The following is a 72089-nucleotide window of genomic DNA, read 5'->3' as shown; positions in this document are numbered from 1 at the left end:
TTATGCGCTTGCTCTAGGTGTTTGCCTAGTGTTTAGTGAGGTTTGCATACCTCTTGCCACCCCGTGCTTGCGAGCACAAGTGTTGTACATCAGAGGGGCTTGAAGTCTTGCGAGATCACACCAACCGCGGTTGTGGTGTGGCTGCCACCGTGTACCGGAGGGAACAAGGCCCGCGGCGTTTTGGCCGGAAGCTTGATAGCGAAGACGGCGGGGAGCATCCGGGAGAGGCTTGCCGTGAGGCACATTGGAGACCCACTTGCGCATGGGGAAGGCCCGAGGCTATCCACAGAGTCACCCGACCGGGAGCTTGGCCCTTGCGAGGGATTCCTTGCGAGGGGCTCCAACGAGGACTAGGGGGAAGCTTGCGCGCTTCTCGATACCTCGGTAAAAATACCTGAGTCGTCGACGGGAGTTTGCATATCTCTACCTTGCTCTTTAGCTTCTGCATTTATATTGATTACTTTACTACGTTTGCGGTAGAGATAGCAACACACTAGCAAAACCATAGTTGCACATCTAGATAGCTTATCTATTGCATAGGTTTTGCTAGGGTTAGAAAAAGAGGCCATAGTTTAGAGTTAGAATTTTAAGTTGCCTAATTTACCCCCCCCCCCTCTTAGGCGTCACGGTCCCTTCAATTGGTATCAGAGCCAGGTTGGCTCATATTTGGACCCTTGGCTTAACCGCCGTTGAGCCGACGCTATTGTAGAGTGGTTGGGATGGATACCGCTAGGCCTCCACAATTTGATGGCACTAACTTCCTTTACTATAAAGCAAGAATGGCTTGCCACCTTGAGGCGGTTGATTTAGGTGTATGGAGAGTCACTCATGACGGGATGAAACCCATAAAGAATCCCGAAAAGCCCACAAAGAGTGACGAAAAAGAAATGCATTTTAATGCTAGAGCTAAGAATTGCTTGTTTGAATCTTTTAGCATGGATGTGTTTAACCAAATGTTCACATTAAATACGGCACATGAAATTTGGTTAAAACTCCAAGAGCTCCATGACGGCACAAGTAATGTCTGTGAGCAAAAACATTGTCTAGCCAAGCAAAATTATGATTCCTTTGCTATGAATGATGATGAGCTTGTTCGTGATATGTATTCTCGATTGAATCTAATTATCAATGAGCTCCATTCAATAGGATTATTAAAGCTAGATGATGCGGACATCGTGAGGAAGATCATCTCCATTGTACCACAAAAGAAATATGCAAGCATCATCACCATCCTTCACAACATGGAGAACTTGAGCACCATGACCCCGGGGATTGTCATTGGGAAGGTAGTGGCATTTGAAATGTCACGTAAGATGGGTCAAGGAGAAGCATCTTCATCAAGCAAAGGCAAAGCTCTCGCTTGTAGCGAGAAGAAAAAGATGAAGGGCAAGAAAGTTGAGTCAAGCTCAAGCTCAAGCTCCTCAAGTGAAGAAGAAGAAGTTGAGGATGATGATGATGATGAACAAGAATCAAGTGATGATGATCAATCTTCCTCCTCCACCTCCGACCTTGATGAAGAATCAATCAAACTTATCAAAAAGGTGGAGAAGATGATCGTAAGGCTCAATGTCAAGGGTGTGCCCATCCAAATTCAAGACCTCGTTTTCACTAATCAAAGAAACAAGCAAAGAAAGAAAGGATGCTATGGATGCGGCGAGTTGGGGCACTTTGTGGAAGTTTGTCCAAACAAGCCCACACCCAAGGCAAAGAAGAAGGCATGCAAGAACAAAGCCCTCACATCAATAAGGTCATGGGATGATTCCTCAAGTGAAGAAGATCATCACAAGAGGCGAGGGCGAAGCACTCATCATCAAGCTCTTCTCGTGTGTGCCTTATGGCACGAGGTAATGAAAGCTCATCCTCTAGTGAGAGCGATAGTGATGATGATTTGCCTTCTTATAATACAATTGTGCAACAAAATCTTAAATATGCTAAAGTTTGCACTAGTCAACAAAAGAAGCTCAAAAATTTAAAAGAAGAGCTAGGTAGTTCACAAGAAGCATACAAAAATTTGCTTGAACAATATGAAAACTTTGCAAATCTCAATGTTGAACTATCTACTAAAATTGAGCAACTTGAGGCTAGTGCAACAACAAATGCATGCACAATCAATGATGGGCAACTTTTAAAGAAAAATGAAAAATTAAAAGAAAAGTTAGCTAGCTCACAAAATGATTATCAAAGTTTGCTTGCTAAAATGGAAATCATATGCAAACATTGTGATGAGCTAACAAATAAAGTTGCTAATCTTGAGGCCGTCAAAAATACCCCCACCAAGGCATCTAAAAAGAAAAGTTCTATCATTAAAAAGGATGCCTCTACTTCTTGCAATGATTTATGTTTAGACTCACCTTTGTGCAACCAAGTTTGTGTTGAGAAAGTTATTGTAGATACATGCACACAAGTGGTTGCAAAGGAGAATGAGCAACTCAAGCAAGAAGTAGCTCGCCTCACCAAGGACTTGACTCAAGTGAAAGGCAAGGCGAAGAAAACCCAACTTCATCAAGATAACACCGTCAAGGGAGTGAAGAAGCTTGATGAAGGACAAACCATGGTTTGTTACGTGTGCCACAAGGAAGGTCACAAGTCCTATGAGTGCAAGGTAAAGAATGGGGGAGGAGCAAAGAAGGAGAAAAAGCAAACAAGCAAGCTCTCCAACACCTACACCAACAAGGTGGACAAGAAGGCCTCCACACCTTATCTCTTGAAGAAGAAGAAAAATGACAAGGTGGTGGCCATCAAGGTGAACAAGCAAGCCATCAATGGGGTCAAACGCTTTTGGGTGCCAAAGGAAATCATTTCCACCATGAAGAGCACCAAGAAGGTTTGGATCCCGAAAGGGAAGTGAGAAGTCCATCGGACAACGGGGAATTTGGAGACTTGGCAAAGTATGGGTGCATTTCATGGGGTGCATCATGTTGGACAAAGTCATTGCCAAGTAGGTCAGTGAATACTATGGACCCAATTTCCCCTTCCCATGTTAGGTAACTAGATGTCATTACTTCCAATTAGTATTCATTTCAATTGGCTTTGTCTTTCAATTGGTATGCTCTTAAAGCATCTAGTTATCTTTTATGCCTATGTTTGCATTTACATGGTTACATCTTTTGTTATGCATTCAATAGGTATATCATATGGTAGGCTTGCTCGGTTTCATTATCAACCCTTGGAGCAAACCTACATAGTTTAAAATTGTTTAGGAGCACGGCACATAGCTTGTTTAACAATTAATGATCTAATATGTGCCAAACTCCAAATTGTAGATAATCTCTCCCAAATATCATCTTTCAAATGGTATTTTGATACTTAAATCAATGTGCACAAATTTTACAAGTCTTCAACACTTGTGTGCACAAATTTAGGGGGAGCTTAATCTACAACTTGGATGCTTTGAGACTAACACTTGTTCAAATGGTATCATTTTTTTCAAACCTATCACATGTGTAGTAGTCTCATTGTAAGGAAATTGGAATCCCCGGAGTTAAGCATCATTCTTCAATTGGATTCATCATGTTGATTTCATTTCATATTTACATGCTTCCTCCATGCATTATATAGATTAAACTCTCTTGAACAATAAATTGCTAACTATGCATATGCTTTGTTTTCTATCATATGTATGCATATATTTAGGGGGAGCTTATTCTATATAATATGATAGTCAAATTTTGTGATCCATTTCACCTATATACAAAGGATCATGAAATTTGACCCTCCCTTGTGCTACTAATGTCTTCCTTTTCGGTGTTTGATGCCAAAGGGGGAGAATTTGAAGGACCAAAGGCAAGCATCAAGTTGATGTCTACAAGTGGTAATGGTCCGAGAAAGGGAGGAACGTGAATTATGGATTAGTCTAAGTAGTGGGAGAATTTTTTTTAGAAAGCTAGGCTTTAAATCCATAATATCATATGGGGACATTTACAAGGGCAAGACAAGCTTTTAAGTAAAGTTTCAATTGGTATCTATCAATTAGTATCATATAACCTTGCCTTTTGCATTGCATTCTAAGCAAGTAGGTAGTTTTTAACTTCCAAATTCTTATTATTTGCTTGCTTTGGTCGTGTTGGCATCAATCACCAAAAAGGGGGAGATTGTAAGGAAAATGGACCCTTGGCCCATTTACTTTGGATTTTGGTGTTTGATGACCAACACAACCAAATTGGACTAATGAATTTGCAAGTGTTTATTTTGTAGTTCAATAGGGTGCAAGACGTGACTTGGACGAAGGTGACGTGATGATCCGATGATCAACACCTTAAGCAAGACCTTAGGAGCACAAGAAAAGACCCAAGATATCAAGCAAAGTCCAAGCATGAAGATAGGAACCAAGCCGTAGGCAAGATCACGAAGAAACGAGCTCGCAGAGGCGACCGGACGCAAGGACCGAACGCTGGAAGCGCGACCGGACACTGAACCGGTGGCTCGGTAGACAGGCGATCGGACGCGAGGACCGGACGCAGACGGCAACCGACCGGACGCGGGGCATCAGCGTCCGATCGAGTACAGAGAGGTTCCAGGCGCGCGAAACTACGACCGGACGCGTCCGGTGGCAGGCGACCGGACGCTGGCAGCGTCCGATCGGTGGTTCGCGGCTGCAATGGTCGGGACGACTGGACGCGTCCGGTCAGGACGATTCAGCGTCCGGTCAGTAGCAGAATTGCGGGAGTTCGACCCCAACGGCTACTTTCTCAGTGGGGCTTATAAATACAACCCCCAATCGGCCATTTGAGTGTAGTGGAGCTGAGGAAACATACCAAGGGTGTTGATACACCATTTTAGTGATCTCCACATGCATAGTGCTTAGTGTTTTATTAGGTGATTAGCATAAGTGCTTTGCGAAGTGCTTAGGTTGATTAGACCACCGCTTATGCGCTTGCTCTAGGTGTTTGCCTAGTGTTTAGTGAGGTTTGCATACCTCTTGCCACCCCGTGCTTGCGAGCACAAGTGTTGTACATCGGAGGGGCTTGAAGTCTTGCGAGATCACACCAACCGCGGTTGTGGTGTGGCCGCCACCGTGTACCGGAGGGAACAAGGCCCGCGGCGTTTCGGCCCGAAGCTTGATAGTGAAGACGGCGGCGAGCATCCGGGAGAGGCTTGCCGTGAGGCACATCGGAGACCCACTTGCGCGTGGAGAAGGCCCGAGGCTATCCACGGAGTCACCCGACCGAGAGCTTGGCCCTTGCGAGGGATTCCTTGCGAGGGGCTCCAACGAGGACTAGGGGGAAGCTTGCGCGCTTCTCAATACCTCGGTAAAAATACCGAAGTCATCGATGTGAGTTTGCATATCTCTACCTTGCTCTTTAGCTTCCGCATTTATATTGATTACTTTACTACGTTTGCGGTAGAGATAGCAACACACTAGCAAAACCATAGTTGCACATCTAGATAGCTTATCTATTGCATAGGTTTTGCTAGGGTTAGAAAAAGAGGCCATAGTTTAGAGTTAGAATTTTAAGTTGCCTAATTCACCCCCCCCCCCTCTTAGGCGTCACGGTCCCTTCAATTATCTTATTAGAACATGAAGTATTTCCCTAACTAACATATTTTTGTCTATTCCCAGTGTAGGAACAAAATTTTTAGTGGATCTAGATGGAAGCATGTTTTGCGTACTACTAGTGTAGGAGCGGCATGTGTATGTGGAGTGTATATGATCTTGATCTTGGGAGCATGATAAATCTCTCAAAAAGGGCCAACATGACTTGACCAAACTAAACACAATAACAAGCAGCTTATGTAGAAGGCTTGAAACTTGCAAGATGTCATATTTGGCTTTGGTATGAATTTTTCACCAATTGAGAAGTATGTGATACTATGGTTTTGTATTATTTTATCAAAACAAATTCTCCAAGTGCTTTGAATAGAAATGGTAGGATTTCTAAGTCATAACTATATCACACCTCTTAACAACTTAGTGAACATGATTGTCCTCTTAGAATATTTTCCCACAAGCATAAGTGTATGTATGTGGAACAAACTTTATGTAGGCTTCTATCTTAAAGATGTTATGAACATGTCACTTTTCAAAAAAATTAAATGAATTGTGGTGCATAGGGGCATTGTTCATCAGGAGGCGATAACAGGGATAAATTGAATTTAATTTTAGTGATCAAGATTTATGTTTGTTCAAACTCAAAATTGTATGGAGTTGAGGGTTGTGTTGCACAAACCATCGTTGAAGAAGGAGCTACGGGGAGTTAGAGATGGTTTGGCTAAACCAGAAATCATATGTTCCGTCCTTCTGCTCGTTAGATCATTCGATGTTGTGCAATGTATTGGTGGGAGATCTCGAGTGTGTGCATGGCATGCTTAAGAGATCTCCCCCACACTTATTTTTGTACCTGTTTTATTCAACAAAAAGAAACAACGGTGGGCACAAATAAGGGCTCTGCCGGTTTAGACACCGAGGAGCTTAAATCATTTTATTAATATTGTTTATTAATTATTATTATTTTTTATATTTAGTTTTTAGCTTATGAATTTGTTACTTTTTATTTATTTATTTATTGGTTCACCAAACTTTTTGTCTTTTAGAATAACTCAAACTAGGCATATGGTAAAGATGCAAATTAGGCCTTGGTTTATGTCCATTTTACATTACTTCCATTGTTTGTGAAAATAATAACTCAAGTTCATTAACCAAATTTCAACACCATGTCTAAATTTGATTAAAAGGTCTTTTTAACCTAAGCACCATACTTAATTTAAAAAGACCTATGGATGTACCGTTAACGAGTTCATCCAAACCAGAGCATATATCATAAGCAAGAGAAGTATGAATTTTTATGATTAAGCTATATTCACATGGAGATAAACATGAGTAAGGGAATTGGTGAACAATGAGTGACTTTTGCATACCTGGGTATACTTACCAGTAGCTTATGTGGATGGATGCTTTTGAAACTGCTGCAACAGTGGATTGATTAGATATGACCCTTACCTAGGCAACCAACAAGGCTATGCCACACACACAAATAGTGTATATAGACCATAGTCCTTGGTGGTATCAACAAAGGCCTAGAGGAGCAACCGTCTTGCGGCTCCTCCTTTCTTTTCTTCTCTTTTTTCTCTTTTTTTATATCATATATTTTTTTTATCTTTTCTTTTTTTATGTTTCCATATTTTTTTATAGCAAGGTAGAGTGACATCAGTTTATTTTCTTCTTTTAATCTAAGATCGCCTTTTGTGTGGATGGAAATTTGTAGTGAGATTTTGACCACCCTCCCCCACACTTGGACTTTTGTGTAAAAGTCAAGTGTGCAATGTCGGGGGTTTCCCTTTGAGTGTGTTCTATCACAAAAGAACATCGATGTGTATGGTTGATGCAGCTCCCATGTTCTTTAGCATCATATGTACCTTGCTCTTCTTGATCTCAACCGGAACGGGTTAGCAATCAAGAAATACCCGAAGGTGCATACTAACTTGACAACATGTTCTTGCTTTTATTAAAAAGGAAAGTTTTTTATGATAATCCGGGGTACCTCCCAGCAGTGCTTTGTTTATGGTCATAAGCATGACCGTGGGAACTTCATCTTGCAACTAACCATGGTGGTGTAGTTCCTAGTTTCACCACCAAACATATAACGTTATCGTTCAAGCTACAAGGTTTGTGCCATAGTGCATCCACGAGATTTGCAATACTTATGATAAATAAAAGCATCCACAACCATCCTCTTAAAAAGTTTGTATACAAGGATCAAGAGGTGGTTGTGACCCTCATAGAAACACGTGATGCTAAGTGAAACAAACTCTAGAGACTTCAAAATTGAGCATGAAACGTGAGGGGTCTCAAAAGTAAAACTTTCATGCACATTTGTGAAATACCTCCTTTTGGACTCTAGAGTTGGTGTTTTACGAATGTCCATGGCACGAGAGTTTTCATTCTCAAGGGATGCGTCGATTGAATCTAGACTACTATTGAAAACAATGTTTGGATGGCTAGAGGGACATGTCTTAAATTTGAGCAAGGGTGATGGTAAAACAAACGAGGTTATGAATTTCACCTCCTCGAACGGGTTATGATTGGGAACTTGCTTCGCCATCAGGATTTTTGGGTTATGTAGCACCCGGTTTTAAGAACAAAACAAGATACACACCATATGTGAGCCCGGGAAGTCAATTCTCACATATAGCTACAAATAAGGGTAATATCAATAGATAATGCTCAATATATAACGTACCTAGTATAAAGAATATAACCTTAGATAGCAAGCAGCGGAAAGACAACTTCGATCTTTGGACGAAGACTCCAATTCCATAGGGACAACTGACTGGTTGATCACAAGCCTAATTCCTCCAAACTCTAGCAATCTGGTACCCATCTAGGATTTTTCCAAAGATTTAAAAAGTAAAGCAAGCGTAAGTACATGTCGTACTCAACAAATATAATATGGGGTTCATGAGGCTCAAAAGGCTGACACTGGTTTAACTGCGATTAGCTTTTAATGAGTCATCTTTTAGCAATTGGGTGGCAACAAGTTTATCCACAAGCCCACATAAACACATGATCAGGTAAATATGAATAATGAATAGCATAAATAGTAATCATTAGTGAGCATCTTCAATCATCAGTATCATCAGTGTTCATCATCTATTCCATAAGGGTCCAAGGCCGCTCGTGACCGTGAGCACGGCTAATATACCAGTTTTACAATCTACATAGGTTGTACACTTTCACTGTGAGTCGTGATTTACCCTTTCGCCCGAGGTAGCTAATCTCTAGACCCACTTCCAAGGAAGGTCGGCAGGGTTCACTATGAAGCCTTTCAAAGGTTCGTCTAACAAGTTAGGGTCATTAGATTCACTCAGCAAACAGATGTAGGAACCCCCCTTTCCGATGGCACAATGACACGCAGCCTATACATAAGGGGACAGAGGTTGTCCTATACTCGATTCGGCAAGCCATTCTTATGCCAATAAAGGTAACCTCTAGCAAGCTAGAAAATGTCCTCATACTGAGCTAAAGCCAGAGCCATGTAGCTCTCACAATTGTACTGTAAGTCCCGGATGTTCACTTACAGTTAAGTCCTTAGGGAGAGGAATCTAGAGCACCATAAAAACAGCCCAATGCTCTAACCCCCTGATTCCATGTTGCTAAAAAGCATCCTTTAATGTTTATTGCATATACCATTAGTCAAGTTACAAGATCATGGTCTTTAATTGAGCACTAGCATTATACTACCCAATGCAATACCCCATAGGTAACAAGGCACAAGGTAACACATCATTAGGAAAATCCTTAGTGGAGGTCAAGGTAGACACATGCAGTATGAATTAAATGATTAAATGTGAATCTCATGCTATACTTGCCTTAAACTCATATCCTTCTTCTATTGAATTGTAACCTCCAAAGGACTTCTTCTGGATCATCAACTTCTTTTATATCACCAACGCAAAGCTCACCGACTGGACATGATCATAAAGCACCACACAAGCATCCATGCAATCATACACGAAGCAAATAGTAGATCTAAATTAGAACAGTACACCAAACATAAAATCAAGATGAAAAGTTTGTAAAAACGAATCTACGTCTCGCTAGGAACACAGACACGAAAAGCACTCTAATCGAAGCTATAACGAAAAAGTTATGAATTAAATAAGATTCTCTTTAATAAAATAATAGATTAAATCTAACCTCAAATTTCAAAAGTTGAAAATATATTTAACAGTAGGATGAACATGTAGATTACTCAATTACGAATCTAACGCAACTTGAATGGATCAAAACAGAGTTAAAACGGAGAAGTTATGGCCTAAAGAAAACTAGTGGCAAAACTATAAATAGATGAAAACATATTTTAAATCTATTAGAAAGAAACTACGCTTTTGGAATAGGAAAACGTATTCTGGAAGTACGCCATAGACTGCGGGTTATATTACACGAAACTGCAGGGGCTCTTTTGCAAATAAACCCGGCGAAGGGGTACGGGCGATCTTGGACCGTTGGATAGAATCTGGATGGTCTTGATTAGAAAGGAGGGGGAGAGAGTCACCCGCCGGAGAAGAAAACCAGCGCGGCGGAGCTCCATTATCGGCGGCAAGAAGCTCCCCGGAGCGCTCGGTTTGACGAGCCGAGAGCACAGGGAATAAGAGGAGAAGACGACGAACTCACCTAGGGCCTTCTTGCGGTCGACGGCCGGTCTACGATGCCGTGCAGCGCGACGGCGACGGCGAGAGGAGGAGAAAATTTTAATTAACTACACGAGGGATTTCCCAAACTAGGGGCTCCCCTTACGGTAGTTTTGGTGTGTTTTAGCCAAGGGGTTGGTACATATTTATAGGGAGAAAAACTCTCCACATCTACATCAACTAGCAATATGGTACTAATTAATGTTGCACTCTCTATATTTACTAATAGATCTAAATAATCATTAAAGCCCATTAGTAAATAAATGCATGGGCCTTTAGGATTTATTAGGATTATTGCACATGGGCTTTGAGAGTTGGTTGGAAAATGTGATATATTATTTATTTTCGAAATTAATTAATTTCATAAATAAAATAATTCTAGAAAAGTCTAGAATTGATATTTAAGCCACGAAAAACCTCTGAAAATTTAGAAAAAAAATTCAGAGACACTTTGGAACATGATGAACCCAAATTAAGTATTTGGAGCTCATGAAAAGATTGTTGGGAACTTGGAACATAAAGATTAAGGTGAAGGAGGTAGGAATTAAATTTTAGAAAGAAGCTAAAAAATTCCTAGAGATAGATATTCGTCTCCTAAACGTATTTAAAAAAAACATATTTTGCACATAGAAACACAAGGTGCGACCAGCATGAATGCAACAAACACGTTTCTACCTTAAGATAAATTTTAATCTAATAAAATTTTATTATTTTCCTATATTTTCATGAGCATAAAAATACAAAATTAAATCATTTTAGCTCTATTTCAGGAGAAGCAGATTTTAGGATGTTACATCCAGCCAAGGTCATTGGGCCTGCATCGAGAAGTCCATAGCGCTGGCAAAGGCTGCTACCCAGGTGGATGAAGTGCAATGTTGATGCTTCTTATCATGTCGGGGATCGTACAGGAGCGACAGGGGTGGTTCTCCGGGACCACGAAGGAAGGACAAGCGATGGAAAAGTGAGATGGTATGATCATTGTCTGAACGCGCTAGCAGCAGAGGCAATGGCTTGTCACGATGGAATGCAGTATGCGCGTGAGCAAGGGGTGCAGCGACTCCCGCTAGAGATTGATTGCCATGTCCTGGTTACTCTTTGGGAGAAGCGCATAAGCCTAGAGTCTAAGATTGATCCTTTACTGCATCAGATGGCTCATGAGTGTGCTAGATTGGTATCCTGTAACAGACCGGTGGAGTGGCTTGTAACAGACCGGTGGAGTGGCTTATAACCCCACCAGCTCTACAGGATATCATAAGTGATGATTGTAATCCTCTTCATGGCTAATATATGAAGCTCAGGTTAGCCTAAAAAAAAGAGACGTGTATGTTGCCAGCAAAAGGTAAGGGGAGCAGGTGCGAGCGGTAGACCGAGCCTGGCTTAATAGAAAAGGTCGCCCCTTCCTTTCCAGCTAGCCAGGTCAAGAGCCTGTCGATGGCCAGCTAAAGCCTGGCTAAGAGGCATGTTCATAACCAAACACACCCATAGAGATTACCAAAAAAAAAAAAAAAAAGAGCGACGATGCTTACCGAGAGAATTTGAGAACCGCTTCTCCCACTGTGTCCGTTAATGCCAACTTCTAGTTCGAGGGATGCCAATTTGGTTCATCCTCTACTCACATCCAATCTGGTTGGCTTGTCTGCTACACAAGGAAAAAGCTGTGTGCGGGTCCCTATAGTGACGTTGCAACTCCTGCACTCAACACTTTCAAGAGCAGTCCCCGCCGTCCTGGTTGCTGCGGAGCCAGGGTTTAAAAAAAACTTTCACCAGCTAAGTTCTAGAGGTAGGGGAAAATTATGTGCCGGCGCTTAGACAAACAGGCCCTGTGAATTCGTTCAACTTGAAATTACAAAGCCATGCTGCTGGCCTGCTGTTGCTGAACACCAAAACTAACGCTCGCGGTTAAAAGGTTGGTGAATGAAGAATGAACAAACGCGGTGCCAGTGCAAAATAACAGGACAAGTGAGAGTACAAATGTACACTCTATGGTGGTGATATACATTAAACCTCTAAATACATTAAACCTCTAACAGCCTGTATAGCCTATGTACTCTCTTTATAAAGTGAGAGAATTAGCATAGACCACTAGGTCAACGAAACCTAGTTCCTTCACCAAACTTGCCATCAACAGAATAAGCAATCTCAGCTTCTATAGAAATGTCTTCACAGAATATGGCCCCAAACAAGCTCACAACACCATAAGCACCATACTGCACTTCACCACGGGGCGTTGTTGCTGGAATAACTTTTCAATAACCTAAACGGTCATTCAACGCAGTGCGACCATCACCAGTTTGACCTACAGAAGATTCAACAATGGCATTAACAATGGACCCAGCATGCTATGGATTGGTAACACATTAGTAGAATTTCCATACCTTCAGGTGGCACCCATGTTTCAGATTCTGGTCTGGCTTCAAGGAAATCTGGTCTTGCTGGGCCCAATACACGTTTTTGTTTAGACTTCTTCCCTTCTCTCTTGCTAGAATCTGGTTCATTCTCATTCTCCATTTCTTCCGAGGTTTGTAGACCACGTTTATGCTTAAGCAGAAGGGCCACAGCATCAGCAACTGATGCTTCACTTTCAACCGAAGATGAATTTGCCTCGCTGGCAACTGACTGGTCAGCAGACTTTCTCTTTCGTAAAATAAGCCCAGGGGCGGCCTCTTCAAGCTCTTTTCCACTCCCTGAAGAAAGAATGGTTTTCCGGTCTTTGTAGTCCACAAAATTATCAGGCTCCTCTGCATCAGACTTTTCTTTATTTATAAAGTTTTCTTCAGGTTCTATGATCCTTCTGTCACCAAGCCATTGAGGTTTTGGCATGCCAAATGCAGGTCTGCTGCCATCTTCTTGGTTCTTAGAGACATCTGTCTGTAATTTAGCAGGTTTATCTGTGCCTACTTCGCTAGAAGAATCCTTGGGTTTCTCCTCAGCTGTAGCTTTTCCAATTTTATTTTGTTTCTTTGATTCTAGTCTTGGATTATCATTAGATGTTGGAGGTTTCGCTTCTCTTGGCTTTAGATCCCTCTTAGAAGCTGCTTCTCCCATAGGGTCAGCTATTTTCAGTAGGTAAACTACTCTGTCTAGCTCATCCTGAAGATCAGAGAGTTCCTTCTGAATTCGGGCAATCTTATCATGTACTGCAAGATATCTCAAATTAGCAAGATAATAAGACTGAGAAATGCATCTAAACCGGAAACAAATGCAGAAATAAGTGTGCAGCAATGCATAACTTTTAGGTTAGTTCATCAATGTTAAAGACTAAACATATGCCTCATGGCAGAACAAAGCAATGCTCACCCTGAGAAAATAGCACATGTGCAACATCATATACTCTGGTAACTTAATTCTACATCATGTATGCTTCAGCCACTTAATAATAGAGTTACCATTTTAGTGAAAATCAATAAAGAAACATATATACTTTTTCCTAAAAGCTTTTGTGTGCACATGAGTGGATCCTCTACAGTAACACATTAATCAGAGCATAAGGCTGTGCTCAAGCCACAGTTAAAATCCCAACAAGAATTGGCAGCTCTGGCACATAAGACAACTGAATTTCATGAAATTCAAGGTCATGACCAAGGTTCTCTATAGCTTAGGGTTACTTGCTTCCATTGTTATAGAATATGGAAGCTAGTGATTTTGCAAAACTGAAGGGAACTGCTCTCAAATAGAGGCCTAAGGAACATTCCAGTTAAGACTTCTAGGTAGCAGGTATAGCCGTATAGGTCTCCTTTTCCCATGTTTTTGTTACTTAGAAAATTTAATATAGTAATTTCAATGGTTCTACTCCATACTGATGGATAAGTCTGGCTGCTGTGGTCTTTGTGGGACTGTTGTGGTCTTTGTGGGGCTGTTGTGGTCTTTGTGTTTTTAGGACAGCATCTAGGACAACATCTTAGACTAGCATCTAGAGGACAGCATCTTAGCATCTAGGACAGCATCTTAGACTAGCATCTTGGCATATGCTTGGCTGGCTAGCAGCCTATAAATATGTATCACCAACCCCTCGGGTTGGCATGGCATTGAGAAATAAACCAGAAAATTATCCCAACTCCTAGTGTCATCCTCTCTCGATGAGAGTAAGAATTCTGCTACTATCAAAAGTGAGAATTCAGCGACTAACAACTGGTATCAGAGCCGTACTATCCTGTAGCCTAAGCATCTCCTGCTCATCCCCTCTCCCAGCCACACAACAGCCCCAGCTGCGAGCAGCAGCTCCGGCCGCTCCTGCTCACTCCTCTCCCGCGCAGTCTGAAGCAGCCCTCTCCCCACGCAGCAGCCCCCCGGTAGCGCGTCATGTCCGCAGGGCAGTCTCAGCGCTCGATCGCCTCGAGCACGCGGCGTCGGCAGGAGGCCGAACTTGCCGCAGCAGAGGAACGCGAGCGAGCGGCGGCAGAGACCGCTGCGGCGGCGGCAAGGGCATCGAGGCTGGCAGCGGCGGAGCTGGCAGCAGCCAGAGCGGGGGCGGAAGCAGCGGCAGCGGCGAATGCAGCGCGTGCGGCGGCAGCGGAGGTCGAGGCTCTGCGCGGCAGCATCGGCAGCTCCATTTCCGCTGACGACACCGCCGACGCGGACCTCGAGCTGCTAGAGAGGGAGGCAGCGCGAGCGCGGGCGACGCAGTGGGCAGCCGCGCACGCCCACGAGCGTGGCGGCAGCCCAGACAGGCGCGGACGCGCTGGCGGCGCTCCTGGAGGAGACGCGCACGGCGGTGGCGCTCCTGGGGCAGCCGCGCACGCCCACGAGCGCGGCGACAGCCCAGACAGGCGCGGACGCGCCGGTGGCGCTCCTGGAGGAGGCGCGCATGGCAACGGTGGCGGACGGGTCGACGGAGAACGCGGCCTTCACAGGCAACGTGGCTCTCTCCCCGAATCGGTACCGACGGGTCGATGGAGAGCGCGGCCTTCGCAGGCAACGTGGCTCTCTCCCCGGATCGGTACCGTGGTTACCACGGGCTCCAGGCTGTTGTCAGGGACGTCGGTCCCGGCGGTGGGTGGCCTACCCTCACCAAGACCAACTACGTCGAGTGGGCTGCGGTGATGAGGGTAAAGCTCCAGGTGTGGCACATGTGGGAGGAAGTTCGGTACGGCGACGCCGACTACGACCAGGATCGACGGGCGCTGGATGCCCTCATCGCTGCAGTCCCGCCCGAGATGCAGTTCTCGCTTACCAACAAGCGGACTGCCAAGGAGGCTTGGGAAGCCATCGCTGCGGCACGCATCGGCAGCGACCGCGCCCGCAAGTCCACACTGCAGGCACTTCGCAAGGAGTGGGAGAACCTGGCCTTCAAGCCCGGTGAGGACGTTGATGACTTTGCCCTCCGTCTCAACACTCTGTTGCAGAAGATGGTGCAGTTCGGCGTTGACACCTACGGCGAGGAGAGAGCTGTCGAAAAGCTCTTCCGCTGCGTCCCCGAGAAGTACAAGCAGATGGCCCGCTCGATCGAGTCTCTGCTAGATCTCTCCACGATGTCGACCGAGGAGGCGATAGGTCGCCTCAAGGTCGTCGACAGCGATGAGCCACAGTCTCTCTCGGGGCCCATCACCACTGGCGGGAAGCTCCTTCTCACTCGGGAGCAGTGGCTTGCCAGCCAAGGTGACCGGAAGAAGGGAGAGCCTTCTTCCGCGACAGGCAGCCGCAAGCGTGGCAAGTCGCGCAAGGCACGCAGAGACGCCCAGGCCGGGGCGCGAGGACGTGCCGAGGGTGATGCCCGCGGAGGCGCCCAGGGCGGCGCCGCCGGCAGGCACAAGCCGGCACGAGACGACGCTTGCCGCAACTACGGCCAGCTTGGCCATTGGGCCAAGGACTGTCGACAGCCACGACGCGGCCAGGCCCACGTCGCACAGGCGGAGGAGGAGCCGGCTCTGTTCATGGCACATGCAAGCATCAAGCTACCTCCAGCGGCACCGGCCGCAGCGGCTCTCCTCCACCTTGATGAGCCAAAAGCACACGCCCTCCTCGGCGACAGCTCCGGCAACGACAAGACTGACGGGTGGTGCCTCGACACCGGCGCCACCCATCACATGACCGATCGACGGGAGTTCTTCACCAAGCTTGACTCTAGCGTCCGAGGCTCCGTCAAGTTTGGGGGTGCCTCCGGCGTGGAGATCAAAGGCGTCGGCTCCGTCATCTTCACCGCCGTGTCTGGTGAGCACAGGCTGCTCACCGGAGTACTACATCCCCGCGTTGAAGAACTCCATCATCAGCTTGGGACAGCTGGATGAGAACGGTTCGCGTGTGGTGGTTGAGGATGGAGTCATGAGGATTTGGGATCGCCGTCGTCGCCTTCTTGCCAAGGTATCCAGAAGCGCAAATCGACTCTACGTCCTTAACGTGCAGGTGGCACAACCCCTTTGTCTCGCTGCTCGTCGGGACGACGAGGCGTGGCAGTGGCACGAGCGCTTCGGGCACCTTCACTTCGAGGCCCTGAAGCGGCTCAGTGCCACGGAGATGGTGCGAGGCCTGCCGTGCCTCGACCATGTGGAGCAGCTCTGCGACGTCTGCGTGTTGACGAAGCAGAGGCGACTCCCCTTTCCCCAGCGGGCGAGCTTTCGAGCCAAGGAGAGGCTCGAGCTTGTGCACGGGGACTTGTGTGGCCCGGTAACACCGGCCACACCGGGAGGACGACGCTACTTCCTGCTGCTCGTCGACGACCTCTCCCGCTACATGTGGGTGATGGTCCTCGGCAGCATGGGAGAGGCTGCGGACGCCATCAGGCGCGCGCAGGTTGCTGCGGAGGCGGAGTGCGGCCGCAAGCTGCGCGTGCTGCGCACCGACAACGGCGGCGAATTCACGGCCGCTGAATTCGCGTCGTACTGCGCTGATGAGGGCATTCAGCGCCACTACTCCGCGCCGTACAGCCCGCAGCAGAACGACGTAGTCGAGTGGCGCAACCAGACGGTTGTGAGGATGGCTCGGGCCCTTCTCAAGCAGAGGGGGATGCCGTCTATCTTCTGGGGAGAGGCGGTGGTGTCGGCTGTCTACATCCTCAACCGCTCGCCTACCAAGGCGCTCGACGGCAGGACGCCGTATGAGGCTTGGCATGGGCGCAAGCCGGCGGTCTCCCACTTGCGGGTCTTCGGCTGCCTCGCGTTCGCCAAGGAGCTTGGCCACATCAGCAAGCTCGATGACAGGAGCCCTCTGGGAGTGTTCATCGGCTACGCGGAGGGCTCGAAGGCCTACCGCATCCTCGACCCGAAGACACAGCGTGTGCGCACGGCGCGCGACGTTGTGTTCGACGAAGGGCGAGGATGGGCGTGGGACAAGGCGGTGGACGACGGCTCGGCTCCGACGTACGACGACTTCAGTGTCGAGTACGTCCACTTCGAGGGAGCTGGGGGAGTAGGCAGCTCTTCTTCGACGAGCGCGTCTACCCCAGTCCCCGAGCCTCCACCGACCCCGGCGCCAGCTACTCCGACAGCACCACGCTCTCCAGCCAAGACCTCGGCTGCGATGAGTTCTTCGCCGGCCCCACCACAGCTGGCAACGCCACGCACTCCAGCACCGACAGGCACCACTCCGGGCACGTCTACTCCACCACCAGCTCGTGTCGAGCACGGCCCGGTTGAGCTCGCTACTCTGCTCTCTCACAACGAGGAGCGCGTCGACGCGTACCACGACGGCGAGCCGTTGCGGTACCGTACGATGGAGAACCTTCTCGGCGACCAGCCGGTGCCAGGACCGGTGCCTCACGACCTGGAGGCGCAGTTGCACCTTGCGTGTGACGACGGCGAGCCACGGTCGTTTGCAGAGGCCGAGAGACACGCGGCATGGCGCGCCGCGATGCAGTTGGAGATGGATGCGGTTGAGAAGAACCGCACGTGGGAGCTTGCTGACCTTCCTCGTGGTCACCGCACGATCACCCTTAAGTGGGTGTACAAGCTGAAGAGGGATGAAGCCGGTGCCATCATCAAGCACAAGGCTCGCTTGGTGGCACGAGGTTTCGTGCAGCAGGAGGGGGTCGACTTCGACGACGCCTTTGCTCCCGTGGCACGGATGGAGTCCGTGCGACTCCTTGCGCTAGCTGCCCAGGAGGGCTGGCGTGTTCATCACATGAACGTCAAGTCGGCGTTCCTTAACGGCGACTTGAAGGAGGTCTACGTGCACCGGTCGCCGGGATTTGCGATCCCCAGCAAGGAGGGCAAGGTGCTCCGCCTGCGCAAGGCCCTCTATGGCTTGCAGCAGGCACCGAGGGCATGGAATGCCAAGTTGGATTCCACACTAAAGGGGATGGGCTTCGAGCAAAGCCCGCACGAGGCAGCCATCTACCGACAGGGCAGTGGAGGTAATGCTCTGCTGGTGGGTATCTACGTCGACGACTTGGTGATCACCGACACCAAGGATGCGGAGGTGGCGGCATTCAAGGAAGAGATGAAGGCCACCTTCCAGATGAGTGACCTGGGGCCTCTCTCCTTCTACCTGGGAATCGAGGTGCACCAGGATGACTCCGGGATCACGCTTCGACAGACCGCCTACGCCAAGCGCGTCGTTGAGCTAGCTGGGCTCACCGACTGCAACCCAGCTCTCACTCCGATGGAGGAGAGGCTGAAGCTGAGCCGCGACAGCACGACGGAGGAGGTGGACGCTACGCAGTACCGGCGTCTTGTGGGGAGCCTTCGCTACCTCGCCCACACACGGCCTGACCTAGCATTCTTCGTCGGCTACGTTAGTCGGTTCACGCAGCGACCGACAACGGAGCACTAGCAGGCTGTGAAGAGGATCATCCGCTACGTTGCGGGGACTCTCGACCACGGCCTCTACTACCCTAGGTGCCCTGGGGCGGCACACTTCGTCGGGTACAGCGACAGCGACCACGGCGGCGACATCGACACCAGCAAGAGCATGAGCGGGATCCTCTTCCTCGGCAAGTGCCTCGTTAGCTGGCAGTCGGTCAAGCAGCAGGTGGTGGCCCTGTCCAGCTGCGAGGCCGAGTACATAGCGGCCTCCACCGCTTCGACTCAGGCGCTCTGGCTCGCTCGACTGTTTGGTGATCTCCTCGGCAGAGACACTAGAGCGGTGTAGCTCAGGGTGGACAGCAAGTCCGCTCTAGCCCTGGCAAAGAACCACGTCTTCCATGAACGCAGCAAGCACATCCGGATGAGGTACCACTTCATCCGAAGCTGTCTTGAGGAAGGGAGCATCAAGGTGAGCTACATCAACACCAAGGACCAGCTTGCGGACCTGCTCACCAAGCTCCTTGGGAGGATCAAGTTCCTTGAGCTCTGCTCCAGGACCGGAATGGTTCAACTTTCCCACAAGACGACGCACAAGACTTAGGGGGAGAACGATGGATATGTCTGGCTGATGTTGTCTTTGTGGGGCTGTTGTGGCCTTTGTGGGGCTGTTGTGGTCTTTGTGTTTTTAGGACAGCATCTTAGACTAGAGGACAGCATCTTAGACTAGCATCTAGAGGACAGCATCTTAGCATCTAGGACAGCATCTTAGACTAGCATCTTGGCATATGTTTGGCTGGCTAGCAGCCTATAAATATGTATCCCCAATCCCTCAGGTTGGCATGGCATTGAGAAATAAACCAGAAAATTGTCCCAACTCCTAGTGTCATCCTCTCTCGATGAGGTAAGAATTCTGCTACTACCAAGAGTGAGAATTCAGCGACTTACACGTACAAAAGAAGTAGCAAACAGACAGCCGTCAGGGTCACTACTGATGATATCAGGCTTGTAACAAAGATTAAAATAAACAAAGACCCATGAATGTTCAATTGAAGTAACTGGAGCGTACAAGCATACCTAATTGAGATGACAAGCCACTCATATAAGCATCAAGGTCATCCCTGAGATCTGGAGTATCACTCTCAGACAGCTTATGCTTCTCTTCTTCAAGCAATTTTGTTTTACTTTCAATATCATTGGTGATGAAATCTTTTTTCTCAAGAAGGCTATCAGCAGTCTCAACTGATTGTTGCTCACTTGATTTCTGACTAGATTTCTTCTTCGTTCGATCAAAAAATTCATCATCGTCACTAAATTATTTAACAATCCATTAGTCAATATATAATAATCTAGCATTCTAGCTTTAAGCATACCAAACATTACTAAAAGGTATATGATACTAAAATCCCAATGCATAGATATTATACATGATGTAGCAGTGAGCAGTCATAGGTCAAACTTATCAGTGTACATACCTAAGAATGTCATCTTCTTCCTCGAGACTTGCTTTATGGCTGCCATGCTTTGCCTTTCCAGAACGAGCACCAATACTTTCCCGTATACTGTCATTTAAAGTTTCTTCTAGATTATCTAGCTCCTCCATAATCTGAAAAAAGATATGATTTAGTCCTGCTCACTAGATGAGAAATGGACAGTTACATATTAACAAATGTAAGCATAGGAATGTCCTCACCTGAGATATCCGTTGTTCATTTCGTGCAATTTGTGTCTGTTGACCTTGGGTTAGCCCACCTTGAGAAATGTCCTTAACTCTTATTGCATCAATTTCTTTTTTCATGTTGCCAATCTGAAACAAAGAATAGCAAGTAAAGATTCATGGAAAGCAGAAATACAATCGTGTAAAAAGTGTAGTTTCAATCTATCACTCCACAGGCATGATTACCACAAGTGCACAGCATCAATAGCAGGACCCTCTACAGCCAACACATGAGGCAATACGCTTGCAGCCTTTTCTTTAAGCAACTGGAGGATTTGGCATGAGGGTCCTCAGCTAGCTGAAGAGATTGACCTTATTGAATGGCCAGGGGTTTTGAGGAACAATTGCATTAAAGCCTTTAACAGAAATGTAAAGCAGGGGCCCTTAAAAAGTGTAAACAAGTGTTCTATGAGGAAAAACTTAACAATTGTCGATACCCAAAGCAAGGACTTCCTGAAGATGATAGAACTAATAGCTAGCAACATGATGGCAGCCACTACCTCATGCTACTCTTGATTCAGCACTGTACAAACATAAAGGGACATGCTGGACTTTACATTCTTACTATCCAGCATAGCACTGACAAAACCAAATTAGGTTCTAGTTTACTTTAGAACAGGAAAGAAGTTAATGTGTGTTTAAGCCCTTGACTCATCAATTCCTGCATGGTGTATGAAGTGAGGCTGTGTAACTGGCATGAAGCGTAGAGTGATGACACTGTAGCATGGACCCTGCTCATATAGCCCCGCGCTTTTGCACAACTAGTCGTTTATTTCTATCCACTGATTGATTTTTGTCAAGTGGCATCACCCTGATATATTAAACATAGGTTTCATTTATCAGATTCTTGTAGAAGGTTCACAATAATTTGTGACAACAGGCATGCCCATTAACCCAATAAACGAAAATTACTTAATAATGAATCATGTGAAGCAACAATTGATGCCAAGTGTAAGTTACATGTACTACAACACAACACTGTGGGTCCACTATAAGGACCCACATGTGTCAGCTATAGGACCTGCTCCAGAACATGTCATCTGGATCGGTACAATAAAGAGTTTAAAATTAGTTTTCACAGTTCTAAACAGCAGGCAGTATGGAACACAAGCATAGCTCTAGTGATGATATAACTACTAATATACTCTACATGCAGTTTAAGAAGAAATTACTACTCCAATAGCTCCATTTATGTTTCATTGTTGGAAACCAAACAAAAAATAATGGAGACAATGAAAGAATATTCCAAAACATAGCCATTTGTTCCTCCGTCATCACAATATCACCAAGGCATTTGAAAACATAGCACATGAATCGGGATCAAAGGTGTGTTCCTCAACCTGCACACCATCCCCCCTAGAGGGTCAAGTTGAACAGGGTTGACATCCCCGAAGAGGCAGGGTTGCTGTCTTTGCCTCATATTAAGGAACAATGGAGAGGAGAAAAAGAGGAGTGCAAGAGATCGTCGCTGCCAAGATGCTGGAGGTGGGGACTGTCGACGAAATATGGTCGGCAGTCTGCCGAGGGGTATGCCCACGGTAGTTGATTAATCGGTGGAGGTGCGTGAGATATGAACTAGATGGTGACACAGGCGCAGAGACATCGATTTAGACAGGTTCAGGCCGTCAACTTGACGTAATACCCTACATTCTGTCTTTGGTGGATTGTATATTATGATCAGATGAAATCACGGGGGGTCCCTACCTGTCTTATATAGCATGGGGGGTAGGGTTACAGGTCGGTTAAATCTATCCTGACCGGTTTACATGATAAGCGTTACAAGGATTGCGGTATCTTAGCATATCCGAATAGGTCTTCCTTCGTCATCAAGTTCTTCCTCGTAGTCTTGCGACGCACACCGACCTACGTCGTGCACTGCGCGACATGATCTGGTGGGCTGGGCCTCCCCTGGCGGCGCGGCCCATGTACAGCCCTGTGGGTATCTGGGGTTATACCCCCACAGCTAGTCCTCGAGCGCTTTGTATCCGCTGAGCAACGTCGTCTTGAGCTTGTCTGAGCAGTTCAACGTGTAGCCGATCAACAGTAGCAGGCGTCCGACTAGTTTAACTGGAAGCCGAGCAGTTAAATCGAACGTCCGACCAGTTTAACTGGCCGGCCGACCTCGAACTTACTCAAAGCTGAGGTTTGCCAGAAGGATGTAAGGAGCTCAAGTACAAAAAAAATTTAAAGCCTTCACCTTAGGCGAAGTGTGCCCACTTAGGTTCCGTGTGGCGAAGTTAGATGCTTAGCATCCCTAATTTAGTCAGTACGGAGGAACTTAGTCCCTCGTGTGCGAAGATAGATGCTTAGCATCCATGCCTTAGGCAAAAGGTGGCTCTTAGAGCCAAACAGAGAGCTTACGACTTAGTCGTTTAGGAAAGCATTGGGTCCTAGAAATAAGCACATTCACCGCAAGGTGAAGTATGCCCACTTAGTCCCCGAGCCTGACAGTATGTGAAGTATTCACGTGGTGCCAGTATCCAAAACAGTAGACTTCAGGTGCCAAACCAGTCCCTAGCTTAACTGGAAACTAGTCCCCGGCTTAGCTGAGAAAAATCTGATATAGAAAAAATAGTACAGTCATCGCTAGATGACGTGTACACACGTAGTCCCTGAGCCTGCTGGAAGATTAAGAAGAAATTTTGTAGCAGGATCAAAGAAAAAATACTTGGAAACCCCGAAAATATCGACAAAACAGCGCTTAGCACTTAACTTCACTTTGCAGCCCATGTACACACAGCCTTGATTGTGTATTCCACTAGTAGGGATGAAAACGGATCGGATACGGACGGATATCACTGATATTACATTTGTTTTTATATTTTTGTCCGGATTCAGATTCGAATACGGATAGTGTCAACCATGTCGGATAGGATATGATTTAATATCGACATCATAAATATGTGATTTGAGTATTCGGATACGGATACGGTGTCGGATGTTGAATACCCGGACTCGGATATGGACAGATTTGAACCCCACTAAACGGATTCGGTCTCGAATACGATCGGAAAATATCCGTACCATTTTCACCCCTATCCACTAGGCCCATTTAGCGGCCCAGGATGACGCGCGGAGAAATTCAGAAGTGAACGCGGTGCGGCGGGGCGCGGTTTCCCAAAAACCCTAGAAGTCGAAAGGTTGGGGTCGAATCAATATAAATCCGCCGCGGCTCCCGCGCACACTCCCCATTTCTCCGTCGTATCCTCTTCTTCCTTGCTCACGCGCCTTCTCGTCTGCAACCGCTCCGCCATTAGGGCAAAATCAAACACCAAGCAGCCTCAGCCTCGCCAGATCCGCCCGATGGCGCCGAGGAAAACCCACGCGGGTGCGTAGAAGGCTTCCCGCGGGATAGACCGCGAGGAGTGGGTACCGTCGACGAGCAGCGAAGCGTCCCTCAACAATCTGGTGGTGCACGAGGCGTCATTCCCGATAGGGCGACTGGGGGGTGGCATCCAGCAGCCGGTGAGCAGTTCCCCACGCCCCATACCAACGAGCAAGTTGTGTTCGAAGAATACTTTTTTCATGGCTTTAGCGTTCCGATCCATCTCTTCCTCCATGGTTTGATTGCTTACTACGGCATCAGCCTCTGCAATCTGAGCCCAAACTCCACCTTGCACGTTGCCATCTTTATCAATCTTTGCGAATCGTACCTTGGAATCCTCCCCCATTTCAATCTGTTCCGCCATTTCTACCTCAAAGTGAAAGGGGGAACTAGCTCCCGGGTGGTCAGCGGTGCCCATTTGCAGTTGCGGGACGGGATGGTGAGTCAGTACATTGCCGTCCTGCTTAACACATCTGTGAAGTACTGGAACTCCAGGTGGTTCTACATCAGGCAGGTGGAACCGTTTGTGCGATGCGATGTGGATCAGGTCCTGATGAGCAACAGGAGGTGGTTGGAGAGGCCCAGTTCAAATGGCATGTTGCAGGTGAAGGAGCTCCTGACTTTGCTGAACCACAAAAAGTTTGATGGGGTCATTGTGGCGACGAATTTCATCTTCTGGCGGATTCAGCCCTGTAAAGAGAGGGCACATCCTGGATATGAGTTCAGGTGTGAGACTGACGGTACCCGCGAAGAGCCCGAGCAGATAGATCGGGACGAAGTCAAACGCCGCGTTGCGATGCTGTTCAACCTCGCGGTGCACACTTCCATCAAGGAGCAGTAGAGGGCTTACAACATCACGAGCCTTCCCCCAGCGGTAATGATTTGTTTGGCGTGTATGCTTTTCCTTTTGACATTTGATCAACGTATTCATTCGTGTTTTTGAAGATTCATGGACAGGACCGGGCAGTGTACTTCTCTGTCGTGCCGTCGGAGGACTGGCCGATCACCGTTGACGCCCGGCCAGGCAGTCCCTAGCGCCAGACCAGCTCGGGAGCTGGCGAGGAAGGGTAGGCTGGCCATGGAGATGAAGACGAAGATGATCGGTCCAGCTACGTTCGTGAGAAGGTGCGGGGAAAACGGTCAGCTGAAGACGAGCCGTCCTCGAAGGAGAGAACGACGTCAAGTTCCTCCCACCGTGATGCGGGAGGTGTCAGTATTGGAGGCCCCACCTAGCCCCGGAGGCGGCAGATGGTTCTACCGGAATCGTCTGATGACGACGAGACGGCACCTCCTCCGCCAACCATCGAGATGCCCCCACTAGCTGCACACGCTGGGGCGGAGACGAGGGAGAGGCGCCGAGCACGGGAGGCCACTGGCGGAGTCCCCGAGCCTGCTCAGATGGCCACGCCGGCGACGGTTGGGGCCACTAGCCCAAGGACTGTCGGGGCGTCGGTTGGCCCTGCCGCTGGAAAGGGGGGCTCAGGGAGGGCGCCATGTAATTTTCCTATGGAAAAGGAACAAAAAAGAGAAAAAAGGAATTCTGTTTTGGGACCAAGCAAAACTGGAATGTTGTGCCGTAGGAAGGATAGCTATACTAATTCGATATACTCAAAATACACCTTTGGTACAAAATTGACAATCTCACAAGGATGAAATATCAGTAATTTTCTATTTACTGGTGGATCCCATCTTTTACGGAATCAATTCCTTTTTTGAATAAAGTCTGAGTTTTGCTCAAGTCTCGAATAAACTCAAGAACATATTCGACCCCGTTTCAGGACGGCTCGGTGAGAGTTGAGTTGTAAGTGTTCTTCATTCGCAGCATCTTTGGAGCATGGGGTTATTTGTTGACGAGTTGTTTCCTTAACGTAGTGCAGAATCGGCCGAAGAGCTACATCCGTCGGGCACCGATGACGGGCAGCGCGAGGCGAAACCGGTGGCTCCTGACACCGAGCAGTGCCAAGCAGGAGCGGACCCGGTCACCCCTACTATGGAGCAGCCGCCGCTTGCGGAGCCGACCACCACCGGTGGTGATGCTCACGGGGAGGAAAGGTCGGCGAGCACGCCGGACGTTGCAGAGGCGCACGCGACGACAGGCGCACCGGTCGATCCTGCGGGGGGGAGCTGATACCACAGAGGAGGCGCTGAATAGCGGAGCGCAAGATCCGTCGCGGCCCATGGAGCAGGCGATGCCCTGGCGGCGCAGCTGATAGAGATGGGCCTTGGACATCCCGTCCGGCCACAGCACCGTCCGAGGTCGCCTCCAAGGATAGCCACCGTGGAAGTCGAAGAGATACCGCAAGAGCCAGCCCAGCCTCCTCAGGTCTTCCGCACGGTCCTCCGCCGCGGGGACGAGTTCGACATGCTGGAAGAGGAGGCCAGCACGGAGGTGAAGAGGCTGAGAGGCGATCTATCAGCGATGATGGGTCGGATTGAAGTAAGTTGAAACGATCTTGTCGCTATGCTCTTCTGAGGTGTAGTCTATAATCATTGCTTCTGCAGAGTGTAATGAAGACGTCCGAGCACCACCGACGCCTCCTAGACGAAATGGCTCCGGTCCTTGTGGAGAACAAGAGGTTGCAGTCATCGGTGAATGACCTTGATGCGAGCCTGACCAGAACGCGCCGCCGGGAGGAAGAGTTGGAGATGTAGGTCTTGAAGTTGGAGAAGGACAACCAGACGTTGGAGGCGGAGAAACAGTTGCTAACTGAGCGGCTTAGTCGTGCTACCGGTCAGCAGAAAGGTAAGATCTTAGGTTTTGCTCTGCAGACGTTCGGCGTAGTGTATTGTTTGAACGCTTAACTTTTCTTGTAAAGATCTGGAAACGGAGCTCGGCCTTTCCCACGAGGCCATCGCCCAACTCCAAAAGGAGAAGGAAGAGGCGGAGGAGAAAGCCGATAAGGTCGCCAGAGACCTTGAACATAAGGATGTCTGCTCTCGTGGCGTTAGGGGCATGTCTAACTCGTTGCTGCTTTGCTGCAGAGTATCGATATAATGCGCAGGCGCAGTTCCAGGTGTTCAGGACGCAGGTGAAGACCTAGGAAGAGAAGCTGGAGGCAGTGGTTGCAGGGATAAATCCCGAGCTTGACTACATCGGCTTCGAACCGACCGAGGGAACGATGCAGCTGCCTGGCGACATGCCTCCTCGACCGATCCTCAATCGGTGCCAGGGGGCCTGGGCAGACTTCAAGTTCACCCGCAGCGCCGCAAACTCTGCCGTCCTCCACGCGCTCGCGGTGATTCGGTCACACTCCCTCGGTTAAACCTGAGGTGATAATGACCGGCTTCGCCCGAGGGACGAGCTCGGCGAAGATCACGAAGCTGGAGGACGAGGCGAATGAGGCAGCGGCAAAGCTGGCGGACGACATTGACCTGTTCGGCGAGGGAGAAACAACGCCGAGTAAATTTGGGAAAAACTCATGTTGAAGTGTTATGTAAAGTTGCTTAGGAGCTATCGTAAACACTAAGTGTTATTTTGAAGTTGTGTTTATATTTAATATATACCCTCCAGAGCAGTTAGTTTGTGATTGTGCCCCCAGCCTTGGCTAGCTCGTAAACCGTAACGTGGAGCGCTGGAGCTCGTGTACGTGTAGGAAGCCAAGCGTCACCAAGGAGCCGCTGCCGACCACCCATAAACACAGAGGGCTGACGCTCGTGCACGTGTAGGGAGAAGCTGGAGACAGGGCCGTCTCTAGAAGGCGCAAACGTAAACATGGCTGTTGGGGGAGCCGTTGAGGCGAAAGCGTATGTCATCTTTAAGATGGTATACATGGAGAGAGGCCATTTGTAGAAATAATCATGGAGAAAACAGCATAGAGAAAACATCATGACAAAAACTTTATTGAATACTGAAACATAAAGGGTACGTATCTTTATATGGAACGTTTCAAGGATAGAAACGCCTAAGGAGATCGATGTGCCAGGAGTTTGGGACGTCTACTTCATCCAGGTCGCACAGTCTGTAAAACCCTGGTCAGGTGACCGCTTTAACGATGTAGGGGCCCTCCCAAGGTGATGAAAGCTCGTGCATCCCATCGGTCTTCTGTTTTCTGTGGAGTACTAGGTCGCTAACCACGAAGAACCTATCTTGGACATTGCGGTTGTAGTACCTTCGTAGGCCCTCCAGGTATTTGGCCATCCGAACACATGTGACCAGGCGCTCTTCTTCTAAACGATCAACATCGACAAGCAGGGCTTGGTCAGAGTTCTCTTCATCGTAGTGCTCCACCCTTGGTGCTCGGAAAACAACATCAGCAGGTAACACGGCCTCGGAGCTGAACACCAGGAAATAAGGGGAGACGCCGGTGTTGCGACTAGGTTGGATCTTTAGTCCCCAGACCACAGTCAGCAATTCTTTAAGCCATTTGCCCAGGTGCATCTGCTCTTTCTCGTAGAGTCTCTTCTTCAACGCATCCAGGACCATGCCGTTAGCGCGTTCGACCTAGCCGTTAGCCCTGGGGTGTGCAATCGAGACGTACTTAACTGAGATGCATCGGTCATCGCAGAAATCCCAGAAGTCGTTGCCAATAAATGTAGACCCCAAGTCGGTGATAGATGTTCGGCAGGCCAAACCTCTGGATGATGTCGTCGAGTAGCTCTGCAGCCGCCTTCGCCGTGATCTGAACGAGAGGTTTATACTCAATCCATTTGGAGAATTTGTCGATGTCGACGTAGACCCAGCGGAAACCTCCTAGCGCAGGAGTCCCCAGCATGCGAACGGCCAGGAAGCAGGAATCGTCTGTAGGGCCTGAGCTAGAACATGGATTTGCTTAGAAAAAAACTGACAACCTTCACACCGGCGAACAAGTGCTTTAGCGTCGGCGACGGCTAAAGGCCAGTAGAAACCAGCTCGGAAAGCTTTGCTGACCAGTGTTCTACAGGCGTGGATTTCCTTGAGTATCTTCTCTCCCTCTTCTTTGGAGACGCACTTTTGGATCAATTCTTCCTTAGTGTTCTTGCGCATCAGCTTCCCATCGACTAGGACATAATGCTTGCTGCGGCGAATCAGGCGCTCCATCTCCGTCTTGTCAGCCGGAACGTCTGCAGTGGTTAGGTACTTGATGAAAGGTTCTCTCCAATCACTGCTAGGCCCAGGAACCGCTGCAACTATCTACTCGGCAGGTGGCACTTCCCCTGCTTGATGGATAGGGTCACAAGGTCCTGGACGAATACTCCGGCTAGAACTTCGGCTCGGATCGACCCTAGCTTTGACAACTCATCGGCTGCTTGATTATCAGCCCGAACCACGTGATGGTACTTGATACCGTAGAACTTGCGTTCAAGCTTCCCCATCTCAGCGCAGTAAGCGTCCATCTTCTCGTTGGTGCAGTTCCAATCTTTATTGAGTTGGTTGATCACGAGTGCGGAGTCGCCGAACACCATGAGGCGTTTAACGCCGAGCTCTATGGCTATACGAAGACCGTGTAGTGCCGCCTCGTACTCCACGGCGTTGTTGGAGGCGCAGAAGTGAATCCGAAGGACATATCGAAGCTTATCCCCGGATGGAGAAATAAAGTACACACCTGCCCCGGCACCGTCAAGGTTAAGGGAACCGTCGAAGTACATGGTCCAGTGATCGGGGTGGTTGACCGGGACAGGAGTCTGCATATCGGTCCATTCAGCGATGAAATCGGCGAGCGCATGCGACTTGATCGTCTGGCGTGGTCTGAAATCGATGGTGTAGGTGCCGAGTTCTACCGCCCATTTAATGATACGACCATTGGCTTCCTTGTTTCGGAGGATATCGCCAAGTGGGTACTCAATAACCACTGCTATGGGAAATGTCTCGAAGTAGTGACAGAGCTTTCGGGATGTGATCAGGGTGGCATATAACAGCTTATGGACCTGGGGGCAGTGTTCGCCTAAACGGCCTAAACGGCCGATTAAACGGTAAATGGTGGTAAACTGTTTTGTTTAGGGGGTAAACGAAAATTCAACGGTTCCGTTTAAACGGTCGAAAAACGGGGAAAACGGTCTAAACGGGCTAAACGGAACGGAGATAAACTGTATTAAACGGGCTAAACAGCTGTTTAAACGGCTGCTTAGGCGAACACGAGGTAAATCTAGTTCAGTTTTGTATGGATAAATTTGTATACTTAAGTTTATTATATTTATAAATGTGTACACTTGATATGTTACTTGCATAAATATCTATATTTGGTTCTTTTCACATGCATAAATATATATACATACCAAAATAATTGATTTTTACTCGGATAAATATGTATAATTGCTAGAATACTAGATTTTTTACATGTACATATATAATTATATGTATTTTTTTAAGTACTGGAGTTATGGCGGGAGACTTTGGAGTCCAAAGGTTTTAGACTTAGTAGAACTAAAACTGAGTATATGAGATGTGACTTCGGCACTACTACTCGGGAGGAGGAAGATGTTAGTTTGGAAGGTCAAGTAGTGCCTAGGAAGGATACCTTTCGATATTTAGGATCAATGCTACAGAGGGACGGGGATATTGATGAAGATGTTAGCCATAGAATCAAAGCAGGGTGGATGAAGTGGCGGCAAACGTCTGGTGTCCTATGTGACAAAAGGGTACCACAGAAGCTAAAAGGCAAGTTTTATAGGACGGCGATTAGACCTGCTATGTTGTATGGTGCAGAATGTTGGCCTACGAAAAGACGACATATTCAACAGCTAAGTGTCGCGGAAATGCGTATGTTGCGTTGGATTTGCGGTCATACAAGAAGGGATCGAGTTCGGAACGATGATATACGTGAGAGATTAGGGGTAGCGCCAATTGAAGAAAAGCTTGTCCAACACCGGTTGAGATGGTTTGGACATGTGCAACGGAGACCTCCAGATGCACCGATGCGTAGTGGAATCCTAAGTCAGGATAGTAACGTGAAAAGAGGCAGAGGAAGACCGAAGTTGACTTGGGTAGAGGCAATAAAAGGAGACTTGAAAGGATGGAATATACCCAAAGACTTAGCCTTAGATAGGAGTGCTTGGAAGACAGCTATTCACGTGCCTGAACCTTGATTGCTTCTGTTGGGTTTCAACTCTAGCCTACCCCAACTTGTTTGGGACTTAAAGGCTTTGTTGTTGTTGTTGTTGTTTGTTGTTGTATTTTTTTTAAGTACAAAACCGTTTAGACCGTTTAACTTCGTTTAAACAGCGTGTAAACAGCCTAAACGCTAAACGAAGGGCGGCCGTGTAAAGACCGTTTACCGATTAGGAAAACATTGCCTGGGGGTAGCGTTCAGGACCCCGCTGATGAAATAGACTGGACGCTGGACTTTGTAGGCGTGTTCGACCTCTTCGCGCTCGACGACGATAGCCGTGCTGACCCCTCGGTTGGTCGCCGCGATGTAGACTAGCAGGGTTTCACTGGTTTGAGGCGCAGTCATAATCAGAGGTTGTGTGAAGAAGTGCTTGAGCTCGGCAAACGCCTTGTCAGCATCCTCCAACCAGATAAACTTTTCTTTAGCATTGAGCAGCTTGAAGAAGGGGAGTCCCTTTTCGCCTAGCCGGGATATGAAACAACTTAGAGCCGCCATGCACCCTGTTAGCTTTTGGACGTCTTTGACGCAGGTCGGCGGTTTCATCTTAGTCACCGCCTCTATCTTCTCTGGATTGGTCTCGATGCCACGGCGGCTAACGATGTTGCCTAAGAGGATACCGGACGGAACGCCGAAAACGCACTTCGTGGGATTCAGCTTCCATTGGTACTTCTTCAGGGCTTTGAATGTTTCGGTGAGGTCAGCGATGAGATTATTGGCAGTCTTAGACTTAACCACTACATCATCGACGTAGGCCTCAACGTTCTTCCCGATCTGATCCTTGAGGCAACGCTGGATAGATCTCTAATATATAGCACCAGCGTTCTTGAGCCCGAAGGACATGGTGGTGTAGCAATAAGCGCCGAAGGGCGTCATAAACGACGTCTTGATCTGATCTTCGTCCTTTAAGGAGATCTGGTGGTAACCAGAGTAGCAATCTAAAAAGCACAGGAGCTCACAACCGGCTGTAGAATCTACGACCTTGTCTATATGAGGTAGGCCAAAGGGGTCTTTAGGGCAGTGTGTGTTGAGATCGGTGTAATCAACGGACATTCTCAATTCTTTATTCTTCTTTCTTACAAAAACCGGGTTGGCTAGCCACTCCGGGCGATACACCTCTTTAATAAAACCGGTAGCTAAGAGCCGTGTTATTTCTACCCTAATAGCCTCCTTTTTGTCCTGCGCGAATCGTCGAAGTTTCTGCCTGATCGGCTGGGCGGTTGTCGAGACGTTTAAGGAGTGCTCGATCAGCTCCCGAGGTACGCCGGGCATGTATGCGGGCTTCCATGCGAACATGTCAACGTGCTCCCTTAGGAAGCTGACGAGCGCGTCTTCCTATTTGGGGTCGAGGTCGACCCCGATCCGAGCAGTCTTGCTCCAGTCGCCGGGGGCGAGGACCACCTCCTTGACCTCCTTGGACTCGGTGGCTACTCGGGGAGCCTCCATGGTGGGGATCTCATGCTCCTCCTGTGGGATCTGCTGCGAAGCGGCGAGGCAGTCCTACATACGGATGGAAATGTCAGCAGCCTCGACGAGCGCGAAGCTTTCCCTCTCGCAGTCGTAGGCGGTGTTGAGGTTGGCGCGCAGGGTGAGAATTCCCTGCTCTGTCGGCATCTTCAGGATCAGGTACACATAAAGTGGTACGGCCATGAATTTGGCGAGAGTCGGTCGACCCAGGATGGCGTGATACGCCGTGTCGAAGTCTGCCACCAGGAAGTTGACGTAGTCGGTACAGAAGTGGTCGACGGTGCCAAACTGTACCGGCAGAGTGATCTGCCCCAGGGGTTGGGACGCCTTCCCGGGAACGATTCCCCAGAACAGAGAGTCCATGAGGGTGAGGTCTTCCTTGGTAAGCCCTAACACAGTTAGGGGTCTGTCGAAAAGGATATTGAGGGCGCTCCTTTCATCGATGAGGACCCTTTTGAAGCGTACACTCTTGATGATGGGATCCAGGACGAGCTGAAAACGCCCTAGGTACGGGATTCAGCCCACTGGTCAGCCCTAGAGAAGGTAATATGGTACTCCGACCAGTCCAGGTACTTGGGGTTGTCGATGGTGTCATCGTAGGTGGTTACCAACATGATCTGTCGAGCGGTGAGCTTCTGCTCCCGCTTGGTCTCGGTGGCTGCCCTCCCTCCGAAGATCGAGGCGACGGTCTTGGTGGGATCCTGGTAGGCAGGGCGAGCATCCTTGCCACGATCCTCCTCCTAGCCGCCATCAGCTTCGTCGTCCTTGTGCCATGGCCTCCTATCTTCATCGCGGAATGCTTTGTTCAAGCCTTTGCACTCACCCATGGTATGCTTGCTGCCTTTATGAATGGGGCAGGGGCCGTCCATGAGCTTGGCGTAGTCGGCGTCGTAGCTGCGCTTAGCGCGAGCATTGACGGTGTTGACAAAATTGTCTGGCCTACGTCGGCGTTTTGAGCCTTCTGGCCTATCATCGCGCCGGTGGCGACGGTCACGCTCGTCGTGGCGGCGGTCGTGGCCATCGTAGCGCCTTTCTTCGCGACGGTCGTCATTACGATGCTGCTGCCGCTCGGGGCGGGAGGCCCAATCAGCTTCCTCGGCGTCGACATAAGCGTTTGCTGTGTGCAGCAGCTCGCCGATGGTCACCGGCCTCTTGCGATATAACTTCGCGCGGAGCTGCTCGTGGTAGAGGAGCCCTTTGGTGAAGGCGGCGATGGCCTCACTATCGCTGATGTTGGGGATGCAGTTCCTTGTCTCCGAGAAGCGCCTGATGAAGTTGCACAAGGGCTCCCTGGAGGTTTGATGAAGCTTCTCCAGGTCGTACTTGGTGCCAGGTTGCTGACATGTGGCCATGTAGTTCGCAATGAAAACCTTCTTGAGATCCTCCCAAGATTCGATGGAGTCAACCCTTAGGCAGGCTGAGGAGCCAGTTGTTCGCAGATTGATTGAGCATGATAGGCAAATAATTTTCCATTACATCTTCGCTTACGTTGGCAGCGTGCACGGCGATCTCGTACAGTGTCATCCACTACTCGGGATTGGCTTTGCCGTCGTATGTATCCACCCCGAAGATCTTGAAGCTGGCAGGCCACCGGACGGCCTGCAGTCTTGTCGTGAAGAGACGAAGTCCGGCGGTGTTGGCGACGGGCGGTGCTTGAGCGGCACTAGGTGCTCCGTGCTCGGCGTCGTACTGCTGTCGGCGTTAGATTTCCGCGTCGTGGTGCGCGGATTTGTTGTTCTCGATGCGATCGCGGACGTCGATGTTGGTGTTGATGCGCTCACGAACATCGTGCGGCAGGGGTTGATTGACCTCCTAGTTGATGTTGCGGTGGTCGCCTCGGCCGCCCAATGGGCAAGAGGGGCGTCCATCTTGGTCCTGGTGCCCTTCATAGTTTCCTCTAGCCCCTCTATAGAGATAGGGGCCGCCCCGCTTGATAGCGAGGGCGTTCGGAGCCCTGGTGCTGACTTCCCCTGTCGTCGCGAGAGCCACGGGTACAACGGTTGCGTGCCGACGCGGTCGAGTAGGAAGGAGCAGGATTCCGGATCTCGTTGACTTGGACTTGGGCCGCTTTAACATGCGCGGCGATCTTTTCAACTTCCGGAGTCTATGGGAGTCTAGCCAGCTCGTTGAGCGACGTTGGCGCTTGGCATCTGCTGCACCGGCTGGTTGCCCACCATGTCGAACTCGTCGTCGAGATTGCGGCGGACGCGGTGTAGGGCGTTTGGATCCCCGTCGGCCCCGCGAGCGGCTTCATTGTCCCGATGACGTTGGCGGTCGGCGTTCTTCACCAGGCGAGCATTGCGCTCGTCGACGGTTTCACCGTCCTTGGTGACGCTGTCGTGGCTGATATGGAAGATCTCGCCCCCGAACCCTGGCGGGAAGGGGGGGCAACTGGAAACGGTCTCGGTGGAACCCTCGGAGTATGACCCGGGGCTCTCTTCCAAGATGTCGTGGATGGAGTCGTCTAGAATCTGGCGAACAGCCACCATGTTCACCACGGGCGCAGGTTGATCGGCCTTAGGCAGATCAATCATGTAGAGGTCGTCAATGTGGTCGCACTCGGCGTGGTCGATGAAAAGGTGGTGGACAGCATCTTGATACGCGGATCCTGCACCCACCAGCCCAAAAGGATAGGACTTCGGCATGTTCTCCGTCGAGGCTTCATAATCGACCAAGCGCAGGCCGGTGGCAGGAAGTGGTCGATGTCGCACCGTGCGCCCTTCTAGAGTAGTCGTGATCACCATATTGGAATCTTGCCACCCCGGACGAGGCGGCCGAGCAGATTGCTCGGTCGTAGCGGCATGGCGACCTCGGAGTGCAGGAACTTGGTCGCTCACCGTAGATCGATCTAAGACCGACTCCATGAGAGAGGCATTCGGCTAAGACGTTGGTGACCCGATCGACAGATGCGATTAGATCATCCTAGTCGATGGATCTCCTAGCCTAGCGACGAGGCGCCAGGATCTTAGATGTTGTAGACGTTGGCACGATCGGCGCAGGGTGATTCTACACCGCCTACACGATCTCCCCGTCGCCGTTGGCGCCGATGACCCAGATCATAGATCCAATCGTGAATGACTGGTCTGCCTCGAGAAGGACCATGGAGCTGGGGAAGCGGACCATCTGGCTCGCCATGGAATCAGCACGCACACCCCCTACCTGGCGCGCCACTGTCGACGAAATATGGTCGGAAGTCTACCGAGGGGTATGCCCACGGTAGTAGATTAATCGGTGGGTATCTGGGGTTATACCCCCACAGACCCTGTAGAGGACTATCGACACCGGCTTGAGTACGTTTCAGTAGCCAAAGCAAATTAGGGAAAATAATTGAGGGCGCAAGGAAAGAGGAGCCCATGAGCAATCAATGTTGCTAGTAATGGTTTGTGAAACTGGCCAGAGGTGAACAATTTGTGGCTAGCAGCACTTGTTTGCGTATAGGAGAACAAAGAGAGAAAAGGGAAAAGGGAGATGGTGTGCTTGTGCTAGTCATGAGAATGGCTTAGGGTCACAGTGGTGGGCTGTATGGGCCAGCACATAGCAGCCAATTTAACTTTTCTTTCTCTTTTTTCCACTTTCTTTTTACTTTGTGATCAATCTTAACTTGTGCATGGCCTGTTACATCTCACCTATCATGAACCCAATTTAGTTGGGATCAGTTGATCCCAACAAACCCTTTGACCTTCATTTTTAGATACCTGCGACCTGCAATCCACATCACTCGTCGACCCAGGTTTCTGGCGACTATGTTTGAAAGAGTATCAACTGAAAATTAAAGTGGAAAAGGCTGTGTATGAGTCCTAGTATTTATTGGCACATTCGCATGAAACAATATTAGATTTTTCCCCCCAGTAGATTACGGGATAAATGAGAACTTGCAATCATACACAAGAATATGAAATTTCAGTACAAGTGCTTACCTTCTCCATTCGTTTTACTATCTTGCTACGAGTTTTCTCTTGTCTATCAGTAAGCTGACCTTTGTAGGTTTGCCAAGTAATTTCATCTGTATCATCCTAAGATCCAAGAACATGATCAGTAAAAACACAAAGGAATATATGAAGCTGAATTAGGAAAGTGGTGTGCAGCTTAAACTTGAGAATAGCTCCATCAAAAGCTCTCATCTGAAACTAAAAACACAACCAGCTGTGGTAAACAAACATCTAACCTCTGCAGACTCTTCTATTGCATCTTCTGCCATACCCCATGAGATTCCCTCTGCCAAAGCTGCTTGAGTTTTTGCACGTAAAATGGAAGCTTCACGATCAAGCATATCTTGCTGAATTCTAGCATCCCGGAGCTTCTGCAAGTCTTTTTCCTGACATACAAAAGAAGCAAATGAATATAGGAAACTGAAACAATAGGATAGGTTGCAGGTGCTTACAGAATTTGAAAATGTTCCTCATGACAAAATGGATTGGTCTCACACAATTAAGAGACATCAAGTCTAACAGTTACAGCGAACATACAACACAATTACAGAAGGATAACTAAACTATCTAGGATTCCATATAAAACAGCCCATACATTTTTTGACAAATATCTTAGTTTACCACTGAAATAAATTGTTTCTATAAGACACATTTCAGAACCCTTTGTAGCCCAAACCATGGTTCTTAAGGTGTGGCCTAGTCATCCAGGCGTGTGCAGGTCCTGTGTGTCCCCTTCGCCTTAGCAGTCTGTGTATGGCGTTGCCTGGGCGTCCTGAAGGATGGAGGCGGCCGCCATAGGGGTGTGCTCATGGGAAATAGAGGGAACAGACGCAAGTGGGATGGGCAGGCGGGGAATATAAGGGGGAAGTGCAAAAGGGGCAGACGGGCAAGAAAACGATAGGGAAACCGGGTGATGGGGCAGGAAATCGAGGGTTCCAAGCGGCTATATCAGTTAATTGGGGCACAATAGAGAGGGGAACAGAGAAAGAAAAGGGAAAGAGGTCGGCGCCGAAGAAACAGGAGCAGATCCCCTGCAAGGCGGTGACCCACGCATCTCCGCTTGTCTGCAACCACGTTCATGTGCGTTTCCGCTGGTCCGCGATCCATGCGGCCCCGCCTTTCCGCTGATCCGCCTCTCCCGCGTGCCTCCGCTGTTGCACGACCTGTGCCTCTCCACCGGTCTCCGCACTTCTGTGACTCTGCTTCTCCCCTCCTATCTACAGTCAGCGCCTGCTCAATCTTCATCACCCCAGTGTCCAGGTCTTCCCTTTCCTGCTGCTCTGTTGCCTGTGCTTCCTCTGCTCTAGTGCTTGTTTGTGTTTGGCTTGGCTTGGCTCTGCTTAAATCTTACAGCTTGACTGGTTGTGCTTGGCACTTCTCTGCTGTGCAGCCAAAAAGGCAACAACATAATGGAGAGTCCAGCTGCATATGATCCCAAGAATGATCCAAAACGAAGGCCCCTGAACTCGAATGATCCAGGATGGGATTATGGATATTGGGCAGACCTTAAGGAGCAAGATAAGGTGACATGTAAGCTTTGCGACAAAAGGATTCTAAGAGGAATTAAGAGGTTTAACAAACATCTAGCTGGTGGCTATGGAGATGTGACTTCATGTCCACAGGCTGGCACTGAACTAAGGAAAAAGATGGGAGAATACTTGGATGCTGCTAACAATGCTGATGAGTTTGATGATGATGATGATGATGGATATCGACATTAGAGCCAAGAGTTGGGTGTTGATTGTTGAAAGCTTCTGGACCTTGAATACTGATTTTTCTTGTTCACTACTCATTATCTTATTCTGTAATGTGGAGTGTGAAATTGTGAACTACTATTGATCATGTCAACTAGTACACTCTAAGTTTGTTTTAGGATGTGTCTATGGCGTCGCCTCGCCACGTGCCTAGGCATTGTGAAGGGGGGGGGGGGGGGGGGGGGGGGGGGGGGCGTGAATCATCATGCATCACCTTAACACCTTACAAACCATGGCCCAAACACTGCTCAAAAGAACCTAAAAAACAGTGTCGAAATCCAAAGGCAAACAAATCATATAGCACGTTTTTCCTGATTTACTATTGAATAAACCAATACAATATCAGAAGTATTACCAAATCAAAAGAGGAACATAATGTATTTAATCTTGTTTGCTTTTTTTTTTGAAAGAACAACAGCAGGGGAAGCCCCCACTGTTAGTAATTTATTAAACCAAAAAGAACCAACTGTACAAAAGAGACAGAACAAAAAACAGCAGCAAAAGAAGGAGACAGGTAGCCTGAGGCAGGCTGGACCAAACTATGTACACAAATCTATCCAAGAAAGGAAGGGAGAGCGCTTGTTTTCAGAGATCCTGTGAGCTTGTAGGCGAGCTTCATCAATGAAACCTGTTTTCCAAGCAAGGAAGGATGGTTGGCCTCTACTAAAAATGAAGTTGTTTCTTTGCTTCCAAATTTGCCAAGCACTGATGATAAATACTTCCATGAAAAAAGGGTTTGAGAACCCCTCTTTCGCATGCAACAGCATATGGAAGAAATCCATCGCAAGGTTCCACTGAACACCAAGGTGCTGCCAACAAGTCTGACTAAAAGGGCATGTGAAGAAGAGATGGAGAGCTGTTTCTTCGACATTGTGATTGCACAAGGCACAATTATAGTTGTTTCCTTCAAGCTTGTGCTTCTTCCTCTTGAGAATATTTCTGGTATTGAGTCTGTCCATCAGCAACAACCAGGTGAACACCCTAAGCTTGTTGCAACATTTGGACTGCCAAATCCATAGGAATGGAGCAGGAGGGGACACATGCTTGTATGGGAAATTGTAAAACTTAGAAGAAGAGTATGAGCTATTTCCCCACATGTAATGCCAAGAGTCCTTTGAATCTTCGTGTACTTGAATGTTTTGTATGAGTTCCTGGAGCCCTAAGTATTCCTGATAAGCTTGTTCAGATAGAGGTAGGTGGAATTGAGAATCCAGCGTGTTACTTGTAAGAAATTTTGCAACTGACATTTTTTTGTTTTTTGCATATGAATATAATCTGGGAAATTTATCCTGGAGCAAGTTGTTGTTCCAGACATCAGACCAAAAAAGAACAGTGGAGCCATTTCCAACTGTACATCTTGAAATACCTCTAAATAAGTCACAAAGCTTCAGTATGTCTCTCCACCAAAAGGAGCCTTTATCAGTTGAAGCATGTGGTATTTGCCCATTTGAGTAGTAAGAGCTCCAAACAAGTTTAACCCAAGGAACATCTCTCTGATTATAGAATTTATCAAGATGTTTGAGAAGCAGGGCTGAGTTTTGACTTTTAAGGTTGATAATTCCAAGACCTCCTTTCTTCTTTGGCTTACAACACTTTTTCCATGCTACTAAAGGTTTCATTTTAGCATTAGTGTCAGAACCTCTCCACAAGCAGTGCCTTCTTGCCCTATCGATGTATTCCAAGACTGCAGCTGGAACTTGTAGTGAGCACATAGCATACATGGGGAGGGATGACAGTACAGAGTTTACTAATTGAAGCCTCCCTGCATGTGTAAGAAAATTAGATGTGGCTGTGAGCCTTCTTTCTGTTCTATCCATGAGTGGTGCATAGTGCTCAACTCTTGGCTTTGTGGTACCCATTGGCAGCCCCAAATAGGTAAAAGGAAGGGACTGAATTTTACAGCCAAAAACACCTGCAAGCATTTGGGCCTTTTCATTCGTCATGTTTAGGGGGACAAGGCAGGACTTTCCATAATTGACTCTTAGCCCGGTGGACTGGGAGAAAGACTCAAGTAACCCTTTCAAAGTGAATAGTTCTCTCTGTGAAGCCTTCATGATCAAAATTGTATCATCTGCATACTGGATTATTGGGTAGTCAGCTCCCTCATGAGAAGGTATGGGCAGTTCAAACAAACCTTGATTATGTGCTTTATTAACTACACATTGCAGTAGGTCGGCAGCCATGACAAAAAGCAGTGGAGAAAGAGGGTCTCCTTGCCTTACTCCACGCTTGCACTAGAATTGTTTGCCAGGTACCCCATTAAGGAGAATAGAAGAGGAACCTGAGCCTAGGACCCTTTGTGTCCAATGTCTCCATTTGTCATCAAATCCCAAGTGTTTCATCATCTCCAAAATGGTGTTATGCTCCACGGTATTGAATGCCTTGGTGAAGTCCAATTTTAGAACAACAATCTCTTTTCTTGAATGTTGGCACTGATAAATATACTCGTACGTCCAGGCCAAGCAATCTTGAATTGTTCTAGATTTAATAAATCCATACTGGTTTGTATGTATCAGAGAGAGGATAACTGATTGCACCTTATCTGCCATCAATTTAGTGATTATTTTTAGCACACAATTCAGCAAAGAAATTGGCCTGAAATCATTTACTCCTGTGGGGTTGTTGACCTTGGGGACTAGTGTAATGAAGGAGTTGTTTATGGCCTGAAGGTCCAGATCACCATTAAAAAAATCAAAGCATAGAGTATAAAAGTCTTCTTTTATTATATGCCAGCAACTTTTGATGAAAAAACCATTGAATCCATCAGGTCCAGGGGATTTGTCAGCAGTCATTTGCTTAACTACGTTGTCAATGTCTTGTGTTGTGAGTGGTGTAGATATGTGATCCATGTTATTGTTTTCCTGCACTAGCTGGTCCAGATTGTATTGCATGGTGGGTTTTGATGTGCTGCCCATTCTGCCCTTATACTCCTCAAGAAGGATGGCAGCCTTTACATGATGGTCGAAAACATCCCTTCCGTCCTCTGCTACTAAGCTTGTGATGGTGTTCAACCTGTACCTTTCTGTAGCAGCCGCATGAAAGAAACTTGTGCTTTCATCCCCAAATTTAGTCCATCTAATGGTGTACCTCTTTTTCCAGTATTCCTTTCTATATTTCAAGAGTCTGAGTATGTGCTGCTTTAGGATGATCCTGAAGTTGTGTTCCTGGATGCACAGGGGCCTTTGTTCTTCCAAGGTGTCCAAGATTTCTAGAATGAAGTTGCAGTCTTTAATTGTGCCATTAAGATTGGATAGGCTCTTACTCCATTTTTTTAGAGCTGCTCGCAGAAGCTTAAATTTGGCAGAAATCCTGGTAGCACTATTAGTTGCTCTAACATTGATGTTCCATGTTGATTGAACCAGCTCTAAGAAGCCAGGGTGCTCAACCCAGAAGTTTTCAAATCTGAAAACTTCTGATTTTGGTATTGAGGTACCAATCTGAATTTTGCATGGTGTGTGGTCAGAAGTTGGCCTTGCCATTGGTAGCATTAAAGTGTTGGGATAAGTGGATATCCAGTTCGAGGAGGTGAAAACCCAGTCAATTTGTTCTAGAAGAGGCACACTTTGCATGTTGCTCCAAGTATAATTTCTTCCCTTTAATGGTATTTCCAAAAGACCCAAATTGCTGATTACTTCATTGAAAACCATGATGTCTTGCATGTTGCCCCCATCCCTGTTTCTGTAAGATAGGCTTCTGTAAAAGTTGAAATCACCAACAATCATCCAATTTTCCGTCTCGTCGATTTGCAGATTATTCAACCAATCAACAAAATCATCTCTGGCTTGGCCTTGGCATGGTCCATATACTGTAGTGAGGAGCCAAATTTGAGCATTGTGGACAGAGCTGAATCTAACCGTGACTGCAAACTTCTTGTTATGAATTACTTCTCCTGTGAAGATAAAACTGTTCCAGCCCATGAGGATGCCCCCTGAGGCTCCTTCTGAGGGAGAGTATTCAAATTTGTTGAACCGTTTAGGCGCTAGCTTTTTGATAAAGCTATGATCGAAATTGTCTCTTTTCGTTTCTTGGATACAATAAACTGAACATGCACTTTCCTCTATTTTTGCTTTGATCGCATTGCATTTGTCATCTGAATTCAGTCCACGTATGTTCCAGTTCAAAATGTTCCAGTTTCTACTCTGATGGCTGCCTTGGTTGTTATAATCCATGGAAATTGAAGTGGCGTGACCGAAGGTACCCCAACCCTAGGCAGGCTACCATAGTATCATGACAGAACCATAATAAAGCAAGAAAACCACCATTCAAAGAGTAGCCACAACACCAAAAAAGGGAGGCGTTATCAGGATAACCATATTGAACCCAGCTAAAATAAGCCAAATCTGAATCTGCATAAGAGCTGACACCAATCCAACACGAGTAAGTCTGTGGACTACCAGGATAATGACAAAGAAGATTGCAAGTCCAACGACCAGAAGTATTGCACCAACTAAACAACAAACACGTCCAAAATAGGTTCAGGACAGACTTTTTATAGCAGCTTAACACAGGACATTCCCTGTCGAAATAGAAGTCTTTGGGGGCACTATCCATTGATAACTAGTGGCATGTTCTCTTGGCTACTCCTCTCTTCATTGGTTTCAAGCTCTATTCTTGATGCAGTTAGTAGCTCTGCCGTCACCTCCGTAGGATCGATTCGGCACTTCTGGATTGCCACCTTCTGAATTTCAACAACAGGAATTTCAGGGTAAGCAGAACCCATTTCAGCACATTTCTTTAAGTCAGATAAGCCAGGAAAGTCGACGCCAGGGCATGTATGAGGAAGTAAAATCTTATTCATGAGAGAAGATTGTGAAGCAACTCTCTTGCCCTTAGTCTTGCTTCTGGTGGTGGGGCCCTTTGAGGAGGATGCTTGTTCGGGTTTGTGGCCATCAAGAGCAGTGTTCAGTCGACTGCTTCTTCTGAGGTTCTTGACTGAAACAGGAGTGTTGCACCTTCCTTTCTTAGTTTTCTTGCCAGTGTTTTCCTGTACATCAAGATGGTCATCAATTATCGTGTAATCGTCCGCTGGTTCAGAGAAAATAGGAGTTCTTTTCAATTGCACTTGATCCTTTTCCTTCTCAGTCCTTCCTTTGAGCTTCTTTCTGTGGTACACTTTTGTGATTGGAGGAGTTCTGGTGAAGGATGCTATGATCTGCCGCCTATCTTTCCTCATATCAGGGGTGTTATTGTTGATAGGTCCTACTCCAAAAGTGTTGGCCTGACCAAGAATGGACATAGTGATATCAAGCGAGGTAATGCCCAGAGCAGCTAAGTCAATGTGTATGATGGAGCCAGGAATAGTCAAGCTGCCCAGGAGCCTTGAACCTTGGGTGTTAATCTTATTGCTCATCATCTGCCTAAAACCTTCAAGCAGCAAATTGGTGATGTCCTCTCTCTGAACCCTGGTAGACACAACAGCTAGGGAAGCACACACCATTTGTAAGTTGTTGCCCTGAGAACTAATTTTGTGGTGGCCAATTTCAGGAATGACGTTCTGTTCCTCAACAGGCTGATCTCCAACAATGATTTCACCGCTTTGTCCTTCCCCCGTATGGAAGTGTTGAGAGTCAGCAGTCACCGACGGCAGACCTGCAAATTCACCTTCGGGAATAGGATTGAAAGGAGGTGAAGGATGCAGTTGAGAGATGCAACGCGTGAGGGAGCCTTGGACTGTATTGAGTACTAAAGGGTCATTAGGAGCATTGGGGTTAATCGCCCACTCAATCTCCTTGTTAGCAGCGAGGGATTTTTTCTTTGGCGCCCATTTATGCCGAAGGTCCAGACGCCGTTTAACACAATACTTGGCTCGATGGCCATAATTATAGCAATACAGGCATCTAAAGGCACTCGTACAGTCTTTGATGAAGTGATCAGCACCCAAACATCTGAAGCAGACGCGATGAAGACGATTGAGAGTGGAGCTGAGAAGGTCACCTCGATTAGGAGGTAGCTCAATTAATTCCTGGGATGGCTTCTTGCTGGCTTGGGGATAAGACCCATCATTAATCATTTCAGCCGGCTGAAAGTTGGCAGCCTGCTCAATGTTGCCGGCCTGATAAATGCTAGCAGCTTGATTAGGAACACTTTGAACAATATGAACATCAAGCTCACCATTGACATTGTGAACACCAAGAACACCTGAAGACGCCTGAGAGATTTTGAGGGATGGCTTGTGCTCAGGATCCCTTCCAAGACCAGAGGCAGCTGTGGAGAAAACCGAATCACTGCTAGAAGTAGTGATAGGACAGAAGAACTTGCCAATCTTGATGACCGGGCCAATCTCAGTAGGACGATATTTACGAACTGGGGAATCTTGAACGAGCTTACTGTAGAAAGAAACAGTCTTAGAAATCAATTTGCGCTTATTTTTTGGACTAAGCACCGTTGTCCAACTAGCTTTCTCTTCTTTTTCCCAACGCTTCTTCTCAAGTTCCCAATTATCACCTCCGTCTCGCCACAAGTGGAAATAGGCATCAAAATGAGCAGTCGTGATTCTTCTGAGAGATCGAATTAGCAGACCAACATGCTTGGAGGCGACGGAGAAACGGAAGTGGCGATCACTTTGGTAAGTGACATGAAAACCAGCGGGAGCGCCTCCCAGACAGCAGTGCAAAGCCAAAGCAACTGAATCTTCAATGAGACGAAAAAGAAACCTTCTGAAGACCACGAGCAGGAAGAAAGAGCCATCCGGTGAGGAAGAAGGATGATGCACCGAGGAAGAAAACTTGTGCACGACCTCAGCTTCGAAGCGCTTACCCAGGGAGAAGTCCCACTCTCTGACCAGCTCTGTAAGAGCAGGGTCCTGCTCTAGTTCGATGAGAGCGCCTGGAGGTTGCCGAGCCATCAGATGCGACCTAGCCGGAGAGGTGCCTCCCGGCCCCATCGCTGTGAAGAACGTCGTGTGCTGTACGTTTGCGACTCGTTGTAGAAGTAACAGCTTGCTGGGACTTGAGAAAGGGCCGTATAGGCGGATGCTCGCGGAGGAGGTGGCCGGAGGCGATGCGGCGCAGTTGCGGAGCTGTAGGTGCGGCTGTCGCCGTTGCACGGGTGCGGAAGGGCGAAGGCCCGCGAGGAAGACGGCCGCAAGCTGGGTGGCGGTGCTGTGGGGCGGCGCCGCGGCTACCGAGGCGGCCGTGCGCCCCGCGCCGGCCGGCGGAGGGCCCCCGCGAGGGAGTTGGCCGGAAGCGGGGGTTGGGCATTCAATCCCCGCCCTGCTTTTTTATCCATATTGTTTGCTTTTTTCATCTGAGCTCACTCTCATTATACTAATATAACTAATACCTTTGTGTCATTTTTACTGTTTTATTTATTTATTTATTTACTATTGTGTAGGGTTTTGTATCTAGCCTACACCAACTTGCTTGGCAATAAAGGACTTTGTTGTTGATGCAACATCATGAAGTAGAAATAGAGAGCAACAGGCTTACTTGTTGCATTGTCAATTCACTTTTGACAGCAAGAAAGTAAATATTCAGAAATGAGAAAAATTAAGAGTGGTAGATGAGCTGATTGAGCTTCAAAATCTTACTGGAGGCATTAGCTCAGATGGTCCTTGAAAAATGTACAGCCGTGATGATCTAGTTAATACATAAGAGCTAAGTGAGTCCCAGTAAGTGAAAAAAAAAAGGACACCAGATCAATAGAGAAATGTAAACAGGTTCCCAAAAGGTACAACCTTATAATAATCGAAGGAAAGCAAATTTAACTTAGTACAAGAACTAACAGGGACATGACACGAAATTACAGATAAAAAGTGGCATTTTTATTTACCAACATTATATCCTTCTGCAACCTTTCTGACTTTCTATTTATATTTGAAGGACAATTGTCAAGTATATAATCCAGTCCTAGTTTTACAGAATCTAATATGCATACTGAGTAAACCATAACCACAGTAGATATTTTTCTTGCATACGCAAGAGAACTGCACTATCATTGAATCAAGAACTCAAGAAGAACATAAAATATACAACGCACCCAAAACTCACACCACCACACAACATTGAACCCTAGTAAAACAAAAAGAAATGGTGAAGCCATGAAGCTTTAGCCACACGAATATAAACACTGTTTTAACATTAATATATCAAACTACCAATGCCTGTTGTGTGTATTAGTTTGACCAGAGAATATGCTTAACTCTGGAATAAGAATGGTATGCAACCAAGTTGTTTATATGCAGACATAGGAAGCCCTAGAGAGAAAGCATTGGGAATAAATGAACACCACAGTGCAGCAATTTATGAAGGAACTTCTGTTTATAAAATAGAAGATAAACAGAAAAGCGAAAGAAAGTTCTCTAGAATAGAATACAAGGAGTGGGCAAATAATTAGTTAACAAGCTTACTTACTGCCCAAATCGAATTACATCTCCAACATGAATCTCTGTGTACAGCTTCTTCTTGATCTGTTAGTTCAGTTCATATCATCAAAAAGTATAATAAGCAATAAACAGGGAAGTCCAATAATTTGAAAGGATATATAGAAACACAGGCCAGCCAGCATGTTTGGAACTCAGGAATTTCACATAAATCAATTCAATTTCGCAGGAACAGGAATTTTTTTTCCCGTGTTCCAAACAGGCCCTAAAAGGTTAACTTTAAGAGATTACAGCATTAGCATTGCAGATACTATTCAACAACCCAGTGTATTCTCCTTATGTGACTCTAAAGAAGTAAAGAGTACGAGAGAAAATGAACATGTGACAAATTAATCTGTTGTTACCTTTTTCCGAAAAGAAATGGGATGAATGGGCATAAAACAGAGCATAGGATACAAACTGTTTAATTTTTTTTGTAAGGTCATAAACATGGCAAATTTACAGTGTAAATTGGCAGTGCAACACCACAAATAAATATAGTACAGCAACATATGAGTGCAAGTATACTACCAACACAAATCAACACTGCTTTCTGATTCAAAATCAATGTGAAATGACAGAATGCATTAATGTAGTTTCATTATGTAAAGTATAAAGATATTAAAACCATAGAAGATTTATTCAGAATACATATTACCAGACTTTTATTGATAAAGGATCCATGTGTGCTTCCTAGATCATAAAGGAAAACCTTCCCATCATTTCTAAACTGCAAAACTAATAAAATGACATAAAAGCAATTCATGAGTGGGCTGCTTAGGCACTAAAAAGAAATCCATTGTGACGAAGTCCATAAATTTGTAGACATCAAAATAAGAGGAATATTGCCCACAAAGAGAGCATTTCAAGTAACAAATTTTTATATAAGGGAAATATACTAGAAGTGCTTGTTTAAGGTAGAAATCAAATGTGCAACAGTGTTAACCCAGTCTACCAAGTTTGCTTTTACATTTCTTTCTAAAATATAGGGATAGTAACATCCATATGTTAAAGCTTCTTAAGTAAATGCTAGCTCCTCAAGAAAAAACATGGCCTTGTTCATAACATGTTAGTATCATAACAAATAAAACTTAATTTGCTACTTCACCTTACGTTGTCAGTGTCCGCCATCACTAGTTGAGATTTAACCAATAGCATGTGCAGGCCAGCTACTGGGACGAGGCGGCGGCTAGGAGTCATGGGAAGGAAGCTGCTGGCCTGCATTGTGTGAGAGGGAGGGAGGGAGAGATAGATAGAGAGAGAGAGAGGTATGAAGGAGAAGAAGATCAGGGCAAGTGGCAGACAGATGGAGGAAGAAGATGTCTGCTGGCTTGTAGGCTTCGATGGATGGGTTCACAGAGTTAGCTGCTAACGACAGGATGCCGTTTTCATGTAATGGTTCATTTTGAAAACACCATTCTATCAGTGCCATAACCAATTCTTCCTTTCGCAAACTATGGCTAAGTCAAGACTGATAAAGAGAATGGCTAAAATGTACCAGCATGGAATCGAGAAACGGTTGGATGCTCCAATACAAAATCACACAGATCAATTCGACCGAACATGTAAGCTCCTTTCTTGGACCTGCAACATATGTGTAATACGGGTCATTCCACCAACCCTAGTCTTGGTAATACCAGCAAACAACATAACCTTCATCTCAGCAGCAATAGTGTAAGCAACCTTAACGCTCGTTTGGGTACTGAGGGCTACTCATTTCACACAATTAAACAACAACTAAATCACGAAATAAAAGATCACTAAATTAACAGAGAACTGATGACAAGATGGGAATTGCAGACTCACACGTCAAGCTGATCAACGATCGTCCCGTCCTTGAGCACCTCAAGGAAGAAGGGGTGACTCGGTGCGGTGCTCCACTCGGGAATGGAGTACGGCGCGCGCGCCCTCTGCTGCCTCTGCCGCTCCACTGGCAACGCGGCCGCTTCCTCCATCACGGTGTTGCCGGAGGAGGGCCCGCTGGTGTTGGGCGCCTCCTTCGCTGACGAGTCGCTCACGCTGGGGCTCGGGGAAGCGCTTCCCTCAGCCCCCGCCGCCTCCGTCTCCGCCTTCAGCTGCGGTGCCGGCGGGCCGGGTTTTGGGGGCGGTGGCGGCGGCATCGAGGAGGATGTGCTAGGGTCAGCGCGACCGTTCACCTCCGCTGAGGACAAGTCGGGCTCGGACGCCGCCTCCGGCCGCGCCGTCGGCGGCGAGGGCGGAGGCGGTGGCATGGAAGGGTTCATGGCTGCGGCAGTAGCGGAGGGAGGACGGCAGATGGGCACACGGCGGCGACTCGGCGAGGTGGGAGACGAGTTGCGGGGTCGAGTCGAGCAAGCAATCTTCGCCGTTGGTTTTCAGTGCTGCGATAAGAACTCAAATTAGAAATCACCTACATGCTACAGGTTCGATTTCGATAGATCTAGGGCCGTTCAAATTTTCTGGTCTAAAATTTTGTCGGTTAAAGTTCAGAACAAATGCTTTAGATTATTTTAGTTCAATTATTATATGGTTTAAAATATTCTTTTTGGTTGGCCAAATTTTAGTTTAGACTTTCGGTCCTCAGGAGCTCAAGTGATTTAAAGTTTAATGGCTAAATTTTAAACCACAGGAATAAAGGTGACTTTAGAGTAAGCTTGATTTTGAGACAAGGATTGTCTTATCTTGCTAGTGAGGGCCAGCCTTACCTTGTCGACTGCACCTAGCCAAATTGGTTCTCCTGATAGCAAGGTGCTCCCTCGGTCCTTAAAAAAATATTATTTTCACTTTTCAAGAAATCAAATATTTTTAAACTTTGATCAAATATATATAAGAGAAAAATACTATTTATGGTGCATACTAAGTATTATTAGATTAATTATTATTTCTATAAACCTAGTCAAACTTAAGAACGTATGACCAGCACAAAACCCTATGCGATATTAATTTTGGGACGGAGGGAGTATTTTCTTACTTGCACAAGTCCCAAGACAAGCTAGTCTCTCGACCAGACAGTTTCTCTTTCTATTTCCTAGCTAAGCAAGGTGAGGTGAGGAAAAGTTAAATAGCCTCCACGTGCGTCAGCTAGCGGCAATGCCTTTGAAACCCTCAAGAGGGCACGCGAAATTACTTATTTATCCTTACAGCCTTTCTTTTTGCTCAAACTCGTCTCCCCTTGTCGAACGCTCCCTCCACTCCACCCATGCAGTCGTTCCCTCTCCCCTATTATCTTTCCTACGTGTTGTATCCTTCCCGTTTCATCAACAAAAGAGTTTTCCCCATTGGATGACAAATTGGATTAGGTATAGTTTGGATCTTATTCTCCCATTCTACGTGAATCGACTTGTGTTGCTAGGGTTTTGATGAGACTTGTGCCCGCCCCGTGTTCTTGATTTCGTGTCTTCGTCTTGTGGGAGAGATCATGATTAGTTGAAAATTGGATCTAGTGTATTTGTGTTAGTTTTAAGATGAAGTTACTACCCTCCTTGGTAATTTCACATATGCACTATGACTAATGACTAGATGCATGTGTTTCTAGTTTTTTGGAGTTGGATGTGTCCTAACTCCAAGATGATTATGTGTTTATGATGTCGTCAAGATCAATCTTGTCAAAGCATTTAGAATTCATGTTAGCATTGCTAAGTACACAATCAATGTCGAATATGGAATGCTTGAAATGGATGATCGGGACCATGATGTTTGGATTGATCTAACTAGTCACTGTTCTCTCTTTAAAATTGTTGATGAAATGGCTAGCAAGATAATTTGGGGTAGGGTCCATCAACTAATTGTATGGGGTGTTGACAAAGAAAGTGGGTAAGAACTAAAGGTGGCTACTAATGAGAAGTTTCAAAAAAATAGTAGAGGCTAGGTGGGATGAGAAGTAAATGGATGTTAGCATTTAAGTGACTGAGAAAGACAGATTGTCCATAGGCTTGAATATAGATTAAAGTTCATGCCAAAATGAGTCAAGATGACATTAATAACGCAATGAACTCCCTACTTTTGAGTGATAGTATCCTATAGCTCAAGAACACACTCCACTCACATAATCACATGAGAGATTACATTTGGGGTGAGATTAGGAGTGATATAGTGCATTGCTTTGTGAGTTAGCATCTATGGGGGTATTAACCCCTATACCCTTACGGCTAGGCTTGGGCCGGCCCGGATCAGTGGGTCCGGTCCACCAAAAGACGACGCGCGACCCGGCCAACCTGATGGGAGTCCCGCGCAAGGAGTCAAGGCAGATTTGGCGATCAAGCAAGATCCTGGTCGGTTAGAATAGGAATCCTTATCCGGCCACATATGGCAGTTGTAACTGGCTAGGATTAGTTTCCAGATCTATAACCCTGCCCCCGGACTATATAAGGCGGGCAGGGGACCCCTCTAAAAATCATCTCTCATTGACATACAGCAATACAATCAGACGTAGGACGTAGGTATTACGCCTTCTTGGCGGCCGAACCTAGATAAAACCTCGTGTCTGTCTTGCGTCACCATCTTGTTTGAGGCTTACGCATCTGTCTGCCGATAATCTACTACCTTGGGCATACCCCTAGGTAGACTGCCGACCATATTTCGTCGACAGTGGCGCGTCAGGTAGGGGGTGTGCGTACTGCTCTCCAAGCAAATAAGATGGTCATCATCTCCGGCTCCATGGCTACGCCGAACGGCCTCACGTTCACCGTTGGCCAGATCACCTGGACCACCGGCTCCGACGACTTCATCGCCATGACCCCGGAGGAGGCGTGGATTCAGTCTGCACCGACCACTACTTCACCTGCATCGGCTATGGCTCCGACCACGATGGATACGGCTCCAACCACGATGGATCTGGCTCCGACCACGGTACATCTGGCTTCGACCACGCCTGCACCATCTTCAGCCATGCCGACAACTCGTCATCCGCTTCCCCGCTACAAAGGGAAGCAGATCGACGATACCGACCTGCTCGACTTCATCGATCGAGTCGGCACCAAACTCGCTGAAACCCTAGCTCTGGTAAGTACGATTCAAAGTTAACCTAATGAGCAGGTAACCGCTCCCCACAACAGATCTACCCGACCTGCTCGGACCAGTCGTCCTGCACGACTTGGTACAGATCTCGTGGTCATATCTACTCCTGAAGGGCGCTCTGCTCGTCACCGGCCAGCCTTCGCGACGGGTCTCTAGCTCTCCGAGTACGAAGCCTCGATGGAGAACCACCAGGTCTAGCCCTACGGCCTACGAAACGCTGCCTCCAGCTACGCGTATAACCTACAACGCCGCTTGGATCTGTGTTTTATGCACCGACCTCGGCCGAAGCCACGCAACTTTGTCAACATGATCCAGATTGAAGATTATCAAGAAGGATCTATCCACACAGTCTAAGAGGGCGACTCTAGCTCCTCGTCTAGCATCGCATCTAATGCATCTGTCCACACCGAGCTTCAGCATCATGAAGATGAAGACGTCAAATACGATCTGGATATCCCAGACCACGCCCCGGGGTTCTCACAATTCCCGTCTTTCCCGCCAAGATGAGGGGATTTGATCCATGTTGTCAGCAATGACGAACCGCCAGCAGTTGGCGAAACAGAACAAGAAAGGACTGCACGTGAAGCACGCAATATTGACCGGTTTAATCGCCGACAAATCAAAGCCGAAGCAGACCAGGAGGCACGATGCATAAGGGTCCAGCCATGTGACCTCAACGATGCTTTCGATAGGGTGGGGGACAAACAGGTCTTCAGGACTCCAAGCGCCAACGTAGCCATCGCTATGGCGATAATGCAACGGCTACCCAACACCCCAGAAACCCAAGCGGTTCGCGATGAAATACAAGCCTATCTGACGGCTGCTATGGCCCAGACCGCAGAGATTGTAAACCAAGCCCGGGCTCCATCCATCTCAGTCGAGTCAAGCCACAGCCTCCAGCACCCAAGTCGCTCACAGCCACTCAACCAATGTGGCTCGCGCAACAATGACCCATCAGACAACCGGCAAGGTGGAAACGGTGGCCATGATGGTGGCTAGGATGACAACACCCGTCGGGACGACAACCGCCGCGACATCCGGGACAATAACCGCCAAGACAACCGTGACAATCACCGCGATAACCACGGTCGCAGGGCTAATCTAGATGGCAATCGAGATCACCGCAATGGCAATAACGATCTCCGCCATTACCTCGGTGGACGTGATCTGTGCGCTCGCATCAACCAAAGAGCCAACGATCGAGCATCCCACGAAAGTTATCATCGTATGGAATATGACACTGCCCACAACCTGCCGGGTTTGAAGCAGTTTACTCCACACCTTCACCAAGTCATATGGCCCAAGAATTTCAAGCTCGAGAAACTTTAGAAGTACGACGGCAAGGAAAACCCTGAATTATGGGTCATGCTCTACGAAACTACGTGTAGATCAGCCATGGCTGACAAGCACATCATGTCTAACTATTTCCCAGTCGCTGTTGGCCACGCAGGTCACCAATGGCTGGTCAGCTTGCCGGCGAACTACTTTGACTCTTGGCAGGAGCTCAAGCAAGCCTTCATCGACAACTTCATTGCTACTGTGAACAACCAGGCAACAAATACGATCTACAACGGATTCGAGATAAAAAAGATGAGCCACTGCACGAGTACGTCCGGCATTTCTCGGAGATGCGCATCAAGGTCCCATCAATCTCCGACAACGAGGCAATCGAGGCTTTCATCACTGGCCTCCACTTCCACGATGCCCTAAGGGACAAGCTCCTCCGCAAGAGACCTGAATCGGTCATAGTGCCCCTAGCCACCGCTAAGAAATATGCGTACGTCGATGACGCTAAAAAGATAATTATTGAAGAAGCAGCAAGGGTTCCACGCTTCGACCACCCCCCACACCGCGACGACTACCGCGGCAACCGTGGTCGGAACGACAATTTTGACCGCCGCAACCAGCGCAACGACTCCCGCGACCACCGTGACTAACGTAATCAGCGGCGTAACCGCCGTGACGATTACAGGAGCAAGCATGCTCGGGAAGACGACGGCGAGGTTAACACCGTTAAAAAGGGTGGCGGACGTCGTAACTACGAAGACGACTACGCCAAAGCATTGAAAGGGCCCTGCCAGCTCCATCCTAAGTCAAACCATACCATGGAGAATTGCCGTGTTCTCAAGTCTATCTACACGCGTCAACAGGCTCTGGATACATCCGATAAGCCTAACGACGCAGGGGAATAGCGCAACGAGGATAACGACGACGACGATGCAGACCCTCGTCACAAGTACGTCAAGCCAACTGATCGCGTACACACCATCATCGGAGGCAAAGTGTCCATCGAGACCAAACGAGAACGCAAGCTGCTCGCCCGCGCTTGCTTGAACGTTGCCAACACCGACAACCTCCTCACCGATCCGCGGCTCCCTCCGTGGTCTCATCGTGAAATCTCCTTCAGCAGAAAGGACCAGTGGGCCGCAATACCTGAGCCAGGGCGTTTTCCCCTAGTCCTCGACCCTTGTATCAACAAGGTTCAGTTCGACAGAGTACTGATCGATGGCGGCAGCTCCATCGATATACTGTTCAAGAATAGTCTGCCCACCCTAAAGATAGCTCAGGCGGACCTCAAGCCATACGAGGCTCAGTTCTGGGGTGTTCTCCCCGGATAGAGCTCTACACCTCTCGGGCAGATCATGCTACCTGTGCAGTTTGGGACCCCGGACCACTTCCGCACCGACTACGTCAACTTCATGGTCGCTGACTTCAATGGCACCTACCATGCTATTCTTGGTCGACCGTCGCTCACCAAGTTCATGGCCATACCTCATTATAGGTATCTGGTGCTCAAGATGCCTACCGAGAAAGGAGTTCTAACCCTCTGAGGCAATGTGTACGCAGCTTATACCTATGAAGACGATAGTTTCAAAATAGCAGAGGCTCATGACCTCTCTATTCGCATGGCCAAGACCATGCTCGACGCCAAGAAGACCTCGACCGACCACCTGGAGATCCCGGAGCTCAAGGCTCCACGCAAGAACATCAAGTCCAAGGAGCACAAGGTGATCTAGCTGGTCGACGTTGATCCCAGTAGAATGGTCCTTATCGGGGCCAACCTGGATCCCAAATAGGAAGACGCGCTCGTCAGGTTCCTGAGGAGCAACGCGGATGTGTTCGCATGGAAACCTGCTGACATGCCCGGTGTACCTTAGAATTTGATCGAGCACTCCTTGAATGTCAACGGCAAGGCCAAACCTATCAAGCAGAAGCTACGACGGTTCGCTCGTGACATAAAGGGGGCGATTAGGGTAGAAGTTACATGGCTTTTGGCAGCCGGATTTATCAAAGAAGTGTACCATCCGGAGTGGTTAGCCAACCCGGTTCTTGTACACAAAAAGAATAATGAATGGAGAATGTGCGTTGATTACACTGATCTCAACAAACACTGCCCTAAGGACCCCTTTGGCTTACCTCGCATAGACAAGGTTATAGATTCAACCGCCAGTTGCGAGCTCCTTTCCTTTCTCGATTGCTACTCTGGTTATCACCAGATCGCTCTCAAAAAGGATGACCAGATCAAGACATCTTTTATCACGCCTTTCGACGCCTACTGCTACACGACCATGTCGTTCGGGCTCAAGAACGCCGGGGCTACCTACCAACGCTCTATACAAGCTTGCCTCAAAGATGAGATAAAAGACGACCTTGTCGAGGCTTATGTTGATGATATAGTTGTCAAAACCAAGGAAGCTCATACCCTTGTTGACAACCTGGAACGCGCCTTTGCAGCCCTTAACACATTCCAGTGGAAGTTAAACCCAAAGAAGTGCATCTTTGGTGTTCCTTCTGGCATACTACTCGGCAACGTCGTCAGTCACGACGGCATACGCCCTAACCTGGAGAAAGACAAAGCTATCTTGGACATAAAGCCACCCAAAAAGGTGAAGGATGTTCAGAAGCTTACCGGATGCATGGCCGCCCTCAGCCGTTTCATATCAAGACTAGGCGAAAAAGGATTACCGTTCTTTAAACTACTCAAAGCATCCGAAAAGTTTGAGTGGTCGGAGGAAGCAGATGCTGCCTTCACACAGCTAAAACAATACCTTACATCACCTTCGGTCCTCACTGCTCCAAGAGAAGACAAAACACTCCTGCTTTACATTGCGGCTACTAATCGAGTGGTCTCCATGGCCATGGTGGTCGAGCGAGACGAGCCCAGCCACGTCTACAAGGTACAACGACCAATCTATTTCATCAATGAGGTACTCAATGAGTCCAAGACCAGGTACCCACAGATTCAGAAGTTGATCTATGCCATACTGATAACATCCCAAAAGTTGAAACACTACTTCGACGGATATCATGTGTTGGTCATGACTGAGTACCCTTTGCGAGACATCATTAGCAACAAGGATGCGAATGGGCGCATCGTCAAATGGGCAATGGAGCTATGCCCCTTCTCCTTGGAGTTTGCAAGCCGCACTACAATCAAGTCTCAGGCACTCGTCGATTTCATCGTCGAGTGGACAGACTTAAGCACGCCTGCCTCTCTCAGATCCGACGAGTATTGGACGATGTACTTCGACAGCTCTCTCAACATTGACGGTGCGGGAGCAGGAGTCCTTTTCATGTCACCATCCAAGGAGCAGCTCTGGTACGTCCTCAGGATTTATTTCCCAGCATCTAATAATGCCGCCGAGTATGAAGCATGCCTACATGGTTTGCGCATTGCGGTTGAGCTTGGCGTTAAACGTCTCTACGTCTACGGAGACTCTGCTCTGGTCATCAACCAACTCAACAAGGACTGGGACACAACCAGCGAAAAGATGGATGCATACTGCAAATCGATCAGAAAGCTGGAAGGCAGGTTCTATGGCATCGAGTACATACACATGGTCCGGGACAAGAATCAAGCAGCGGATGCACTATCAAAGTTAGGATCATCCCGAGCAAAAATCCCACATGGCGTATTCGTCCAAGACCTGCTCACGCCTTCCATTGAAGAGGAAGATTCCACGGCAGACAAGCCTCCAGACCAGCAATTGGTGGCTACGGTTCCGACGTCAAGCACCGCCGAGCCGCCTTCGACCACTCATGAGCCCGACTGGAGAATACGTTTCATCAAGTACCTAACAGATGGCAGCGGTTACACTGATCGGACAGAAAACGAGCGCTTGATGCGTCGCAGTAAGCAGTACCTGCTCGTCGATGGCAAGCTATGGCGCAAGAACGCAAAGGAGGAAATCTTGATGAAATGTATAACCCAGGAGGATGGCGAACGTCTCCTGGACTAAATCCACTCTGGCTCCTGCGGCAACCACGCGGCCTCAAGAACGCTGGTAGGTAAGGCTTTCCGAGCAGGGTTCTATTGGTCGTCAGCAGTAGCCGACGCAGAGAAGCTAGTCCGCCACTGTGAGGGTTGTCAGTTCTTCGCCAAGAGAATCCACGTACCAGCACATGAGATCCAGACAATACCAGCCTCTTGGCCCTTCGCATGCTGGGGACTGGATATGATCGGGCCCTTCAAACTGGCTCCAAGGAAGTTTACATGCGTCTTTGTGCTGATCGACAAATTCTCTAAGTGGATAGAATACATGCCTTTGGTACAGGCATCCTCAGAAAAGGCTGTCACGTTCCTTGACCAGGTCATCCACTGTTTCAGCATACCCAACAGCATCATCACTGATCTGGGTACTCAGTTCACCGGGAACGTTTTTTGGGACTTCTGCGATGAAAGGAGCATAGTAGTAAAATACATCTTGGTGGCGCACCCTAGAGCTAATGGACAAGTCGAGCGGGCAAATGGCATGATCTTGGATGCATTGAAGAAGAGGATGTATAGAGAAAATGACAAAGCTCCCAGAAGATGGCTTAAAGAGTTACCAGCAGTGGTCTGGGGCCTCAGAACTCAACCCAGTTGTAACACCAGCGTCTCACCATACTTTATGGTTTACGGCGCTGAGGCAGTCCTCCCACCAGATATAGATTTTAGATCAGCATGGGTAGAGAATTTCGACGAAGGCAAGGTCAATGAAGTACGGGAGCTAGAAGTAAATAGCACAGAAGAGAAGCGGCTCGATTCTTGTGTACGTATGGCCAAATACCTTGCTGTTTTGCGCAGGTATTACAACAAGAACGTTAAAGAGCGGTTCTTTGTGGTTGGGGACCTGGTCCTGAAGTGGAAGACGAACCAGGCTGGTCTCCACAAACTCACAACCCCATGGGAGGGGCCCTTCATGATCAAGGAAGTCACACGACCAACGTCTTACAGGTTAGCTCACCTGGACGGTACGGACGTACCTAACTCGTGGCACATCGACAAGCTTAGATGTTTCTATGCTTAACTACTGAGATATGTACTCCTCTTGTACTTTCGACTTACTTCAATAAAGCTATTATGATTTCTCTGACCACTCTAATGTGTCACTTCGAATTTTATGGTTATTCTAACTTAGCCAGTAAAAGCTGACCACCACTCCTTCTATGGTTTTCGGAGCAGGCCTTGTCTCCGGTTCCTCCCAACATGTGCATGGGATCCTCTCTCTATGTTACGGGTGATCGGCAGGTCCCCCTTGGTTTGACTTATCCGTGTCTACGTGTGCACAGGTCACGCACCTCACACTCCGACCACATGGCAAACTAGGGCCGCACAAACTTTTTGGGATGATGTGTCGAGCAAAATGGTACAACTAAACAGAACGTTAACATGTTCTCACTTAGTTACACCAACATGAGTTTCAAGCTTAAATACGTTTTATACAAAGCAAACAAGCTTATGATGATATACAGTTACGCTATTACAAGCTTGCCTGAAGAGGCCCAAGTTTACAATAACACAACTATGTCCTCCTTCTACAGCTCTAAGCCTATTACATTGGCTGGTTGGGGCGCGCGGCACCTACTGCTCGCTGCTCCCGATATCCTACTCGAGTCTCGGGGACTCTTGTGCTGGTCGAGCTGAAGGGGATGGCCCCGCCGATGCCTGGCTGGTCGAGACCGCAGGCTTCGTCGGTTGGCTTGCAACTAATGGCGTTCCCAGCTGACTTGTCGATGGCGTACCCTGTACAGGTGCTGTCCCGCCTCCACACAGGTTAATGTCGCCAATTATCTTTGACGATAGGTCCAGCTGGGCCATCCGAAGTTCCTTAGCCTTATCTGGGTCTACCTCCTTCGGGTATCCACCCTCTAGGCGCTTGAGATCGATCAGGGGGTAGTGGGCACGCACCATGCTTAGCACATGTGCACCCGTGTACTCACCCGCCTCCTTCACGAACTCTTGGAACCATCCCCATGCTTTTCTACATCTCTCGACCAGTCCGAGCTAGGGCGTCCTTGGCTCTTCTTCTGTGAGCACCGAGTCGATAAGGTCGAGGATGGGCAAAATGCCAGTTGCCACTTCCTGGCACCGGTTCTTCCATGTGTCCCGATCCTCGGTGGTCTCTTGGCATCGTGCCTTCCAGCCGTCATGCTCTTTCATCACGGCTTCTAGATGTTTCTTGGCATTGACTTTTAAAACTACAAACTGTACAAGACATCAAAATGTAACGGCACGACAAGATAAGGTGGGCAACAGAATGAGAAAGGTGGTTTGGAATACTTACTTCTCAGTTCCTCCTTCATCTTGGTTGTGCGGTCCTAGAGTTGAGACTGGTTGCGCGCTAGTTTCTCGTTGTCCTCCTTCAGGCGACCACACTCGGCGGTCACACGGCTATTCTTCTCTTAGAGACGGGTTATTTTGGCTTCTAAGCCTGCACTACAGCTATTACTACCAACAATGCAACAATACGTGTCATGCACTTGCTATGATAAAATGAAAACTTACTTGTTTTTTCCTGCTCTTTGTTACTGAGCTGGCCGACCAGGTTCTGGTTTTGTGCCTCTTGCTCTGTCCTCTCCTAGTCGGCGGCTTCAAGTTGGCGGTGCAAGCGTTCCACCTCGGCTACCAGTTCTCTATTGTTGGCCGTGATTCCCTCAATCTGGTCGAAGCACCTCTTTTGGTACTTTACGGTCTTCATCAAGTCCTGCATATAAACAAGCTAAGTCAGACAGTTCGACTACATAGCAGGGTCAAGTGGTCAAGCCAAACATACCTAGACTTCTGTCACCAGACGTTTTGCCGCTTGTTCAACTTTTAGGGTCTCTTCGACCTCTGGGATTTCCTCATGCATAACCCACTCGTCGTTCCGCCAGCGCGACACATATACATGTTTTCGCTTGTCTTGGGGGCGGCCCAGGATCTCTTCTACTTTGTCCTCTTTGGCCTCTTGTTCAGGGGGTGGCGCTGGTCTAGAGTCTGTAGTCTCTGCGACCACTATGGCTTTCCCACGAGCCGTAGCATCGGCAAGCGTGCTCTACGCCAACTCCGGTTGCTGCTCCTCAGTTTGGTCTAGTTCCCTTGGTGCCAAGGTATCCACCTCAGTAGGGTTAGTGCTCTGAGCACTTGTACTTGGCTCGGCTCTCTTCTCGACCAGCTGCTCGGGGACTGTCGTCTGGCCGCTCGTCTGCTGAGGTTCCGGTGGAATTTCTTCTACAGGTTCCTCCACAGCCGGCTACTGAGCAGTTCTTTCCGCCAGTACTAGCGAAGCTGTGCCACACCCGGCTAGTTGGTCGGGATTTTCAGTGGACGCCGACCTAATATACCAGAGAAAAGTTCAGAAGACAATAGTATTCAATGCAAATTATAAGCTTACATCAAAGTTACAGATACTTACAGCTTGGAAGCACGGAATGACGTGGCAAAAGAGCGTCTCTTCGACCGCGCTTGCTCCACGTGCTCGGTGGGTCCCACCGGGTCTTTTTCCATGACCGGTACTGGCGCCGGGGTTTGGTGCTCGACACTTCCTCCGCTTGTCCTCTGTGTTGCAGTGGTCGGTGATGCGATCACTGCTAGCGCAGAGGAGCCACCCTGCTCTGTCGACTCCATTTGTCTCCTCCTTTTTCGAGGGACGAGTCGGAAGATGTCCACATCCTCTGTTTCATCGTCTGAAAGGGGGAAGATGGCCTGACGACGTTTGATGGCCACCGGACGCTTGCCAGTAGCCCTGGTCGTTGCCTCCTCCCCAACCCCTAGTACTGCCCAGTCGACGTCTTCGGTCCTGGCACTGTTCTAGGCGATTGGGCCGGCAACTTGCGGCCAATCCACACTAGGGGGTGGAGACACGAACACTGCTGCCCGGTCACGACCATTGCTCTGGGAAACATAAAGGCGGCAACACAGTCAAATTTTGTTACAATATAACTCTGCAGGTACAAGGAAGTATCATTTATCTTTGGGGGAGGTCGGGCCAGCTTGAAGGCGTGCTCGATGTCGCTTAACCTAACATAATTGGGATCAACTAAGTTGAATAGCTCCCCAATCCTGGCCTTGACTTCGATCTTGTCAAGCGCCTCTTTCCTGGTCCTCGTTGGATCTACGCTCCCCTGGTATTCGTATCTAGGATGCACCCTCTTCTAGCAGGGCTGGATTCTTCGGCTGATGAAGTTCCCGACCACGCTTGAACCATCTAGCTTTCCCCATGGGATCATCCCCGAGCAGTCCTGCGATCTGCTCCAAGTTCTTGGGCTTCTCCGACCAGCTGTTCTTCTTCTCCGGAATCAACCCCATGTCGCACAGGGTGATCGTGTTCAGCTCTTCGTGGATGTAGAACCACTGCTTGTACCATTCGTCCAGTGAGGTGTTCCAGGGGCAGTGCAAGTACTGGGCCTTCATACCATCATGAAGATTGAGGTATACGCCTCCGGCTATCTTCGAGCCGCCACTCCCTTTCTTCCGCAGACAGAACAGATGGCGAAAGAGGTTGAAATGGGGCTAGAAGCCACCATAGGCTTCGCAAAGATGGATGAAGGTGGAGACAAGAAGAATCGAGTTGGGATGCAGATTGCAAATCCCAATCTTGTAATATAAGCAGAGCCCCTGAAGGAAAGGGTGAACTGGAACTCCAAAACCCTGCTTGAAGAAATCCTCGAAAACCACAATCTCACCTGGTTGTGGATCGGGGAAGCTTTCTCCTTCCGGCGCACACCATCCCGCGAGTGCCTTGTTGTGGAGCACTCCCATGGCGATGAGGTCTTCGATGGCCTGCTCATTGCTCCTTGACTTCCACCACTCCTTCGCCATGACTCCGCCTTTCTTCTGGGCGTCTCTTTTCGCCATTAATCTGCCCTTGCTAAAGGGGTGGATGCGGTGGAGGGGGGATTGGTGATGATTTTTGGAGAAATAGGATTCGGCAAGAGGAAGAAGAAGGTTGCGGCGGCGAATGACAATGGGGATCGGTAAAAAGTAACTTACCAGTTCTATATTATAAATAACCAAGAGCTCCGTCGTTTTGTCTGCCCGAGATTCTTGGGAGACGTGCGCACGCGCCGCAGACGGTTGTTTTCACAACCTCGAGATCTACGCCAATAAACGCACCCCTTCGTTACCAGTGTACGTGCCTCTTCGTTGGTAATGTGAGAGGGCCCACACTGACGCACCTCCATATAGGTGCCAAGCGACTGTTTGCCAGAAAGAGCAAGAAGACAGAGTGACGTGTTATATCCGTCTGCTTTTTTGACCAGACGTGTCAGATTGGACTTGACAGAGTAAGGAGATAAATAAATACACCAAATAATAATACAAGTGGCATTCATTTTTTCGCTGCATGTCTTTTGCTCAATGATGGACCAGACCACTGCCGTGATCGAGGACTGCCCAGACCACTGCCGTGCTCGGGGACTGCCCAGACCACTACCGTGCTCAGGGACTGCCCAGGCCACTGCCGTGCTCGGGGACTGCTCCGACAACTGCCGTGCTCGGGGACTGCTCAGGCTACTAATGTGCTCGGGGACTGTCCCGACCACTGCTCGGAGATCGCTTTCCTTGGCTACATGTGATTTGTACTCACATACAGTTGAGAGACATTAATTTAGACCTTGCTACAAGGCTCATACTTCGCCGGTGCATCTCGTATCGCCTGCACGACGATTGGATTCTTAATTTCAATAGAAATTCTTTTAGACCCTGGCACCACGTGCCTGCGTCACCTACTACCAGGCTCGGGGACTAAGTGGGCACACTTCACTTTGTAGTGAACGTGTTTATTTAATCGACCCTTATGCTTTGACTGATTGTAAGGATTACTATCTTGCTCGGGGACTGTCCCGACCACTGCTCGGAGATCGTTTTTCTCAGCTACATGTGATTTGTACTCACATACAGTTGAGAGACATTTATTTAGACCTTGCTACAAGGCTCATACTTCGCCTTCCAGCAAGCCCGGGGACTACATCGGTACGATGCACCTGCCGGTGCATCTCGTATTGCCTGTACGACAATTGGGTCCTCAACTTAACTGGGAATTCTTTTTAGACCCTGGCACCACGTGCCTACGTCACCTACTGCCAAGCTCGAGGACTAAGTGGGCACACTTCACCTTGTGGTGAATGTGTTTGCTTTTTGACCACTACACCTCTGATGATCAAGGATGCTACGCTTCAAGATTCACTTACATTTCTTTTCAGAAATACAAGTGGGCACACTTCACAGGATGGAAATCTTTTTCTTTTTTCTTAAAAGCACCATACATTCTTCGGACAACCTACTTCTACGGCGACAATGGTGGTCAGAGATGTCAAGGACTCAAGCCTTACTTGTCGGAGAAGGTAAAAATGGCATGTCGCAGCATAATACATGGTGCTCGGGGACTAGCTGTGGGGGTATTAACCCCTATACCCTTACGGCTAGGCTTGGGCCGGCCCGGATCAGTGGGTCCGGTCCACCAAAAGACGACGTGTGGCCCGGCCAACCTGATCGGAGTCCCATGCAAGGAGTCAAGGCAGATTTGGCGATCAAGCAAGATCCTAGTCGGTTAGAATAGGAATCCTTATCCGGCCACATATGGCAGTTGTAACTGGCTAGGATTAGTTTCCAGATCTGTAACCTTGCCCCTCGGACTATATAAGGCGGGCAGGGGACCCCTCTAAAATCATCTCTCATTGACATACAACAATATAATCAGACGTAGAACGTAGGTATTATGCCTTCTTGGCGGCCGAACCTGGATAAAACCTCGTGTCTGTCTTGCGTCACCATCTTATTTGAGGCTTGCACACCTGTCTGCCGACAATCTACTACCTTGGGCATACCCCTAGGTAGACTGGTGACCATATTTCATCGACAGCATCTTGTGGCACTAGTTTCATCATTGTTGTTGTGTGGTGTTCTTATTAATTTTGGTAGTTGCCACCACCTAGATGGCTTGGAGCAGCGGGACACCATGAGCACTACTTTGTGATTGTGTGGGGGCTTTGGTGAAAGATTTGTAAGAGACTTGGTGTTCATCCTCTTAGGGATCATGAAGAGAAACTCTAGTGTCAGGATCACTTCGCTCTTAAGTCGCTTACCTAACTATCGGGATTATGATCCCCGGGTGTCTCAAGGCATCAACTAGTCAGCAGGCCGAGTGGCCCACGATACAAAAGCTAGCTTGAGCCCAAATGACCGAGGCCTAGCTAAGCTAAGTGAACCAGGCCAAGCGCTGAGGACGGGGTCTACCATGACCTCTTTCCTCTGCTTTAGCCGCACGCCGCACAAAGATTCACAACCACTCCACCGTCCCAACCCCTAGGAGGTACGGGGAGAGGCAGAGCCCAGCCAAGCGTGCCTGCTCTGACAAGAGAGGACACGCCGCACTAACCTCGCAAAGACCGAGGGGACAATGGTCACCTTGGTCAGGTTAGACGCCATCCCTACTCCACGCAGCATAGACAAGACAACACCACCAAGCGGTGACGGCAGGTATAGAGAACCACCATCCAAATACGGCTCGACAAGACGTATGTAGGATCCCATCCACTATGGGATGGGATCCATGATGATGGCTTTGACTTGGAGAACCATCCAAGCTAACGAGGGCCACGACCCAGGAGCCTAGGATTGTAACCACCAACTACCCCACAACAAGACGATCGCGTGACCTAGGGGTGGCTACCTACTCTCATATGACGCCTCCGAATGATTATTGATGGTCCATATTCATCACTTATGACCATCAACATGATATTCATTTGATCATAAAATCAACAATTATATTATGATTTTACTTGGTTCCACTTGTACTTGGAAGATTGTGCATGCAGGGGCAAAAATAGTCAACACACATCAATATAAGGCTTCTAGAAGGCAGTCCACGCATCAGGGGGCCATGGCTCGCATGGAGGCGCCGCTCGGCTCCACCTAGGCACTGCCCAACCGCACTTAGGCATAGGCCAACGTGGCCAACCCCCCTCCACGTCACTGATCCACAGCAACACACTCCCAAGTGAATCCATCTATTGGTGCTAAGTCAGTTGGTCGATCAACACTCCAGGATGGAAGTACAAGGATCCATGGTCCCACCATCTAACCATCGGTGACCAAATGCACAAAAATCACTCATACGCACACTCTACATCACCTAGGGGGCCACCACACAGAAGATGGAGGGCCTAGCCCTCAGTGAGGCATCGGTCGGCGCCCTCAACAGGCCGCTCGGTGCCCCTTAGTAGCCTAATCACCTCCACCGACTTCCAGCATGCCACCATGCACCTCAGATGATCTCAAGCATGTAACACCCTCAGTGTTACATTGTACAGTTTTTGCTAAAACACCACATGAGCATCATACTTGTGTGAAAATGAGTGAAGTGTCGAGTATAAAGTAATGTACATAACTTGAAACGTTTGTCAGCAACACGAAACAAATGCTACTTTTCATGTCGCTTTATATCGTTTAGGGTTCTAAGTGAATTTTTATCGAACAAAAATGCTATAGAACGCTTACGCGAGACTTTGATAAAGTTCGTAGTACAAACTTCATAGGCGACGATAAAATACGTGCGGTCGAGGATGGGGTTCGCTAGCTAGTGTATCAAGTAGCTTGGAAAAGGAATTCGACGCGAAACCGTTTGAAGTTTAGTCATTTCGCGTAAGTCTGAAAATGGGTCGACGAAGCCATGTTCGATAATTTTTGTAGGATGATCGGGTTAAGCGCTAGCAAGATGTTTTGCCTTAGTTTGATAGCCCTATGTACCCTCTTAGGGATAGAATAACTGGTTTGGCTTTTGGATCATCGAATTGGTTTTTGTAGCAGCTTTAAAAAGCGTGCACGACACGTTTTCCACCTCTAGGCGCGGTCACCGCCTTTGTTCGGCCTGGCACTGTTGCACTAGCCTGCCCAGCATGCACTACTGCACTGGCCATGTTGCCACTGCCGCGCCTATGCAAGCACGCTCGCGCATGTGGCCCCTGTGCTGCTGGCCATGGCCTCCTGCCACCACGCGCTAGCGCGTAGCTCGCACCGCCGCTGCTGCCGTTGCCGCGTCCTGGCCGCCCACTGCGCGCCTGCCAATGCACTAGTCGATCTTGCCGCCGGTCCTGCTGAAAGGATCAAGATGCCCAAGAGGGGAGTGAATTGGGCTAATTCTAAATTTCTTCACAATAATTAAGTCCTATGGTTAGCCCAATTAACCCCTTGTGCCTAAAAAGTGTTTCTAATTGTTCTACCACACAAAAGACTTGTAACCTAAGTTCCAATCCTACTCTAGCATGACAATTCTAAGAATGTAAAGACATGAATTGAATTGCACAAAGTAAATGCTCAAAGTAAATAGAGAGGAAAGAACGCGGCGATGTTTTGTCGAGGTATCGGAGAGTCGCCACTCCCCACTAGTCCTCGTTGAAGCACCCGTGCAAGGGTGTAGCTCCCCCTTGATCCGTGCAAGGGTGTAGCTTAAAAAGTGTTTCTAATTGTTCTACCGCACAAAAGACTTGCAACCTAAGTTCCAATCCTACTCTAGCATGGCAATTCTAAGAATGTAAAGACATGAATTGAATTGCACAAAGTAAATGCTCAAGGTAAATAGAGAGGAAAGAACACGGCGATGTTTTGTCGAGGTATCAGAGAGTCACCACTCCCCACTAGTCCTCAGTGCTCTCTATGGGTTGATTCTTCAACACTCCATTGCGGTGAATCACCCACAACCGCTCACAAGATGACTTGGGTCATCCACAAGCTTCGTTGGATGATCACCAAGCTTTCAATCACAACTGAGCCGTCTAGGTGATGGCGATCACCAAGAGTAACAAGCACGAACTCTCACTTGACCGCGACAAGCCTAATGAGAAGGTGGATGCACACTTTGCTACTCTTGATCTTCACTAATGAGGGCTCTCTTTGGGATTCTCAAATCTCAATCACCTCACTAGGACCTTGCTCTTCTTGGCACTCTCTAAGGTGTTTCTCAGCTGTTGGAATGAGCAAAAGTACCCCCACACACGAGTGGAGGTGATATTTATAACATGGGCTGAAAAACGAACCGTTATATGCCTCTACGGGGTGACTGGATGCTCCGGTCATATTGATCGGACGCTCCGGTTAGTACACCCTGAACTCCAGAGTTTACAGTGTGACTAGACGCTGGCAGCATCCGGTCAGCACTGACCGGACGCATCCGGTCACGATTTTCCCTCTCTGGAACCTTACTAGAAACGACCGGACGCTGGCTCTCAGCGTCCGGTCACTTGACCTTCCAGAGTCCGGTCACACCAAACGATTTCACCTCAGTCAAATGAACTGATCGGACTCTGTGCCAGCATCCGGTCACACCAAAGCCAGCGTCCGGTCAGTATTTGACCCTCCATTCACTTCCAACTCTCGATCATACGTGAATGAAGTTTGCTCCATTGGATCTTAGGCATATGTAGGAGCTACCTAGCGCTAGTTTTAACAAGTGTGCACCACACCTAACTCACTAGACTCACCTAGGTAAAGCTACCCGTCCATACCCCCTTAATAGTATGGCCAAAGGAAAAACAAAGTCCTAAACTACTCTAAGTGTCTCTTCAACTCCAATCGACACTTAGAACTAGTCCATCCTTAACCTTGTCATCCATCCTTTGAAAACCGAAACGATTTCCATCGTAGGGGCATGACCACCTTGATTGCCCAATCGATCTCTATTACCATGACCTAACTTAATTGCCTCTGTAAAACACACGTTAGTCATAGTAATCTTGTATTGTCATTAATCATCGAAACCCTACTAGGGGCCTAGCTACTTTCAATCTCCCCCTTTTTGGTGATTGATGACAATACCACCTTGAGTATGTGAAAGAGTTGAGGTTTTTAACATGCTTGGATCATATAAGCTTTTGTCAATAAGAACAAAAGGGTTAGGCGAGCTTATATGAACCAAGCCAACATGATGTACTCAAAAGATATGAAATAAGCATGAGTACAAGTAATAAAGCTCATTTGCATCGAAGTAAAGCATGGAAGCAAAGTCAAATGAGCATAACACAAGTGATATGACATATAAATAATTCAAGGTAGAGAGCACACATGTCATATATCACGGTCACATAGATATCACTATCACATATATATAGTTCAATGCATGAAAGTAAACACACGATGAATGCATAATAGTGTATCACACATAAAAACTCCAAATGTAATATATAAGCTAATATAATAACTAAGCTCCCCCTAAATACGTCGCTCCCCCTAAGACTATCATACTCGAACCCTCTCTCCCTTTAGCGTCAAATACCAAAACCTAAGGGTCGATCGGCGGGGCTGTAGCGGATGAGCCGGGCACTGAGGTATGAGGAGCGAGCTAGAACTGGTCACCATCATCGTCTGATCCTGAACTCTAAGCTGTCTGACCCTCTATGGCTAGTAGTGACGTTATAGCAGTCTAGGTTAGATCAGGAACTAGAGCTACTATAGACTGAGCTGGTATGACTATAGTAGGCTTTGATGATGCCACTGAGGAAGGGAGCGTCTCTGTAGTCCCGGTAATAGGTGCAACTGTAGAGGGACCTAGGACATGTAGATATGGAGGAGTAGGCATCCCTGTCAACTCACTAAAGGAAGCACCAAGGCTCTTGGACATGGTGGTCTCTGGCACAAGCAGCGAAGAAGTCCTAGCCGGTGTGAAGCCTGTCTGAAAAGGTGTGAACTATGGGGCTAGTGCTGGCGAAGCAAAGTACTGGGACACCTGCTCTGTAGGAGAAGCAAATGGCACTGGTGGCTATCCCTGACTCTAAAGCCCACTAGGCTGTAATGCTGGAGTCATTGAAGTAGTAGCTGCCTGACCAAGCTGGGGCGAAGGCTATGGTGGTGGAGCCCCAATGGCTATCACTACATGCTGCATAAATCCAAGGAGCTGCTGCATGAGTATCTGCTGCTGATGCATGGCCTGCTGCTGCTGCTATAGGGCCTAAGTCTGCTACTGAATAGCAAGCTGCTGCTGCTAGATTGCCTATTGCTACTGCTAAAACTCATCCTGCTGAGTTTGGAACTGTGCAAACATAGCAACTGTCTCCTGAGTCTATCATGCCTAGTCCTGCCTCATTCGCTCAAGTATGGCAAGGAGAGCGGGGTCTATCTGCGGGGCAGGTGGCATTGAGCTGGAACTGTCAGCCTCATGATCATGTCACTGTGGAGGCATCCGAGGAATGGGCTAGTAGTCATCATCAGAACTATCACTGGGGTCACTCATGACTACACCCTCCTGCTGAGCAAGCTCCTCCTCCACAGTAGCTGCTATGCCCCTGATAATATCATCCTGCTAGGCTATAGTCTCTGGCACCTCAGGATGTCGATGCGGCTGACTGGGTGTTGTAGGTGTACTGTGCCTAATCATTTGTGTCATGTTATAGGCAGGAAACTCTATGGTGGCACCACTGTACTCAGCAAGCATCTCTAGTGGCCTCACTATGATAGCCCTATGGATAAGCCATGTGATCTAGTGAGCATAAGGTAACTGTTTGTGTCATCTGAAGCCCTCAGCTATAGTGTCCTCCATCTCTGACAAAATAAGATCCCAAATATCAAAGACTGTTTGCTGCATCATGGAGTTGATCAGCCACAACTGTATACATGTCAAGCCCTCTCTGTATCCCATCCTAGGAAGCAGTGTCCTCCTCATAATAGCCTCAAGCACACGAGCAGTGGGGTTAAGGTCACTGGGGTTCCTCCTCGACCCTTCGCCAAAAGACTCCTTGAAACAGTGATGGACCAAGTCAGTAGGGGGCACGTTGCCACCATGAGGGCGTCTGGGGGGTGCTGTCTGGCCATAGCACACCTCGTGAAGTCTGACTGGCTGCTCCTGAAGTCTCAGTATCTCCCTGACCCTCTGGCTTGTCAGGCGGTAGTCTCTTCCTCCGAATGCGAAGTGAATATATCTATGCTGCGGATCAATCCAGAGGGAAGCATAGAACTGCCGAACCCAAGATGGAACATATAGTCTAGTCCATCCAATCAAACCTGATAGCCCTAGCAGATATGTAAGGTAAGGGCGAATGTGCTCTCCAGCTGCTGCAACTATAGAGTCAATGTGACACACCCTCTGAGATCTAAAAATTGCCCCACTGTTGAGATAGGCATTGTAGAAATCCTCCTGCAGTGGAGTGTAGAAGCCCTCTGAAGCTCTCTCATCCCTCCTCAGTGGAAACCATACCTCAAAATCAATAAATCTCAGCTGTTGAACCTACTTGGCCGTGGCGGCCCTCAAGTCAAGATGGGTCACTGGAGGTAGACCCTGTGGTCTAGGTGGTGGACGAGAACCCCTTCGTTGTGTGTCAGCCCTCGGTGTGACTAGGGCACGGGTATGACCAGAGCGGCGAAGGTGTGGCTAAGGTGCCTGCTCTATCTCCTCGGCCTGCTAGCCCTCCTGAGTCTTCTCTGTCAGCTCTGCTGGTGGAGGCTGTTGCTGTGGCTCCTGCTGTGACTCCCCCTAAGGCTAAGGCTCCTCAATGGCAAGACATTGTCCTGCCATCATGACAGTCCTAGGTGGACCACCATGAAGATGCTCAATACGCTCAAGTCTACCCTACGTTTCTGGTGACAGATGATCTGCAATAACAACTCCACTACGAGTACCTCCTCTCTCAGCACATTCTGCGGCCTCTACAACTACAGCTGCTCTGGCTGTCTCTGCATCAGGGTACTTCCGCTTCTTTGATGCAATCTTCTTCGTTGCCTTGCCTTTAGGATCTATAGGCTGGTGAGGTGGGGCCTTAGATCCTCATCACTGGGACCACCTCCGACGTTCTTCGTCCGAGCCATCTGAAAGATCTAAGGAAAAACTGTCGCTGACAAAGAAACAACTGCCTCTGTCGAAGATCAACTGCCACTGACACTTTTAAGGCTTGGCCTCGATCCTTACTCACGAGATTGGCCCTAAGTTAACTGACAACTGCCACAAGATCTCAACGACACCGACTCGCTGCACGATGGAATAGATAGGATATATAATAAATACAATGTATCTAATAGATGCAAACCCCTAAGAAGCAGGCAATTTAGATATGAAATTGAGACGCGGGACTTGCTACCTGACGAACCGGTGATCCGATGAGACAAGAGATGACGCGTGGGGAAACACCGAATCTAGGGTTAGGGTTGACGGTGAATCGATGGTCCTATGAAATCAGTGCTGCGATGAATGGCTAGGTCATGGGCGAGTTGCAATGATGATGCTAGGGCACGGGTAGGGCCTTACCAGCACTGAGCATGGGGTGAAGACACTACAGTGATCTTGGTGGCGTGGGAGCACGGCTGGCTCAGTGGCGGCTCTATGGTCGGTGAGAGCCCGGCGGCAATGGCCAGGAGGTAGGGCGACACGGGGAGGCACTGCTGTAGATGGCGAGGTACACGGCGAAGCAGCAACCTACGGGCGGCGACGACACGTGGTGCTAGGTGCATGGGCGAGCGGCGATGTGGGAGACAAGGGCGCGGTGGCGCTCGGGAGCGAAGCAAGGCGGTGGCGCGTGGGCGAGCAGCGGAGGTGCGTGAATCTGGCGACTAGGGCTCAGCTGCGGTGGCATGGAAATAGCGGCGGCTAAGGCGGATTAGGGTTCACAGGCACGCATGAGGATTAAATGAAGGTCCCCAGGTGGATTAGAAAAGGAAACGGGAAAACAAATCTGATGCCGCATGTTTTCTACTGACCGGACGCTACGGTGGTAGCGACCAGACGCTGCCACCCAGCGTCCGGTCGATTCCAGAGAGGTCCAAATCCTCTGGAATCACGACCAGACGCGTCCGGTGGATACCGACCGGACATAGCTAGAGTGCGGTCACCTAGCCTTGGCGTCTTCATCATCGATCGGACGCTGAAGCTCCTTCTGACCGGACGCTAGAAAAACATTGTTTCAGCGTCCGGTCACTCCTTTGGCAGCAGGTTCACCTCCTGTGAACTAACCGGACGCTGGACACCAGAGTCCGATGCAGCGTTCGGTCACTCCTTCAGCAAATCTTCAAATTCCTTCGCGCTGCCTGTTCCCAATCAAGTCCCAACTCCAATAAGATCCAAATAAACACCAATTGGGACTGATGTGAGTGACCTCTCTCAAACCCTCAAGTTTTTCAAAATATTTTGCCTTAGGCTATAATTCTTTTTAAGAAATTAGGCAATAAGAGGGCAGTTTAAGATAAACGACAAAACAACATTCATGCATACACAATATTTGAATGTAAATCTAGTTGCTTGTCAAGTTTAATCCAAGGTTAAGCTTCTTCACACGCTTTTCGGTGGTTATCTTAACCATGTTAGACAAGCCCTATATGCATTATAAAGCATTAAATATGTTGTATATTACAATGCAATGCAAGGGACAACACAAGCTCAATTTTTAGTGAAGTTGCTAAAATCAAGCACATTGAGTTCATTCCACAATCTACAAAATGTTGCCTCATCTAGCGGTTTAGTGAAGATATCTATCAATTGATCCTCGGTTCTTACACCTTCT

The 72089-nt window shown here is 48.2% G+C and overlaps 2 protein-coding genes across 2 annotated transcripts; both read right to left on the bottom strand.

Annotated features, from left to right (window-relative positions):
* Positions 1-11933: 11933 nt before the first annotated feature.
* On the bottom strand, positions 11934-48726 carry LOC136529031 (uncharacterized). The gene is made up of 12 exons (XM_066522061.1): positions 48180-48726; positions 47872-47957; positions 47032-47111; positions 46366-46421; positions 45543-45591; positions 36497-36646; positions 36249-36344; positions 20494-20607; positions 20276-20406; positions 19878-20110; positions 12504-13265; positions 11934-12424 (listed from the first exon to the last, which is right to left on the bottom strand). Exons 1-12 carry the CDS (start codon positions 48614-48616, stop codon positions 12375-12377), a joined length of 2244 nt encoding a protein of 747 aa, XP_066378158.1. The 5' UTR covers positions 48617-48726; the 3' UTR covers positions 11934-12374.
* On the bottom strand, positions 38419-41931 carry LOC136528593 (uncharacterized). The gene is made up of 2 exons (XM_066521556.1): positions 40767-41931; positions 38419-39776 (listed from the first exon to the last, which is right to left on the bottom strand). Exons 1-2 carry the CDS (start codon positions 41929-41931, stop codon positions 38554-38556), a joined length of 2388 nt encoding a protein of 795 aa, XP_066377653.1. The 3' UTR covers positions 38419-38553.
* Positions 48727-72089: the final 23363 nt, after the last annotated feature.

This window comes from Miscanthus floridulus, chromosome 19 (assembly GCF_019320115.1).
Source record: "Miscanthus floridulus cultivar M001 chromosome 19, ASM1932011v1, whole genome shotgun sequence".
In the NCBI taxonomy this organism is placed as follows: domain Eukaryota; kingdom Viridiplantae; phylum Streptophyta; class Magnoliopsida; order Poales; family Poaceae; genus Miscanthus; species Miscanthus floridulus.
This window is presented reverse-complemented; position numbering and strand designations above follow the sequence as displayed.

Bases quoted from the DNA above. Each gene is read 5' to 3' on its own strand.
- LOC136528593 (XM_066521556.1), bottom strand. From the start codon at position 41,931: ATGGGCTGGAACAGTTTTATCTTCACAGGAGAAGTAATTCATAACAAG. The intron at 39,777-40,766 runs GTTTTTTCATCA...TTACACATGCAG, and splicing joins TGGACCTGATGGATTCAATG to GGAGGCTTCAATTAGTAAAC.
- LOC136529031 (XM_066522061.1), bottom strand. From the start codon at position 48,616: ATGAACCCTTCCATGCCACCGCCTCCGCCCTCGCCGCCGACGGCGCGG. The intron at 47,112-47,871 runs GTACATTTTAGC...TCATTTTATTAG, and splicing joins CGTTTCTCGATTCCATGCTG to TTTTGCAGTTTAGAAATGAT. The intron at 20,407-20,493 runs GTGAGGACATTC...ATCTTTTTTCAG, and splicing joins ATGAACAACGGATATCTCAG to ATTATGGAGGAGCTAGATAA.